General features: G+C 36.6%; 5 protein-coding genes across 12 annotated transcripts in view; 3 read left to right on the plus strand and 2 right to left on the minus strand.

The window, feature by feature from the left end:
* Positions 1–3,110: 3,110 nt before the first annotated feature.
* Positions 3,111–8,327, minus strand: LOC132161426 (nuclear receptor subfamily 4 group A member 2-like). Of its 3 annotated transcripts, none has more exons than XM_059571456.1 (8): positions 7,904–8,327; positions 7,503–7,603; positions 6,358–7,265; positions 5,239–5,368; positions 4,933–5,096; positions 4,520–4,722; positions 4,268–4,446; positions 3,111–4,181 (listed from the first exon to the last, which is right to left on the minus strand). In XM_059571456.1, the coding sequence occupies exons 3-8, from the start codon at positions 7,225–7,227 to the stop codon at positions 3,946–3,948; spliced, it is 1,782 nt and encodes a 593-aa protein (XP_059427439.1). In that variant the 5' UTR covers positions 7,228–7,265; positions 7,503–7,603; positions 7,904–8,327; the 3' UTR covers positions 3,111–3,945. The 3 variants fall into 3 exon arrangements, with proteins under 3 accessions (XP_059427439.1, XP_059427437.1, XP_059427438.1); XM_059571454.1 differs by having other exon boundaries at positions 6,358–7,229; positions 7,904–8,326; XM_059571455.1 differs by having other exon boundaries at positions 6,358–7,229; positions 7,478–7,603; positions 7,904–8,326.
* Positions 8,328–9,324: 997 nt separating this feature from the next.
* LOC132161427 (glycerol-3-phosphate dehydrogenase, mitochondrial-like) lies at positions 9,325–33,303 on the plus strand. 2 transcript variants are annotated; one of them, XM_059571457.1, is made up of 17 exons: positions 9,325–9,448; positions 10,792–10,896; positions 13,365–13,536; positions 13,911–14,035; positions 14,615–14,712; positions 15,456–15,619; positions 18,725–18,889; positions 19,355–19,499; positions 19,617–19,810; positions 23,522–23,656; positions 24,465–24,640; positions 25,109–25,240; positions 25,707–25,865; positions 28,411–28,523; positions 28,605–28,683; positions 30,137–30,235; positions 31,387–33,303. In XM_059571457.1, exons 2-17 carry the CDS (start codon positions 10,798–10,800, stop codon positions 31,510–31,512), a joined length of 2,181 nt encoding a protein of 726 aa, XP_059427440.1. In that variant the 5' UTR covers positions 9,325–9,448; positions 10,792–10,797; the 3' UTR covers positions 31,513–33,303. The 2 variants fall into 2 exon arrangements, with proteins under 2 accessions (XP_059427440.1, XP_059427441.1); XM_059571458.1 differs by lacking the exons at positions 9,325–9,448; positions 10,792–10,896 and adding an exon at positions 11,915–11,998 and having other exon boundaries at positions 13,371–13,536.
* Positions 33,304–58,138: 24,835 nt separating this feature from the next.
* On the minus strand, positions 58,139–61,530 carry si:dkey-276j7.2 (cytohesin-interacting protein). The gene is made up of 8 exons (XM_059570236.1): positions 61,159–61,530; positions 60,950–60,990; positions 60,797–60,851; positions 60,530–60,632; positions 60,356–60,446; positions 59,744–59,810; positions 59,451–59,517; positions 58,139–58,713 (listed from the first exon to the last, which is right to left on the minus strand). The coding sequence occupies exons 1-8, from the start codon at positions 61,327–61,329 to the stop codon at positions 58,649–58,651; spliced, it is 660 nt and encodes a 219-aa protein (XP_059426219.1). The 5' UTR covers positions 61,330–61,530; the 3' UTR covers positions 58,139–58,648.
* Positions 61,531–62,493: 963 nt separating this feature from the next.
* On the plus strand, positions 62,494–69,763 carry LOC132161429 (uncharacterized protein C7orf57 homolog). Of its 2 annotated transcripts, none has more exons than XM_059571460.1 (8): positions 62,494–62,627; positions 63,085–63,159; positions 63,308–63,487; positions 63,875–63,968; positions 66,246–66,354; positions 68,093–68,175; positions 68,297–68,400; positions 68,855–69,763. In XM_059571460.1, the coding sequence occupies exons 2-8, from the start codon at positions 63,123–63,125 to the stop codon at positions 68,905–68,907; spliced, it is 660 nt and encodes a 219-aa protein (XP_059427443.1). In that variant the 5' UTR covers positions 62,494–62,627; positions 63,085–63,122; the 3' UTR covers positions 68,908–69,763. The 2 variants fall into 2 exon arrangements, with proteins under 2 accessions (XP_059427443.1, XP_059427442.1); XM_059571459.1 differs by having other exon boundaries at positions 62,495–62,627; positions 66,243–66,354.
* Positions 69,764–71,154: 1,391 nt separating this feature from the next.
* LOC132161430 (plakophilin-4-like) overlaps positions 71,155–71,654 on the plus strand; it is a 58,669-nt gene continuing 58,169 nt past the window's right edge. For 2 of the 4 annotated variants that reach the window (XM_059571461.1, XM_059571462.1), the window contains exon 1: positions 71,157–71,589. The gene's annotated coding sequence lies outside the window, so the exon portion shown is untranslated. Of the gene's footprint in view, positions 71,590–71,654 lie in introns of all 4 variants that reach the window. The other 2 variants (XM_059571463.1, XM_059571464.1) reach the window with 2 other exon arrangements.

The following is a 71,654-nucleotide window of genomic DNA, read 5'->3' on the forward strand; positions in this document are numbered from 1 at the left end:
TTTAGATTTTGTTCTATTTTAGAAATTTTGGGGTTATAGTGCTGGTCACTGAAGATTATCAAAACACAATTTGTTATAAGTTGCATTTATTTGTTTATTATAATATGCTCTTCTGCGTCTCTCTCCTTACCGAATATAATTACTGACTATAACCTAAAATATCTGTAATGGTGACAAAGATCGGCTTTAATCAATTAAATAGTCAATTTTTCTATCAGAATTCTGAAAGGTAGGAGGGATAGAGGATGTAGGCCTAGAGTCCCTTTCCTCAAATAATAGCAACCCTCTGCCGTTCAATCTTTCCAGACATTTAAATTAAAGGTCACATGCAAATGACTATCTGTAAAGGCATGGCACTCACAGTATTGTGGAAAACGGGAAAATTCAGCTATAGGAGAATGAAACAATGTTACGGTGTTTGCAAATTTTTCTGTTTGCTTTAATTGTTTTAATACACATTAATAGTTTTAAACACATTTAAAATAGTTGATTTCATTTACAATTCTGAAATTAAGAGATTTCTGGCATTTTATGGGTGGGTTAATGAAAATTGTTTTCATTACAATTTAACCCTCTGCAGATATTTGAATTATGTTTCTTTTTTTATATATATAATTTTTCTCTCTAAAGCAGACTAATACGTGTGTTTGGGATATTTTGGGATGTTATAAAGTGAATTTCACATATTTTATAGATTTATTTTATTATTTTATCTTTAAAGCTGCTTATGAATACTTTTTATTAGTAGTTTTTCAATTATTTACACATTTCAATTATCAACACACAGATGTGGCTCAATAAAATATGATTTTATTATAGTATTAGTGGACTGCTGTAGCTTTGAATCAGAGAATTCTCTGTAATGCTATTAACCAGATGAATTATTAATAAAGGCCGCATGAAACACATAACTGAACATAGTGTCAGTGTGCTGGTCTGGGCTCAGAGCAAATGGCATGTCCCTTGGTCCTTCTTTGATTCCAGACCAGCCATCTGCATGTTTAGACCATAGAGACTCCTCTGAGAAATATAGACACTGTGGTCTTGCATTATATTGTGCACATTATGGAAAATATCAAGAAACATATTTGGGAAATATCAATGAAGTGATAAGAACAAATATCAGTATTGTCAGAAAAAAACTTACATGATAGTTTGGCTTGATAAGGAGCTGGTTCCTGATTCCATATACAAGTTTATTAGTCCAATATTCATTTCTTAATTTTCCTGCAGGTTTTATGGCAATATGCCATTCAAAAAAAGAGTGTGTGTTTCTCATTCATAAGCACACCCACACACATGTAAAGTATCAACATACAAATTTATTGTCTATAGTGCATGGCTTCACTCAACACACACAAACACAAAGAAAAAGTTTTGCCAGTCCTTCACCCTCATAATTATAATAAATTTGACATTTCTCGAATAATATTGATTTCTTTATTTTAACATTTCACAGTCAGTGATGGTCCAAAGCATTGAGAAACAGGATGTCTATTGATCTGGGGCTCATGAATCCCTTTTGTGTATGTGATCATTTTTATAAGGCCTTTCTACCAAACATAAATCAATATTTTATATTCCCAGCCTCAGAGAGGTGGGGGGTACAGAATCATATCACTGGACAGAGACCTGACACCTGGAGAGAAACACTTAAACTGCAGGAATGTTTAATGAATCAGATTGAAAAAAGTGTTAGTGCATTTGTAACTAAACATTTCTAACATTATTGCATTCGAACCATCCATCCACAAACAGATGGGATTATTCTTAGAATCTTTTTGGAGGGCTATCAAATCTCAAAACTACATTTACAATGTCGATTGCATTCTAGCATGAAAAACATTTGATGCCAGAGATACATTTTTACTCGAAAACCTGATTAAACTGTTTTTCATCTTCAAATACATAGCTATAAATTAAGCAGAAGACAAAACTATTGATTTGTTTTTTTATCCCATAATTAAATCATACTTTGTTCAGAGGGAAGAAATCTAATCTTGAAAGGAATACTGAAATCTGTCTTAAAATTAAATAAAAAAATTCTGCAAAACACATTGAATGGTTAAACTGAATGCCAGGGCCAAACAGAACAATCTATAATGACTTAAATGATTTCATCTGTATTTTTATCGCCTAAATAATTGAGGGAGGAAAGATGGAAAAGAGGAAAAGGGTACAGACTTCATCACTTAATAATCTTTACCAAAAAAGACACACTCTGACAGTGAGTTGGTCCACTTTAGACCCATATCTCCTTTTATCTCTGCTGTAGGCTACTTTAGTTTAAAATCCATATTTACGTCCTTTATGTAAAAGTATTGATTCTTCAAATCTGGATTTTTGCATAGCCTTCACATTTTACCGCATGCAGCTTGCTGGTGTTGTAGAACAAATCGTAACGAGGTAAAGCTGACTACCAGTGTGTCTCCTCTCATTTGAAATGTTTCACAGGCGATTGCTTGATTGTGTTTTGTTATTTCATCTGTTCAATAAAGATATGACCTTTTGAAAAGTTCAGGCAACACTGAGAGACGGAAGTGCTGTAAAACGATAGAACAGTTACTGTCATTTCATATAGAGCTGGAGGGTTGCTTGCTCTAATCATCGTGGTAATTTGGGGAGAATGTTGAACATCATATGTAAAAACTGTAAAGCAAATGAGTATTAATTAAGGAAAAAGTTTTTTCCTTCGTGATAGTTTTTCCAGATTTAACGGATGACTTCGAAATCATTTGAACAAGATCGGTCATAAAGGCATTTTACAGCATTTTAAATGTTTTGTATTTCATACAGAATTAGGCTTGTGAATATGTTTCTTTCTTTGCAATAATATGTGGCAGTTTCATTGGAAATTAGGACATTTTCAAGAATTTGTTTTATATATGCCTAGACTAAATCGTAAATCTTCAGAAGAAGGGCCGCCTTTAAATATTAATAATAGCCTAATAATACCGCCGAAAATATGTTTTGTTGTTGTTGTTGTTGTTGTTTTGATTTAGGATTGAATGAAATAATGTATGAAATACTTTACTGGAATGAAAAAAGCTTTCATAAGCAAATTCGAAAATTTAATAGAACACAAGTAAATCATATTGACAAAGCAAGAGGAAATATATAATAGTTAGGTTTATTCAGCAATACACTAGATGAGAGAAGCTTAATATAGAATGCAGTGCAAAAACCATAACATCATAGAAAACAATGATCTGAAATTTAAGCATAATGTTAAGAACTTTAAACCAGTTGCACGTAAACCTCGGACATTATTTCAATATGAAATTAATACAAAGTGCTGGAGAAAGTTAATAGCTCAATGACGAATTCCATGCATACTTTCTGAACTGTAAAAAAGCGAATCATATCTTAATAACAATAAAATTCACTAATGAAACCATAAACACAAAAACGTGCTCTATATGCTTTTATCCATTCTGAAATCTGAAATGTAGATAGAGTTTTAAAAATCCTTCTGCTCACTTAGTACAATCTTTTACGATTCTTAACGCAGAATGACTTAATTAGCTAGTGGTTAAAGTACCTTTTCGAAATGATTTTGATCCCTTAAATCATTAGGCTACATCGTGCATAACACATAAGAAGTTGTATATAAATGTTTTTGCAGGTAACAAACAATATGACGCGTAACAATACAAATACATTTCCACCACACCGCACTTTTCTCAGTATATAACTGAATACACTTTAAACAGGCATAAGAATAGTCCTTTTCTCGCCACAATATTTTTATACGCAAAGTTTTGAATATTCTATTAATATTATTTCCTCCGCGGTTGTCTCGAACAGAGTTAGTTATTCACTTTTGTCCACAAGCAGCCGTGCTTCAAACTCAAAAAAAAAAATCCTTCGAATATAATTTCTTCAAATCCGTCACATCGAGGAATCGTGAAGGTTTTCTGAATTTGTCGCAGTTCAGCCGATTGTTCAGAACGGTAAGGTATCGTGGAAGAGTTTGTCAATGATCGCAGGCGTGGGAACCAAATCCTCCAGCTTCAAGTAAAAGATGCGCTGCAGTCCCTGCGTGCACAGCGCGCGCACCTCCGGCAGCTTCTCCAACAGTTTAGACAACTCTCCACTGCAGGATACCTGATCCTTCAGACAGTTTATGAGCTTGTTTTGAAGTTCCTCTGTTTTCTTGGGCTCTTTTAGTCCGTGTCTCTCTATGGAGATAAAAAACACTCCGTCAGGGGTCTGAAGCGCGCTGTATATTCTGTGCATCACTTGGAAAAGGTCAGACATGTCTTACCTGTAACTATGGTGAGAGCAGCTATGCAGGAGAAGGCAGAGACGTCTATGCTCATGTTCTGAAGGTTGGAAGAAAACTCGACGATAGAGTCGATCCACTCCCCAAAGCCACGCACGCACTGCAACTTGTGTAAAACCACTCCATTGCAGAACATAAGTTTTTCCTCTGCCAGGTTAGACCTGAAAATTGTTAAAGTGATTATTTAAATCGGGCAAAAAACAACTAGTCCTCTTTTAGATCATGACTGCTTACCTGTAAGCCAGCCGCAGCACAAAAAGTTCAAGGAAGGCTGATTCGAAAAGCAGTTCTTGGTCGCATTTGGGCAGGTCAGTGAAGCCGGGGATTTTTTCTGCCCATCCGCGAATGATGCTCATTGAAGCAGTGAGAAGATCGTAGAACTGCTGAATGTGCAGAGATTCATCTCCTCCACTATGATACTCCGGACTCGCCTGAAACTAGAATTTAACACAAAAAGAGACATTTCAATATTTGTTCAAATAAAGCTTTATGATTACATGCAACTTTGCTCTCTTATAATTCTCTGTAAATTAGACTCTCTCACATTCTATCATTCTGAAATGTGACTTTTAATGAATGTTAAATAGTTATTACATTATTATTTAACTAAAAAAAACGTAACGTTTTACACATTGTTTGATGCTTACTTTAGAGTAGTCCAGGCGGGCCATGGAGGGGTTGGAGTCTATGTGCGCTCTCACTAGGGCGTTCAGGAGATTGACGGGTGTCACAGAGACCGGGATTTCCTGCGGACTTTTAGGTTTGGAGGGGAGTCGACCTCTTCGTCCTTTTAAACTGGCTGTTCTTACAACTGTAAACATGTATATATATATATTGGTTATACACACCGCACCGCGACATGAAGCCATATCTCTTTGATAATATAATTTAACAGGCATAATTTTAAAGATGCCTTAGACGTGTAAATAAAGCAAAAATGTACTCGACATTACCTTCCTTCACCATCCCTACGACCAGGCACTTTTGAAAACGGCAATACTGGCATCGGTTTCGCCGTCTTTTATCCACAGGACAGTTTTTGTTCGCCAGACAAACGTATTTGGCGTTTTTCTGCACCGTGCGCTGTAAAGAAAAAGCACATGCATGTAGCGGATTAATTGCATGCAAATCTACTCCATTCGCATGGACAACTTGAACCGCAATCACAGTATGAAGTTACAATGGAACAGGACACTCAAACCCTGCACTCCAGTCCAAAGCTGTCTAATACATTCAAGGCCCGGACAGAGCAGACATTCGGTAAATACAGATGCGTGGGCAGCCATAATTTGGGGTCCCCCGACGCTCTCTCCGCGACCCCTCTTGTCGGATTAGCAAGATTATTCTATCACGACGGTGACATAAAGAGCGGCCTTAATGTCACCACTGGGAGTTCCGTTACGCTCGGTTAGGCGCGATACGACTCTCAGCACAAACCAATTTAATTCTAGACGAAAGTAATGGAGGCAGAGATGAACGGAGGTGTCCCTAGGTGCATATTGGGTCAAATCAATAGAACTGAGATAGTTAAGGGTAGCCTATAGGCTACTGTAGGTCAGTTCTAAACCATGCATTTTCTTGTTCTAATCTCTAATTGGGCAGGTAAACAAAAGTTTATACTATAATCTATAATCTATACTATAAGCTTATACTATAATCTTTTACCCCAGTGGGACTTTGACTGTAATACGCGTAGGCTATAGTGTTAGTGAAGTGAAGTGACATTCAGCCAAGTATGGTGACCCATACTCAGAATTTGTGCTCTGCATTTAACCCATCCGAAATGCACACACACAGAGCAGTGAACACACACACACACACTGTGAGCACACACCCGGAGCAGTGGGCAGCCATTTATGCTGCGGCGCCCGGGGAGCAGTTGGGGGTTCGGTGCCTTGCTCAAGGGCACCTAAGTCGTGGTATTGAAGGTGGAGAGAGAACTGTACATGCACTCCCCCCACCCACAATTCCTGCCGGCCCGGGACTCGAACTCACAACCTTTCGATTAGGAGTCTGACTCTCTAACCATTAGGCCACGACTTAGTTATATATATATATAAAAAAAAGCGTACCTTGAAGAATCCTTTGCACCCCTCGCATGTGCGCACCCCGTAGTGCTGGCAGGCTGCGTTGTCCCCACACACAGCGCACAAACCCTCACTGGATGGAGATCCTCTAGCCGGGGGTGAGCACACCGGGCTTTCCAGTAATGGGTGTCCGACGTTAAGCGAATGGGATAAACCCACAGCGTGCTGTTTCCTCGGAGGTGCCGGTAAAGCAAAACTGTCCAGCGCACGGTGCGCACCAGGGGTGTCCGGGCCCATGGACACGTGCAGAGATCCATCGAAGCGCATCTGGCAGCTTGACATCGGCGTGTCCACAGGAGACTGCTTGAACGAGAACAACCGCGACATCGCGTTTTTCCGCTGCTGGTCCATCATGTGTGTAGTCGCCAGGTAGTTCTGATGAAAACTGTGTAGGGACGCGCTGTCTTCCCACGTGTGGTGTGGAGGTGCCGGGTAACTGGGTGACTGGGAGACGTTTGGTGAGGATGGTTTATAGTATATAGGCCTACATATAGGTTCGGTATGGGATAGGTTCTCCTCAGCCTGGTGGGGCTGATGATGATGCTGCTGCTGATGGTAGCTGTGTGCGGGTATCTCCTCCACCTTGATGGACAGCTGATCCCCAGTGTGGGACATTTGGTAGAGGCAGGGAGGCTTCACGTCGTAGCTGGAGCTGTAGGTGTCCACAAAGGTGCTGAAACTGGGGAGCGAGGAAGTGACAGCTATTTCTGCGTTAGTCAGGTCCATGCTAAACTTGACAAACTCCGGTGTTAGGAAGTCGCAGCTGTACTCTCCCGTGGTGTTGTAACTGTAACTCTGAGATGCAGGGCTGGCTCCTGGAGGTGATGTCCCATACTGAGCCTGGACGCAGGGCATGGCTGCAGTGTTAGAGAACTGAATTGTTATAGCTTTACCTGATAGGGTGCATAAATATTTGTTCGAATGTTTTATAGTTTCACACGTTTGGAAATAAGTGTTAATTTATACGAGAGAATGTATTTTTATTCAGTTTTAAAATAAAACCCTTTTTATTTTTTTTACCCACAGTTAACCTCCTGCTTAAGAAGTATTCATTGAAATACAGGATTTTCCATTGGAAAGAATGTATTTAAACTTTCTGACATACATTTCCCTGGCCTGCTTCAGTTTACCTCCGCACACCTGCTACTTTTATCTTTCGTCGAACAATCTCTGAAGTCAGGGCTCGCTACAGCGGTTGATGTCAGAGTGTGTATCTCCGTTCTTTTGATTTCTGTGAAATAAATATTTTGTCATCAGTAACAACATCTTCATATGTCTTACGCTTTTTTAGCATGTCAGTGCGAGTAACTTGATATGTTTTTGTAACATCAAGGCACTCAGATGACTTCAAGTTAGCTTTAAAAATGGAACTTACGGTGTTGGAAATATTCAAATTAATATTTTAAAAAGATAAAACCTAAAAATAAAGGCTAAAGTTAAGAAAGTTACAATTCTTCCCACACGTTTTATTTTAAAAGCATTTTTAAAGCTGTTTTATTAAATTAAAATAATGTTTTTTGCTCTTACATACCTCAAATCGCTATTAAAAGAGTTGCAAATTATGTATCCATGTAGCGGTTCCTGTTGATAGAAGTTGCGTTTGCATTTAGAGCCACTGTCTTTGCGCACCTTACTCCTTCGACTGCACGCGAAGACTGGAGCCAGAGCGCAATGTGCCTTTTGTTTATGAGAACTCTAAATGCCACAGCCCACGTGCTAAGAGGGCGTGACGTCAGGCGCGTCACCCCTTGACGCGCGGTGATCGCTGGATAGAGGGACTGTTCTTCAATCGTCCGCGCGTTTGCATATGCTGGACTGTCCACTGGGTCAGATGAGTTGAATTTCCTACAGATTATCTGTTTCCCAATATAGAAACCACCTACAGGAGATCAGATCTCAAAACCAATGAGCTGAAATTTTGTTACTATTTTGGGGACTCGTCATTCAGCATAGGCACAACATATCAAACTTTACCTGCCGTTATATCCAGTTCATAAAGGAATGCAACAATACATGCTGATTAATTAGATGTTTTTTTAGAGACACACTTAAAGAAAAGAAAAACAACAAATTAGGAATTTAAAAAAAAAATAGATTATGGAGAAGGGAGCAAACCACAGTAAATTTGCTCTGTTGCCATACTTTTAAAGAATTTAGTGAAAATTGTATACTGGATGGGGGAAATCCATTACGTTTTAAAAATTAAATCCAATGACAAATCATTAAAGAAGGGAAAAAAATAAACATATAGCCATACAATAACATTTCGCTTTATATCTTTGAATCTACCGATGCAGGGCTAGAAACACTATTCAGTAGTGACGCCATATCTGTTTCACCTGCATCATGCTTAGGGAAAGTTTCAATAGATTAGGATGTGTTTCATCTGATTCCATTGCTCTCTCTGAGCGGTGAAGGGTTTCCATTGTGAGAAGGGAATCCCGCTGTAACAGAGGCAACTTTGTTAGGACTGAAGCGAGCTGCGTCATCGCTACGTCAGCAGCTTCCAGCTCCATGACGCTTGATGCGCAGCGCTGAACTTTTTAAGTCTCACCCGTGCAACTGACACGATAAAGTGCCTTGCAAAGAATCTATTTTTTGTAAACATTGCAAAGTGCTTGCTGTTCTATAGAATATATAGTGCATCAGTTAAGCTATTATTTGACATTTCGTAATAGAGAAAGAAAATTAGCTGTAAACAATTGACTAATATTTTTTTCTCGGATAAAAATACTCGTCTAAGCATAAACTATAGCTATACATGCGGTCCAAATCCATTTTGTTCTGAGAGTTAAATTGTCTTACGTGTTTGTACACCGTCCACAGAAAGGATGGTCTTAAAAAACGCCTTTCTATTCCAAGTGCGGCTAGACGCCAATGGACACGCCTACTTAAAAATGATTGGACGAGAGATGTGAATCCTCTATACTGATTTGTCCATCCACCTGTTTGTCAAATACTTCCTGTCACTGTACTTCCTGGATGCCTGAATAAGTATCATTGTAACATCACAGCTGATACCTTCACTGTCCATGATTTTCCTTTTTAGACATCATCATCACCATCGCCAAAAACAGTAAGTAAAAACCAGCATAACCCGGCATATTATTTGCCGTCGATCGTCGAAGCCTGACCGATCGATTCTTGGATGCGAGCCAGCCACTGTTGCTCCAGCCCATAATTTGCCAGTTTATAAAATGTATGTCATAGAATTGCGCATCATAAGTTAAGTTCAAAACTGTCTTTGTTTTATGTTATCGAACGATGTATTTGCAAAGACCACTATGGGTGATGGTTGACTCGATGTCAAAAACAGGGTTCATGTGAGGTTCACGTGATGGAGTGGATGGGTTACATGAGTCTGTATTCATTTGTTGTCTCTACGAACTGAGAATAAAGGCAACTCTTCTGCTTTTTATAATGAAGTGAAAACGGTTTGACGTAAGACTGTAGAGATGCAATAGGCTGGCTTTAGCCTTAATTACTGTACATGTTCGATTTCAGTCTAGGTGTCTCATATTCGCTTGATTCTCGTACACGAACTGTAAAATAATAATAACCTGTAAGATAACTCTCAGACGTTGTGGCTTCTCTCTCTCTATGCACATGGTTTGCCATAAACGGAGCATGCAGGACAGGCGTGAAGTCAAGCAGTGTAGTAAGAATGACTCATTCACTTCCTCAGTATCATGTAGTGAAATCACTTGCATCCCTAACCAAAGACTGATTATGGCTTTACTTTGACCTTCACCAGAGATAGTCAGTTTCAGGATGCATACAGTAGTTTAGCTACACAAACTGGTCCTGGACATATCGGGTTTTTTTTTCTTTCTTTCATTTTGACAAACAAAACACTGGTGAGTTGTGAACAAGTGTTCCAGGTTTGTTTAATTTTATCATGCCAAGGTCAGGGAATGTGATCGTGGTGATACAGAAGTTATTTTTATTCTGTTTTCCTTTCCCTTTTAGCTTCTTTGTATGACTGCAATGTATTTTGCTAATAATTATCAGAAAATCAGTCAGTCAAGCTTGAGATGTATTGGATATGTTCTCTAAGATTATTTTTGTAGCCTACATACCCTCTTTGTCAGTCCTTTGCAATTTATGTTTTCTCTTTATTAATTTAAGAATAGCTCATTTTAGTTAATTGAGTATAATTTGAAGACATCAGGAAGGAAGAGTCAGTAAAAGGCAATTATAAAACAGAATACACTTAAAAAATGTAAAATGATTTATTTGTTTTCACACATAAGCATGACATCATTATGTTAAATGTACAGTTAAACTGTATTTATCCTAATAATATACATTATAAATGCACAGCACATTGCAAGTTCTTATCAGGAAGTGATACCAACATGAAGTTTTCTGTTTTGGCATTTATTGTTTAGATCTTTTTAATTTTTCAATCTGTTTCAGGGATCGATGGCTTTCAGAAAGGCAGTGAAGGGAACCCTAATAGGGGGCGGAGCTGTAGCAACAGCCTTCGGCCTATCACAGTTCTTTGAATACAAGAAGAATCAGGTATTGTTTTAAATAGCATCAGTGTTGTTGTCCTACCTCATGCCATCTAAATATAAAGATTTGTCAAATTATTTTGACAAATACCAAATATTTTCTTTTCACACCTCACATCCATACAGTGACTCCTACAGACTGCAGAATACACAGACCCATCTGTACCACAGCATGTCTTGTCCTGACTCAGGAATGTTCTCTATGTGTTCATACAACCTTAAAGATACAGCCTTATTCAGGACAGTATAACTCTGGCCCTGTAATTTGATCTTAAAGCAATGATCAATTTATAGCTATTTATAACTATTCCTTATTTATAATTCATAAAGGTTTATTCTTGTTTTCATGTGGTCAGTAAACGCATGGGACAGATTTCTTGAATTAGTGCTACAGATCTTATTAAGATTAGACCTATAAATCCAGATACATTGGAAATTCTCATTTGCACCTTTAGGTACCGTCTCAAGTCTCCAAACTTACCCTGTTCTTTCTCTAGGGTAGACCACCGTATTAAAATCAGATTTTGTTTGCTAAAGGGAGATTACACTTGAACAGTGATACACACATTGTCTCTCTTGAATATGTAATCATGAACAATCTGATCCCCATTCACACCATCGGGGAGTGTGTCACACACCATGTTCTGTCCGTATTTAAACTAGTTAGAACCCCAGGGGTCTTGTCTGTTTAGATGCTATACCAAATAACGGAAGGTCAAGTAGATTAAGATAATCAACAAGGCTTTCTGGAGCAAATGAAGAAAAAAAAGACAGACCCTTGAAGAGCAATGGGAGTCCTGATTTTCTCTCTCATCATTTATTTAAATCTTCCCAAGCCCATTTTGCCCATTATCTTGCATCTCAACTGTTCCAATCCCAATGAAACTCCAGGGAGCGAGAGAATTATGCACTTTCAAGGACATTGTTTTTCATGGAGATTGTCACTGCACGATTAATTTATCAAAAAAAAAAAAAAACAGTTAAAGAAGATCTTAAGTTTGGATATTTTTTCTAACCATCTTCAAATTTTGTTACCGACATGAACACTCTGGCAAGACTTCATTGGATGTCAGATCACCTTCACGTCACATTTGCAACCCATGTTAAGCGTTTCACTGACACTAACTTTTTTCTGATTTTTCTCCATTTATTTGTTCATTTATCCCTCGTGTCATCTCAATGCAGCCTAAATGGGTAAGCAAGTCAAAAGAGAAAGAATGAATATTCTTTCAGAAAATTGCTTGCAATCATGCATGTGGCAGATGCTAATCTTTGAGATTGTAATGTAAATTTGGTGAGCGTGTGTGTGTTTGTGAGTGCCTGTTTGTCTCCTCTATGACAAGGGCACTGTTACACTCTGGCTGAAGTATCACTCTGCGGTGGCCGTATTTGCATGAAATTCTCTGTTTCCGTCATGCACTTGTCCTGATTGCAGGACAGCCTCTCTTAATAGTGTGCGGATGTTTTAAATGTGTCTGTCCTTGGAAATAGACACTAATTACTGAATCTTGTTTTTACATGCTATTACTGTCTAAATTGCAAATGTCTGGGCTCATTTGGTCATTTGCAAGTCAAATGGACCCTACAGGCTTTTGGCGGCAGATTGATGTAATCATTTAGGCCAAATGCTAACGAAAAAATGAATAAAACGTTTCATTATGGCTAAAACCCTAGACACCTAGCTTCGCCCAGGCTTGTTTTCTCTTCATTTGAACTTTGCGTTTTTTTGCCTTCGTGCGACTGATAGATTGGCAGCTGTTCATTCACAATTTCACAGTCCCACTATTTGACTCTATAAGAGAACTTTAAGAAAAAAAAAACTGTTGATTAAGTTTAAATTCCGAAACTGATATCAAGCTTAAGTATAAAATATCTCATATTGCTGTCTGTTTTTATAATATGAAAGGTCACAGTGCCAGTTGCCATAAAGAGTGACCATGTCATGAATGCTAATTTTTATTTATTACATTTTTTAGTTTAACTCCCTTGAAAATAAAACTAGCATTGTAACCTAGAACTAACTGAATTTGAATTTTGAAAACCCAACATTTGAGATGAACAATCATTTTCCTTTCTATGTCTTGGCATGCTGACTAACATATTGTTTCATGAAATATATACTTGATGTGAGTGATTATCATGAAAAGTGCATGTTCAGTGTTTCTCTAGTACATTTCTAGAGTTTTTTTCTTGTCTTCTTTAATCTAAATTAATCTGTTTTAATTTACTTTGTTATTATTATTTTCAAGATCAATCCAGAATGAATGAAAGCCTAACTGTTTGATCTAGATTCAGCAATGGCAACTTGCATACCAATAAAGGGGATCTCAGAATTGTGCAAGATTGTAATTTTACATGCATGTTACAAGCTTATGGAATTTCAATTCTGGATTGCATCTTTTTAGAACCTAAAGCTTATTGTAATGTCTTTGACCACACTGTCCTCTTATGTTTCTTTTTTCTGGATGTGTCCAGGCTCAGCTGGTATATGTTGAAGCACAGGGTGAGTTAAAGGTGCCATTTAAGGATGCTCTCCCAACAAGAGAGGAGCAGCTTTCAACACTGCGAAAAACAGAGGAATTTGATGTCTTGGTGGTGGGCGGCGGAGCCACGGGCTCAGGATGTGCCTTAGATGCTGTCACACGGAGTATGGAATCTCTCTTTTTTTTAAGTTTTGCAGTTTTTACTGATAGAAACTTTGTGAAAAGTGTGTTTATTGTGCAGGTCAGTTTCAATCCAATAATACATTTGCCCTGTATGCATTTTTAGTGTTAATTCTTAAATGTGATGATTTATATTGGATTTTGATGTTTTTTTTTTCTTATTAGATGTTGTATTGCACTTGGGTGGCCAGTCAGAATGTGCCTGGGTGCAATAAGCATGTTGTGATATTACAGATAGTGGAGAAAGCCATATGTAAATGACAGCAACTGCAGTCTAAATATTTGGCACCATAAGGTCTTGAAATGCCAGTGCATTGTCTAATCCATTCCTTACCTGTCTTTCTGCCCCCTCGTCCAGATCTGAAGACCGCTCTGGTAGAACGGAGCGATTTTTCATCGGGCACCAGCAGCAGAAGCACCAAGCTCATTCACGGCGGAGTCCGCTATCTCCAGAAAGCCATCATGAAACTAGATTATGAGCAGGTGAAGGCCCCATTTTTCCCTATTTGCCCCTAATATTTAGAAGAAGGATTGCAAGGCCGCTTACGCCACCACTGTGACATTTTAAACACATCAGACAGACAGAGAAAAGCACAAACATTAAGTAGGATACTGCTGATCTGCAGTATCAGTGTGGGGGATGAATAAACAAAACTTCAATAAGTTATCGATTATTGGAAATAGAAGCACTCTAATTTTAAACTCAAACGGACTGCGGTCAGAATTGGTTGTTGGCCAACTTAATGCAGTTTTAAAAATGCTTATTTGAAATATTAATTAATAGGGAGCAAAATGACCTTGAAATGTAAGACCACATTTATATTAATTGCATCTATCAATATTTGCTGTCAAGTAAAGCCTCTAAATGAGGATAATTTGAAGACTTGAATTTTTAGACTTTTTTTTTTTTACTTGAGTAAATTAACATCTTTGGTTAAGAATAATTAAAGACTTTTTAAGTCTTTCTAAATTCGGATTTTTAAATCTACAAATTAGATTTTCCCTGAAAATATGTAAGCAGTAGTCCTCTGGAGCCAGACAGTTTTATTTCTTCTTTCTTAGTACATGATGGTGAAAGAGGCCCTTCATGAACGTGCCAACCTACTGAACATCGCTCCCCACCTGTCTGCACCTTTACCTATAATGCTTCCTGTTTACAAGTAAGAAAAACAGTTTTATCTAATTACAATACAATACTCAACAAAACAATACAATACAATACTACAATAAAAACACTGACCATTGAAAGGGGGAAAAAATAATAAAAAAGGAATGGAACTATGGGATTTAGACAGAAGAGAGTTAAAGAGAAACACTGGAGGCTTCCTAGATTCATAAAAGACAGTTTTTGTATTTAAATCCATTGATAAGTTCACAGAAATGGCATTGAACCTTTCTTATGGACACCTGCAGCAGTTGGGGTTCGGATATTCTATGGATCAATGCTGGACCTCTCGCCTCCTCAGTCTCTGCCCCTTGTCATTCTGGGTTTTTAAAGGATCTTCCTGTCTTTACCATCATCATTACTAATTACTCGTGGCATTTATGCCTTGCTCTGATATTTAAAGCAGCCGGAGAATTGTGAAAGGGTCACAGAAATGAGAAACCTCAAGATTACATCATTTGCAGATTTTTTTATTACTTAAAACAAATATGTCACAAGGTGCTATATGACTTAGTTACTACTTGGACAAATCTTATTCTGTCCATGTACAACCATATCTATTTTAATTAGTAATATACCCTGCTACCTAGTTGCCTCTTTATAACCAGCAAACAGACAAGGCTTTCTTACCATGGTCAAAATATGTTATTATATTTGATTTCAGATTGTGCATTGAATACGTTTGCTGAATTCATGTTTGAGTTCAGTAGTGACAGGGACTGTTGATGTTCTCCACAGGTGGTGGCAGCTGCCGTATTACTGGGCCGGCATTAAAATGTACGACCTGGTGGCCGGATCACAGTGTCTGAAGAGCAGCTACGTCCTGAGTAAGAGCAAAGCACTGGAGCTCTTCCCTATGCTGAAGAAAGACAAACTCGTGGGAGCCATTGTCTACTATGATGGTGAGCAGGAGCGAATCTAAGGTTAAAGTCTTGTGAATGTGCACATTTTCTTTTTCTTTCTTAGCTCTTTTGTCCAATAATCAATTTTAAATTCTATAAATGAATGAAATTCTAAAATACATTGAACTGTATAAACTACCGTTCAAATGTTTATTCGATTACTATTTTATTATTTGATCCAAATGCAGTAAAATGCTAACATTGAAATATCATTACAGTTTAAATTTTGTATGTATTTTAAAAATGTCATTTAGCCCTGTGATGGCGAAGCTGAATGTTACTCCAGTCTTCAGTGTTACAAGATTCTATTGATTTGGTGCTCAAGAAACATTCCATTCCATTGCTTTGAAACAGTAAAAATCATTTTGAGTAATACATTTGTCAAGCCTGTGGACAGAGATATATTTTTCTTTATACATTATAAGAAAAATTCTTGATTGTCATTGATAACAATGATTTGTTGTCAATAAAACATCTACTATTGTGATTTATGCGTCAATAAGTGCGATCTCATTTGTCTCTGTGACATTCCTGCATAATCTTTATAAAACGGACACCGGCTGTTGGGGCCGAACTCATTGTGCCCGTGTCTCTGTTGGCCCGTCTGTGCCCTGCGCCGCCCGAGGCTGCCACCAGGCAAAACTTCCATATGTTCCTGGTTAGTCTGGGTGTGCAGAATGTGTCCCCTTTACTCAAGGTCCCCTCCGTGGCAGCACAAGCCCCACCCACCATCCCTGCCTTCCAGTGCTTCCTGTCAAACTACATTTGGCCCATGTTGATACACACACTGTCCCTCGCAGGGTGCGCGGGCAGCTTATATTCAGGGGGAGCGTGGTGGCTATCTGAGCAGCGATCTGTCACATCGCATCCATCTGTGGGAGAAACAGAGGCAAAGAGACGTCTGGATGCTCTGTTCCCTGCCGTGCTGTGTTTACGTGCTCTCAGTGACTGTGTTAAAAAGCGTCTTCATTTGCGTATGTATGTGTATGGAGAATCGAAACTGGCGATTGTAATGACAGTTTAGAGGTTTTATTCGTTCTTCTCCCCACGTCCGTTCCTCCCTCCCCCCCCCCACCATCCCTCCTTCCCCTGGGTTGTCAGCCGGCTTTTCTCTCCAATTATTCAATCTGGAACAATCACGGCCGTGACATTTCCGAATCTGACCTTCTCCGCTGGAGATCGCAGTCTGCCTGTCGCTATTTGCCTCCCTCTATTTCTCTCCCTCTCCCTCTCTCTCTCTCTCTCTCTTTCTCTTACTCATATCGCGCACTCTCGCTTCTTCTCTTCCTGTCCCTCATCCTCCTTGAGTCCTCTCTCCCTTTCTTTCCTCCACTATCTCATCCACATGAACGGCCGCCCGTCACTTCCCTTCCCCGCTATGATATGTCATTCATTCTTTCTGTAGGTCTTTTTTTATTATTAATCTAATCTGACGCTAAAACTCCCTTATCTGCGTTTTCAGTCATTTGTAATGTCGCGGTTTCTTTATTTCATTAGAATTCGGCTTGCAGCACAAAAGCCCTGCTCTTTTCGCCATACCTGCAAGCTGTAATCTAATAAACATTCAAGCTCAACCAAGCATTTCGTGTATACTGCTGCAGGACACAGCTTTCCATATGAGCTGTGATTTGTCCTCTTACATGATATTAACAATATTCCAACATGCATATGTTTGTATTATCCTTCTCTACATGGGTATTTTGATTTGAGTGCACAGCCATGAGTGATGAGGCAAACCCATGTTCATGGGATCTCTAACAAAGCATGCTGGTGCCTTCACCGCACATTATTCTTTGAGAAGTGTGCCCTTTAAGCAGGCTTCCTGCCTGTGTTATTTTATTGTCTGGTGGAGTTTGCCCTGAGCATGTGTTAGCATTAGACATGCTTACGTGGGTTACCTATCCCTCTGATTCTTTAGCATCGAGAACACAGACCTGGAACACAGAGGCCTTTTTTATATATATATACTGTAGTAGCTCTTTCATTGTCGTAATTGAGTGATATCGCATTGGCTCCAAGGTTTCCTGTTATTCATGTTTCAAATGTGTCTGAAATAGTTTAAATGCCTCAAAAGGCCCTGTAACAATATTGAACACAGTCGCGTCACTTCAAACACTGCAATCATGAAGCAAGTCTTAACTGGGTGCAGTGGCCTCTGGCATGTACAGAAAACATTGTGTACCTACTTAACTATGTTTGGGGAATGAATTTGTACCCAGAAATGAGCTGATGAGATCTGATGTTTTTTGTACACTACCGTTCAAAAGTTTGGGATCAGTAAGTTTCTTGTGCTCATCAAGGCTGTATGTATTTGACCAAAAATACAGAAAAAAAAAATATTTTGTGAAATATTATTGCAATTTAAAATAAAAGTTTCTATTTCAATATACTTCAAAATATAATTTATTCCTGTGATACAAAGCTGAATTTTCAGCATCATTACTCCAGTTTTCAGTGTCACATGATCCAGTTGTGCTGCTTCATGTTTTTTTTTTTTGTAACCTGTGATACTTTTTGCAGGATTCATTTATTACAGCATTTATTCAAAATGTAAATCTTGTGTTAGAATATACACTAGCGTTCAAAAGTTTGGAGTCAGTAAATATTTTTCTTTCTTTTTTTTAAAAAAGTTCTGAATACTTTTATTCAGCAAGGATGTGTTAAATGAATGAAAAGTGATAGTAAAGACTCATATTGTTAGAAAAGATTTACATTTTTCAAATAAATGCTGTTCTGTTTTACCTTTTATTCATTAAAGAATCCAGGAAAAAAAGTATCAGTTTAAAAAAAAAAAAAACATGAAGCAGCAGTTTCCAGCACTGATAATAAATCAGCATATAAGAATGATTTCTGAAGGATCATGTGACACTAAAGACTGGAGTAATGATGCTGAAATTTATCTTTGATCACAGAAATAAATAAAATTTTAAAGTATATTAAAACAGAAAACCAATATTAGAAATTGAAATAATATCTCACAATATAATTTTTTTTTATATATTTTTAATTAAATAAATAAAGCCTTGATGACCACAAAAAAAAAAAAATCTTACTTATCCCTAACGGCAGTGTATATGTGACACATTCTGCTCTGGCTCTTTTCAGGACAGCACAATGACTCCCGTATGAACCTGGCCATTGCTCTTACAGCGGCCCGTCATGGTGCTGCTATTGCTAACTACACAGAGGTGGTTCATCTGCTAAAGAAACCAGACCCGAAAACAGGCCAAGAGAAAGTTTGTGGAGCCCACTGCCGAGACATAATAACAGGTAAGATATGCCCAGATCGAAAACTAAATTAATTGTTTTAGTGACAGAAAACGAACATTTTCAAGTCATTGTTATGAACGCTAATGAAATGACAGCTTAAACAGAAGTCCCTTTCAAACCAAGCAGTGTTCAGTGAATTTATGTAATCAACTTAAACAGATTGTGAAATGTAAGCATGGAAATCTTTCGCACTTGTATGAATTTCCTATTGCGTGTATTTCCATTGAAATAACCAGATTTTGCATACATGACATTAGATCAAATCTATGCATTATTTTTAAAATCTTTGCTTTCTTTTAAAGTTTCATTTCGCCACAACCCAGCACTAACTAACCACCTTTCAGTGACCCCTTTAAATTTTCTGCTCATAATCCTTTAAGAAGAGATATGTCTTCTATCCTCAGCAAATGACCCCTGTGGTTAGCCGCACTGAGTTAGAGTAACACCTCCCTCTGCCGTTCACAGGGCAGGAGTTTGACATTCGTGCCAAATGTGTCATTAATGCCACCGGCCCCTTCACTGACTCCCTGCGCAAAATGGACAACCAGAAAACTGCCGACATCTGCCAGCCTAGTGCAGGAGTGCACATTGTCATCCCTGGATATTACAGGTACCTCCCCGAATCTTTCAATCATATTGTACCTTTTTTTCCTCAAGTGTATTTTTATGGTGTTAACAGTTTACATAGAGATTACATGGGTATATGTACTCTTCCTACCAATTACAGCCCGGACAACATGGGGCTGTTAGACCCCGCCACCAGTGATGGCCGTGTCATATTCTTCCTGCCCTGGGAGAAGATGACTATCGCTGGCACGACAGACACGCCCACTGAAGTCACAGCCCATCCCATCCCAGTGGAGGATGACATCAACTTTATCCTGAGTGAAGTACGCAATTACCTCAGCCCTGACGTAGAAGGTAATGCTACCCTGTCCATGCTTTTTTCTTTTGAAAGTTTTTCGAATAAAGTATGGTGCTACACTAAAAGCAAAAATAAAAATATATGATCTTATAAAAAATGCAATACTACACATTGGGATAGATTTAGCACAAACAAAAATTTTCTTTCAGCGTTAAAATAATACTGTAAGGATTTACTAAAGATGTGCAGGGAAGAGTTAGCGCTGAAAAGGCGTGGACACGGTTATTTTTACGCCTGACCTTATTGAATATGCATTCGCATGAGTTTCCCTTTCAGACACAAAATTTATGGGAGGACAGGAGAGTATTAAAATGAATCACACAAACGAGATTTGCTAACGTTTTCTCTCATCAGATTATTTGCACCATTATTTAACGCCCCAAAAAAGCATGTCTTAAACTATTTTGCGCTTTAAATGGCTGCATTAGTTGTTGCTAGGAGGATGCACCGCAAAGAACAGAGAGCACGTGGTAGAAGGGAGAGGATTTTTTCCCCACACAAATTATTTAGAATGCCAGAAGAACACATTATCCAAATCCGAACATGTCCTTAACGCTAATTTGTGCTGCACTTGGTAGATTGTGTTGGTCATTATGGAAATGAGATGTTGCGTCTGTGTTCTTAAAATTGTGCTTTTTCAGTAAAAAATTCCCATCACTGCTGTTTTGGAATTGCACTCTAACACTAATTTGCCCTGTTTAGTACAACTGGCCCATTGATTCTACAACAGTAAAGTCCTGGTTCACTTTGTGCCCAATGCAAAACAAGAAATGTTTTAACGATTTAGTAGGTTATATTTTTATTATTTTTTTTTATTATTTTTCTTATATATTCCAGTTCCTATAATTCTTTTAGAACTTCTTAGATCTCTTAATGTTTTTGAAAGAAGTCACTTATACTTACCAAGCCTTGTTGATTTATAAAATACTAGTCAACAGCTACGGTCACTTTGAGAGTAGAAAAAAATAAAATATCAGTCATCACAAAATTGATAACAATGGTTTCTGACAATATATTGTGATCTTATGAAGCAAAACAATTGGTCTGTGCAAGAAACTGAATTTAATTTACAACATTATGTACCTGTATTACCTTTAGAGGTGGCAAAAATTGTTCTTAAGTCTGTATTATATAGTTTGCATTGTATTGTTTTGATTAACTGAAGAAGACTCATTCCTTCATTCGGGAATTGTTTGTATTAGACTGGTTGGACTGTATAGTTCTTGCCAGGGGTGTCACTAGGGTTTCTGACATCCCCCTTGGTTGAAAATGCATTCTGGTCCACCCCCGAGGGCCCGCTGTTACTCTTTTCCAGCATTACCATGTCCGGCGCTCCTGGTTCTTGCTGTAGATTCAGTAGCGCTGCTGTGGGGCTGCTGAATAGAGAAACAGGAAATGCAGGAAATGCTTTCAGAGTACTATAGTACTGTTCTGTTGACAATGGTAGAAGATCACATTTAGAACCAGTTAATGTTAACCAAATGCTTTTATATATATATGTATATGGAAAAGCATTGACATTTTGACAAATATTTTTTTGTTTATGTGGAAAAGTCATAGCAGATTTTCTCAAAATGAGGATGGTTAGATAAACATTTTTTTTAAAACAAACAATTTGCAGAAAGCGTGACTCAGCTGAACTGATTAAATCTATATATGCCCTATCATTCAAAAGTTTTGGGCCCCTTTAAGATTTTATTTTATTATATTTTATTTGTGTTTTTGGAAAAAAGTCGCTTATGGTCACCAATGCTGCATTTATTTGATATATAATAATAACTTTGATTTATTTCATGCATTTATTTAATAGATTTTTGCTGTATAAAAGTATAAAAAAAAGTTTTTTTAATCTTACTGACCTTTAACAGAACAGTAGTGTGTATGAATGGGTGATTTCTGCCAAAACGTTGACATTTTTCAGTAATGAACTTAATAATGAAAGATGAAAATACTTTATTTCTGCATATGTTAATGAACAGACAGACAGCACTATAGACAGAACGGCTTGCATTGGTTGTGTTGAGTCTAGTAACTACTAGTTGGGACTGATAACTATTCCAAGCATCTTCCTTTGAAAGCGGAGGTATTGATTTTTGAGCGCAGCCCTCTAATTGTTCAAAGCGCTGTGGATGCAGGCTTGATTGCTTAGCTTCATAACTAATTTTCCTTCACAAAAAATGCTTCCTCATTTTCTCTGATTTTTAGGCAAGTTGTTAAGAGTTTGTTGAGTCTCGTTATCTCATCCAGCACTGTATGTGTCTTTCAGCTACTGTAGAAAGTCATCCGGCTGTCTGTTATTAACATTACGTGTGCTCATAAACCGCAATGTGACGGCTGCCGTGTGTCTGGGTGTCTTCTGCTTTGTTCTGGGTGTGAATGAGCAACCAAGTGACTCTGTTGACCTGGGAGGGTTGTGTGAGAGTGTGAATAAAGCAGATCACGGAGAATGAGGATGGATTGAGCAATTGAGGAAAGACACAGAGACCTTGCCTAGATGGAGGGTTGAGGCTGGACTGGACTCAGCTCTAGTGAAGGCTGCTAAAGGGATTTGGCTGTGGGAGATTTGTCACAATGACAATGTAGGGCCAAGGGCCCTCCAGTTCAGATACTATGTGTGATTGCATGTGATGAACAGAGAGATTTGAAAAATCTGGCCTGTTTAAAATAGGACTGCACTAAAAATAAACCAGAACCTCCCAGGGAATTTATAGAATAATAAAATCTATAAAATCCTTTATCCTGAAATATACATATCCATCTATAAATCAACTGATACGTGCTGAAGGGTATCTCTGTTGTTTTTGTCCTGAGCAGCTGCTACTGTCACAAACTACATTTTGTCAGAAGCTTGTTATTTTCTTAATTATTATCTTCCATTTTCAGCCTAATTTGACCAATGCTGGTAGTTTTAAAAAGCAAAAAAATGCCTAAACCAATATTGGCCTAAACCAATATGGTGGCCAATATATTGCGTATGGTGATTGTGACTCTTTGAGAACTTCGAGTGCATTCCACAGCATGAAAATGGACAGAATTCTTCTCTTGAGAATGAGATTACTTGAATGCATTCAACAGCCCAGCGGTCTATTGCTTAGGATCATTTAGACTAAAGGTGTGTGTGTGTGTGTGTGTGTGTGTGTGTGTGTGTGTGTGTGTGTGTGTGTGTGTGTGTATGGGTGTGTGTATGGGTGTGTGTATGTGTGTGTGTGTGTGTGTTATTGGTCTCCACAGTCTGCTGTCTGCAGAGCTCCCTAGCCTTGTCATAAATGTTTCAGAGATGCCCTTTGATAATGAGAGTGCCGTCTCTGTTTTTCCCCCCATTCAGAAATATCAACCTGCATATTACAGTGGCAGGTGTACCGCAGATCGATACACAACTCCCTCTTAATAATTAATGCTTGAGATGTCACCACAATAGAGAAATTGACTCTGGACTCATAGTAATGGTTTGTTGGTTGAACAAAGCAACTCAAGTTTTTCAGACAATCTCGCTTCCTGTGTTCCCCCTTGGTCATTTATCAAACAAATAGCTTTTAATGCAGACATCACTGTCATTTTTATGTATGAACAGTTATGGATGTAGCTGTAAAACAGGGCACTGCATTAATAAAATCGCATAGCCTATTGTAGTCCTGTCAATCAGATACACTCCACACACACTTCAGCTGTCAGAGATTGTCAGCGTCTCTGGTTTCTTTGGTTCTCAGTACGGCGGGGGGATGTCCTGGCGGCCTGGAGTGGCATTCGTCCGCTAGTCACCGACCCCAACTCCAAAGACACGCAGTCCATCTGTCGTAACCACATCGTCAACATCAGCGACAGCGGACTCATCACCATTGCTGGTCAGTGCCACTAACTTATGCCTTGGTCTCCATTTTTCCAATATTGTCTTTCATAAAATGGTTTAATTTAGTTTGGTACAATATTCATTTTTTCATGATTAAGTTTTTTAAATTCCCCCTCTTCTATAGATATATTTATTGGTAATATAATGGTTTAACTTTTGAAGTTGAAGAAATTGTCATTTTAAACTTTTACAGTAAAATACATTTTGCAATTCTTTCTTAAATTATTTATCTTATAATGAACGTATGATTAAAATTTGTATTTCTTATTTTAATTTAAGTAATAATAATAATAATAATAATCATTTTAATATTAATATTATTAAAAATAATATTTTATTTATATTATAAGTATATGTTAATATTTTTTTTATCACATTTTATATTGCCATTTTTCCCCCGGACCTGCTTCTTAATATCAATGCTGTGTTGCTTAATATTTTTGTGAAAACACAATTTCAGGATAAACAAAGTTCAAAACCACTGTATTTATTTAAATTAGTATTTTTGTGTCATTTAATGCATCCATTCTGAATATGAGTATTAATTTATTTTAAAAAGTACTGACTCCAAACTTATAGTAGTATACAATTAAACATTAAATGATTAATTATTATTATAATGTAAAAATGCAAATTAAAGTCAAAACAATAAATACAAATATCAAAATATTAAATCTTAATCTCAACAAACTTTTTTTGTAATGAGGAGTTGAGGTTTTGTAATGAGGAATTGGTCACTAGGGTAACTGATAATTGTTCCACTGAGGTTATGAAAAGATTTTACAGCACTCTGTCTACTCTAGGTGGGAAGTGGACAACCTATCGTTCTATGGCTGAGGAGACTCTTGATGCAGCTATAAAGGCTCATAACCTCTCAGCTGGTCCCAGCAGGACGGTCGGTCTGATGCTGGATGGTGGGAAGGACTGGACCCCCACCCTGTACATTTGCTTGGTTCAAGACTACGGCTTGGAAAACGAAGTGGGTTTCGAAGACTTACTACTTATGCATTCTACCAGTCAGAGCTCTTTGGAGCAGGTTCAGCTGCTCCATAACGTTCAGTCACCCATAATCCTGTGGGGGAGAGAAAGTCTGGCAACCCCTTGTTTGGAAGCATGAGAGCTTGATGGAGCCGTAGCGCTACCATGGATGTTGTTTTGCCAGCATATTTAAAAAGGTCACCATGCAGATATTTTTGACAGCTCTTGACCTTTGGTGAGAGATATAAAAGAAAACTGGGCCGTGTTTATTTGTCTGAATGCTTAATGAAGCAAAGGTGTTCATAAGCTAGTAAAGAAAACATCTCTACAGTCTTAAGTGAATGTTTAAAATCTCGCTTTGCAGTGGGTTTCCTACATAGGGAAAGAAAGTTGAATCATGAAACTTACCAGTCTTGTTCAAAACTGTTACATCCCTAAGGAATAACATTTTTATTTTCTGAACTCACAGGTTGCTCAGCACTTGGCAGCCACCTATGGAGGAAGAGCATTTGAAGTTGCCAAAATGGCCCAGGTGACAGGCAAGAGATGGCCTATAGTGGGGAAACGCCTTGTATCTGAATTTCCCTACATAGAAAGTGAGGTTAGCACTCTGAAATTATAATACTGACAGTTATCTTGCAGTGTACCATTTGTTGAACCCCACCTTACAACGTTACTGACAAGCTTTTGCTTCTTAAAGGGACAGTTCACCCAGTGTTACCAAGTATTAGTTGCCACATTGTCTGATGTGCAGTCTCCACAGTTTTTAGTGCTCTTTTGGAATGTCACACTGAATGAACACTCTGAAATGAACACATGTTGTTCCTTGAAATCTTTTTCTTCCTATACTTTCATGAGAGGCTGAGCTTAGTAATGGTTCAAATACTGTCAAAATTGTAAATATATGCAAGATTCACTGCTGGGTTGAAATCTAAACTTCATATTTTAGAATATAACATGCTATTCAGTCAGCCTAAAAATACATGAATGCCTGATTGTCTTCCAAACGTTTTCTGTTAAAACTGACTTAAACGAAAATGAGAGTGATGTTTCCTGTCTGGATTTAGGTGCAGTATGCTGTAAAAGAGTACGCATGTACAGCCATCGATGTGATTGCTCGCCGAACTCGACTGGGCTTTCTGAACGTGCAGGCTGCGGATGAGGCTCTGCCACTTATTGTTGAGATCATGGGCAAAGAACTGCAGTGGACTGAGCAGAAAAAGAAAGTATGTCATCTATCTCATGGCTTATTTCTTTAGAATACAGATTGACAGTGTTTCTTTTTTTAATTACAATGAAATCAGAATTTGCTTTAAGTTCGCATTTAGTGTGCATGTGAATTCAAATCACAATTCAGATTCATGAGAACATTTTAGTTCAATACTTGATTTATTGAATTTAACGTTTGTGCAAACCTGTTACCCTTGCACCGAACACCGCTTTTTTGTCCTGACCGAAAGCTAAAGGTCCCAGCCAGGTTAATTTAGGTAACCGCTAATAATAGGCCTCAGCTATTGTTAGTTTGTTTCTTAAATGGTCTTTTTAACAAGGAGTCTCCACTCCATGATAAGATCACAATTCAGTTGTACAATAAACGCCCAGCACAACTCCTCAAGATGACTATGGCTGTTACGTCTGTGCTCGGAGGAGTGTTTGAAAGTGTGCGTGTAGTGCGTTTGTAAGGCGGTGATAGAGTTACTCCAGCTTTTGCACGTTGGTCATAGGTTTCCTGTCTGATAAACAGAAGCACTAATAATAGCACCAATCACTGTGCAGCTTTGATACTGTTCAGTTCCCACGAGTTCAGGGCTCAAATCTGCTCACAATGCAGGTGCACCACACCCACCAAACACATGCACGGACACAGACACAATGCTCTGCTGGGACCCTCGATCCAGCGCAGGTATATCACAGCTCTGCAAAGGCAAGCCAGTATTCTCAGCTGTGCATTGCAGCAATGTTTATGTTGCTGTGTTTCTGCTGCATGAAACACTTTTGAATCTGAATATCAGTATCTACTGGAAGCTACTACCAGTATTTTCTTATAAAAAATGCTCCAATTATCTTTGGTTTATTTACAACTTTGTGTTGGGTCAAATTGTTTTAACTTCCCCCTTCTTTAGTAACAGCCAACATATCAGCTGGAACATATCCCTCAGCATTTAAGCAGGCTCGGGTAAGCCCACTGCTTAAGAAACCATCTCTAAAACCAGCGCTTCTAGAAAACTACAGACCGGTATCCCTTCTTCCATTCATTGCAAAGACACTTGAGCGAGCTGTGTTCAACCAGCTCTCTATGTTCCTTGTACAGAACAACCTCCTGGACAACAACCAGTCTGGCTTCAGTACTCATCTTACTGGACCTGTCTGCTGCTTTTGACACCGTTAATCACCAGATTCTCCTGTCCGCCCTCAGAAAGATGGGCATCTCTGGAACTGCACTCCTATGGTTGAAGTCCTACCTCTCTGATAGATCTTCAGCGTGTCTTGGAGGGGTGATGTTTCTAAGTCACAACAACTTGCTACTGGGGTTCCTCAAGGCTCAGTACTTGGACCACTTCTCTTCTCCATCTACATGACGTCATTAGGATCTGTCATTCAGAAGCATGGCTTTTCTTATCACTGCTATGCTGATGACACCCAACTCTACTTCTCATTCCAACCAGATGACCCGACGGTAGCTGCTCGCATTTCAGCCTGAGTGACATTTCTAGCTGGATGAATGACCATCACCTTCAGCTCAACCTTACAAAGACAGAACTACTGGTGGTTCCAGCTAACTCATCGTTTCATCACAACGTCTCTATACAGCTGGGTTCGTCAACCATAACTCCTTCCAGGACAGTCAGAAACCTTGGAGTTGTAATGAATCATCAGTTAAGCTTCACAGACCATATTGCTACAACGACCCGGTCCTGCAGATTTGCCTTATACAACATTAGGAAGATTAGACCCTTCCTGTCAGAGCAAGCCACCCAACTTCTTGTCCAAGCTCTTGTTCTCTCCAGACTGGACTATTGTAATGCTCTCCTGGCGGGCCTTCCTGCATGTACTATCAGGCCTCTGCAACTGATCCAGAATGCAGCAGTGATGGTTGTCTTCAATGAGCCAAAAAAAGCTCATGTTACCCCTCTCCTTATCAGGTTACACTGGCTACCAGTAGTCGCTCGCATCAAATTCAAGGTACTGATGCTTGCCTACAAGACGACCACTGGTACGGCACCAACATACCTAAACTCACTGGTTAAATCTTATGTGCCCTCCAGAAGTTTGCACTCTGCAAGTGAACGATGCCTTGTGGTGCCATCCAAAGAAGTTCAAAATCACTCTCTTGGTCATTCTCCTGGACTGTGCCCAGCTTGAGGAATGACCTCCCAATCTCAAGTCGTACAGCTGAGTCTTTACTCATTTTCAAGAAACATCTCAAGACTCATCTTTTTCGCTAGCACTTAACCAACTAATACTAGGACTTTTCTTGTCTTTCATATATATATAAAAAAAAAACCTGGCTATGCGTTCTGTACTAGACTAACTGAGACTTGTCATGGCACTTGTATACTGTTGTTGTTCTCTTGTTGATCTGATTGCTTCTATTGTTCTCATTTGTAAGTCGCTTTGGATAAAAGCGTCTGCTAAATTATTAAATGTAAATGTAATGTAAATGTTTAAATGTGCCACTGTTATGATCAGGAAATTAAATAATTTATTAAATTATTAAATTGTTTCTAATCTTAAGGTACTGATTGTGTTTTTGGTTTTGTTTGTCTACAGGAAGAGCTGGAGGCAGCAAAGAATTTTCTGCACCTGGAGATGGGCTATAAAGCTTGCTCTGAGCAACTCAGCAAGACAACAGAGATCTCACTCACTGCCTCAGAGATAGCAAGGTATAAGATGAGTGTGTTAGTTAAGTCTACAAGATCCTACATCTCCCACTTTCTTAATATTATCATTATTATAATTGACAGGTATAAGAAACGCTTTTACAAGTTTGATAAGGAGAGTAAAGGCTTTATCACAACAGTGGATGTCCAGCAAGTGCTAGAGGTGAGTTATAATCTCTTACAAGTCCAACTGAGCTTCCACTGTAAGTTGCTTTAGTTTTTCTTCATTTTCCACCCTTTCTCTGATCAGTGTTTTATATATACAGATAAGACTTACAGTATACAGAAAATTACCGCTTATGTGGTTGGCTAACTTTCCTCAGGATAGGCCAAGTTGCCATTGATATGCAGAGATGAGGGGACTTTTTTATCTCTGTTACTTAATTTTAATCAATATTCATTACTTTTGAATTTGTCTCAAGGCATGCAATTAAACTGCAAGATGACCTGTACTTAAACGGCTTGTTCACCCAAAAATGAAAATTTTGTCATTGTTTACTCTCCCTCATGTTGTTCCAAACCTGTAAGAGTTTCTTTCTTCTGCTGAACACAAAAGGAGATTTTTTTGAAGAATGTTGGTAACCAAACGGTTGATGGTTGACTTCCATAGTATGGAAAAAAATACTATGTAAGTCAGTGGCTACTATCAGTAGTTTAGTTACCAAAATTCTTCAAATTATTTTCTTTTGCGCTCAACAGAAAAAAGCTCATACAGTTTTGGTGAGTAAACTATGACAGAATTTTACATTTTGGGTGAACTATCCCTTTGAATGTCTTATGTTTGCCAGAGCCTGTCCTCCAACAAAAAAACGACCATATAGGTCGTTTGTGCAAGCACCTTATTACGACCTATATTTACGTTTTAAAGTTAAGCGCCCTCTAGCGGGCGTAAAAATAATGACAGTATCGCGTTGCGTCTGTCGTCATGAAATGACGTATAACGTCATTACCAATCAAAACGCACGTTTATTTAAATGCAATGTGTGGGCTTTTTACACCGATCTCACAGTATTTCCTACATATTTTACTAGGTGGCTTATTCGTTCGAATGACCACCCCTAACCCCACCCCTAAACCTAACCCTCACAGAAATCATGCTAAATTATGATTTATTGAGCATATACATTTTCATGCACATCCATTCCCTGGGATCGAACCCATGATAGCATGATTACCTATCAATGTATAGCGCAATGATCTACCAACTGAGCTACACGAAACGCAAATCAGAGTGCAAATAAAAGAGTACAAAACATTAATATGAAAACGACCTTTTGCCAATGGCGCAATTGTAGTATACGCTCTGATGGGTCGTATTTCAGGGATTTGGACAAACGACCTATACGGGCGTATTGGTTGGAGGACAGGTTGGTTTGCCAAACAATCTTAACATTAAAAATGGTTTTATATATATAATGTATTCTGAGGTGCTAAATAAAATAAATTATGGGCAGAGATCAAAGCATGTGTTTGTATTACCAAAGAATAAGATTTGAAATAATTTCCCTCGTAAATTGCTTGTAAGCTCTCATTGTCTCTGGTTTATGTGCACTCCTTAACATTTCTGTTTAATGTCTCTTAGTTACAGATTCTATAACTGATTCGTGTTCTTTCAGAAACTCAGCATTCATATTGATGAGAACGCCCTTCATGAGATCCTCAACGAGGTGGACCTCAACAAAAACGGGCAGGTGGAACTGGATGAGTTCTTGCAGGTATGAACATCTATTTATAGACTACCGCTTGTCTTGGTGTCACTCTGGTTTTCAGGCAGGATTTGTAGTTGTAGGTGTGAAAACCTAAAAAATTAAAAGTGCTTGTTATCTTCATGTCAGTACATCTATGTTTTGTCATAAGATGACTGGTTCACAGCGATTAGTCCCTGTGAAATGTCATACCTGAGTCGGAATGAGTATAAAGTAGATCTGGTGTCTCCAGAGTTTCAGTTAATTAATAATGAGCACCACTTTTTCTGTACTTTTTACTATAATGAAGCATGAACTAGATTACCATATATGGGGCAGGAGAAAGGTGTTAAAAGTAATAACCTTTCTGGGGTTTGAACCAGCAACCTTTAAATTACTTGACCAGGCTTTAACCAAAGTCAGTTTAGGTCAGGTCACCTCACTTGGCGGCCATATTGGTATTGCCTTTGGACAACAAGTTACAGTTATTTAAGTACAGCAAAGTAGTGGGTCAAGTTTACATTTAATGAACATTAACACTGTCATTCAAAAAGTATTTATTTTTTAAATAAATTAATACTTTTATTCAGCAAGGAAAATTGATCAAAAGTGACAATTAAGATATTCATAATATTATAATTTTTTTATTTTAAATTAAGACTGTTCTTTTGAACTTTCAATTCAAATAATTAATAGAAAGTTTTCAGCATTTATAATAATAAGATTAAGAATGGCTAATAGTATGTTTCTTCAGAATCAGAATATTTCTGTATATATATACATATACATATACATATATATATATTTATATATATATATATATTTATATATATATATATTTATATATATATATATTTATATATATATATATATATATATATATATATATATATATATATATATATATATATATATATTTTTTTTTTTTTTTTTTTTTTTTAATTGCAATGATATTTTATAATATTAAAAGGTTTTCTGTATATTTTAACAAAGAAATGTATCCGTAGTGTGCATAAGAAAATTCAAAAACATTTCAAAAGGCAAACTTTCAAAAGGTAGTGTATTTCAAATCAGAAAAAAAATGATCATTGGTATCTTAAGTTGTGCTGCTGAAGCTTAAATCATGCCAAAATAATGTGGCTGTAACCGTTAAGCTATGTTTTGCTCTCTGATTGGTTCAGCTCATGTGTGCGGTCCAGAGAGGCCAAATCTCTGACAGTCGTCTGGCTATCCTGATGAAGACGGTCGAGGAGGGTTTGGATCTGAGAGGACCTGTCTCGGTTGACCGCAGTGGAGGCGGTGTTTGAGTCCCAACTAACCAAAACATCCACCAGACAACAGCTCCCACCACAAAGTTGGATAAACACCAAAATCGCTGACTGCTGTGCCCACGCTGGTCAGATCACAAGCACATCCTCTCATGTCATTAAGTCACCCAGCCAGCTGGCTGCCATTGACTACAATCTTTTTTTTTTTTACTTTTGTTTTAGCATGCTTATTTAAATTGATTTTAATGAAAAAAGATTTTATTATAATATTAAATTATTAGAGCAGAATATATTCTTAAAAAATATTTCAAAGCGTATTCAAGTCTATATTTTTATCTAATGCATGCAGTGCCATGTTGTGTGACCTGGTAAGCATGAAAAGATTGTCTCTTTAATTTTTCTCTGAGCAGCTTTATCCGGTGTGCTTTCTGTTGTGCCATTTTATTATTGCAGATTATTTGCTCCTGAACCCAGTGAGGTGAAATTCAAGGGCTCTTAGTGTCTTCTGAGCTAAACAATGCACTATATGTGAACCTCGCAGTTTTATACTGCATACTGCTTAATTGTTACTGTTCTGAATTACAGTGATGAAATGTTGTTGTTGTTGGGTTTTTTTATGTTGTATTATTTTAATTGTTTTTAATTTTCAGAAAAAAAGTATTTATTCAAAATCTATAATTTCCTTCATACTTTTGATAAATCCTGTCTCGTTTTTAATTAATGTATTACTGTAACTGGATGAGTTGTTTTAGTTTGTCTTAAACAGGTTGTTTTCAGTGTTTTTAGACTTTGCATTGGCTCTGGTTCAGCAGGAGGGTTTTTACAAATTATAATGAAATGAATTTTTTTTATTACTTTTTCAAATCCATGAACAATTGAAACTCCACTTCAGTGTTCATTTAAAACCTTGGCTGGGCTGTAAAAGTAATTGATTATCCATTTGTCATGAAATAATAAGGGAATATTATAACTGTAAACTTAATGTAGAGAATAGCAGGGAATGTACTAAATGTGCCTTGCTTCTTAAAGGGATAGTTCATTCAAAAATGAAAATTCTGTCATCATCTACTAACACTCATGTTGTTCCAAACCTATATGGCTTCATAAAAGACTATATATATATATAAAAGAATATGTGTAACACAACAGTTTTAGTTACATTTGACTCCCTTTGTGTTGAAAACGGAAAATAAAAAAACCGTAAATATTTTGTAACACTTTACTAAAAGCCATTATGTATAATGCATTATAAAAGTAGTTCAGTAGTATTAATTATGCTTCGTAGTGCACCTTATAATGCATAATGAATAATTGTAACCACAGTTAATACATTATAACATGTATCTATTCATTGTTAGACTGCATTTTTAATTCAGTTATAATTATTTACACACACGTTATCAATAATTATAATCCATTATACTCTTTAATAATCCTTTATAATGCATTTTAGATAAAGGCTTTAAGTGTTACCAAATATTTTTTCAAAATATATTTTATGTTCCACAGAAAAAAGACTGCCATACAGGTTTGGAATAACATAATGATAATGCAATTTTCATCTTTGGGTAAACTCCAACTTTAAAAAGACACTTAATGAACTTTGCATGTCGAAACGCACAGTCCTACACACACTAAAAGAGCACAATCTTTTTCTTGACTCTGTATTTTCGTGGTTTAACATGTTTATGTACTTTTATAATCAGTTTGTGTTCATACTTTCAGCAGATGGAAATGGCTTTTAACTTGGATGCTTTAAGCTTAATGATCTAAAAAGAAATGTATTTTGAACAGTGAGACTGCTCAGAATTTAAGTCCGTCATGATATATTTGTTTGTTTGTTTTTTAAAGCTAAAAGAAGACTATAAAGATTGTCATAGAGATTGTCAGGTTTGAAAACAATTATGAAGGGGCCTTTTCACATGAGAGCAGAAGCAGTTAAACTAATTTATTTTCCCAACAAGTTCAGACTGATCCTGATTGAAAGAAATTATTGTATGAAAAAAGTATAGTAAATAAATCTGCAAAGCCTGAGAAACACAATTCTGTAATTAAAAGTATCTAGTTGCCTTCTGCATTGTTTGGACTTGCCATTATTTTGTGAGTGACTCTCCTTATGCTATATTTCTCACATAACGTTTGTGCCAGTTTAAGCTTGTCATGTCTCCTTCTCATGTATGCAGGCACATACAGTGTTTCCTTCCCCCAGCCATTTATTTTGAAGGAAAATGTCAACTAATTGACTCTAAAGCCACCACTATAGACCTGATGAAAATATTACTTTGGAATATAGCTGATTAATAGGTGTATAGGCCAGAAGGGTCTTTCAGTAGCAGGGCATCTTGTCATGCGCCTGCCTAATAATCCCTGAAGCTGCAGACTCTTTCACAGTGTGAGATGAGTGCAGCCCATTCCAATGTGATCAGCACCTAGCAAAATGCAATTAAACTAGCATCCCAAGTCTGTCTAATCCTCATTTCAGATGGTGTCTGAATAGCCCTGTGAATCCGATATAATTACACTGAATGCATATTAAGCAGAGGTCCTGGTAAACCACCTTAAAGGGATAGTCCAGCCAAAAATTATAATTTTGTCATTACCCTCATTCCAAACCTGTATGACTTACTTTCTTTGATGAAACAAAGGAAGATATTGTGTTGGTGACTGTTTCAGTTCCTATTAATAATAAATAATTATTCAGGTTTTTTTTGTTTTGTTTTTTATGGGGACCTTTTAAAACACTCAAGGAAAACTTTCAAATAATAAGGACTCTGAGCTCTACAATTGTAGTCAAACATACCGATGGTACAGATGGCTAGTCCCCGAAGCAAAAGACCTGAGAGCTCGAGTAGGGGAATACACATGATGTTCACAAAAATGTGAAGGTGCTAGATTATGAAGAGATTTACACATGACAATCTTAAATTGAAGCCGAAGGAGTTGCCATAAAACTGGAGAAATATGCTTATTCAGTGGTGTTCGTGTAATGATCTTAGCTGCTGCTGGATTCTGGACCATTTGAAGTTTGTAAAGAAGTTTCTGTGAAACACAACTGAGAAGAGAATTAAAACAGTCAATACAAAATGTAACTAATGCATGTACAAGGACAGCAGTACTTTTAGCAGAAAGCGATGGTCAAAGATGATTACTATTTCGTAAATTATAATATGCTGACCGAGTAAAATTATTTACAGGTGCCTTAAAAGATAAAGTGAGATAAGAGAATTACTAATAGTCAATGTAAAACTTTTACAATTTTGCAGTTGCCTACAAAAAAAAAAAAAAGTTTCATTATTCTCACTTTTAAATGCAAACCATGGTTTAAAGGTGCTCTAAGTGATGTCACACATTTTTTAGGCCAAAAATTTTTTTGTCACATCCAGCAAACATCTCCTCACTATCCGCTAGCTGCTTGTCCCCTGAAAACACTGTAAAAAAAACGGGGTCTCTCTAGACACCACAGGCTCCACAAACAACAAGAAAAAAAAACATAAACATAACATATGTTAAAAACATAACAAACTGTTCCAGCCAATAACTGACAAGAAAGATTTGGGGGTGGAGTTTGGGGGGTTAGTGCACGGATGAGGAGGAGGGAGGGTCTAGCTAGCCTCCGTTTTGTTTGACAACAATTTAAACGTCAATAAGAAGTTACGACTCCCGGCATCGCTTAGAGCACCTTTAATTACAGGTAAACTAAGAAAAAAAGAGGAAGGTGATAACAGACATATTAGATATGACATATTGAAGACATATAGAGCTGGGTGTCATCAGCACAACTGTTAAAATGTATACCAAATTTAAGGAAGATTTGTCCTAAAATCAATAGATAAATAATAAACAGAAGAGGGACTAAAGCTGAGCCCTGAGGCACGCCACGAGTAATTCATTTTAATTGTATGGACAAAAACCAATGTCAATGGGAACCAAAACTATTTGGTTACCAACATTCTTTAAAATATATATATGTATATATATATATATATATATATATATTTATTTGCAGTGAGTCCATAATCCATCATAACACTTCCTGCATATTTATTTAAAACTGTTTTAGACTGTTTTCACCTATAAATTATGCTTGATCTGTGTATATTTCTCTTCTGATTCAGATTTCACTTTTAAATAACACTTGCATGAAGTTTTTTCAACAGTATGCTAAAATGTTACATGATAGAATCATGGACTTTTAGAAATGCTGTCCCAAACACCCACATGTTGATTATAATAAGCCCAAAAGCTATCGGTTCCTTGTGTCCTGTATTTAACTGACAGTGTACTGTGACTGCGGAGGTACTCTGTTACTGGCTGTGACTGGAGGATTCCCTTTGTCCACATGCCAACGAGGTGATGCACAGCACAACAATAAAACAATGTTGGGATGCATGTGGGATGTGGAGGAATTTGCTATTCTTTCCAAGATTTTGTTAGAGACATCTTTGTGTTGCTCTGTTATCAATGCAAGATCTCTGTTTTGTTTTTGTTGCAGTGTGAATGGATATGTGTCCCTGTTGGTTTGAGGCTGATGAGTCAGACAGTCATCAGACCCATGTATACTGTGACACTGGACGGAGAGAGAGAATATTTTATTCTATTACAATGTAGATAAATTTTTTTTGTTTAGAGGTGAAATATTACTGTATATACTTATCCACTAATCAAAGTATATTATGTTGACACATAAGGTGAGACATTTCTGATGGGGTCAATTAAAGATGTTTAAAATATTTAACAGAATATATTATTCATATTATTAAGTACCGGTATGTAAATATTTGAGATATGGTAACTTAATTAAAAATTGTAAGGAAAATGTATATGTTTTTTAAATTCAAGGTGTTAAACTTCCGTTCAAAGGTTCTTTTTTTTTTTTTTTTTTTGAAAGAAAGAGAAAGAAAAAGAAAGAAAAATTAATACTTCAATTCAGCAAAGAAATTATATTGCTCTGAAGTGAAAGTAAAGACATCTATAATTTTACAAAAGTTGTGGTCAAATAAATGTTGTTTTTCTGGTCTTGAAAAAAATGTATACCAGTTTTATTAGCAGCACTGATGAACTGTTTTCAACATTGATAATAAGAAGAAATGTTTCTTGAGCATATTAATCAGCATATTAGAATGATTTCTGAAGGAGCATGTGCTACTGCAGTAATGGGTGCTGAGCTTTGCCATCACAGGAATAAAATAAATTGTAAAATATATTAAAAAATTAAATTTTAGGTGAACTTTACAATAATAATACTTTACAATATCAAATTTCTTCTTTTTTTTTCAAAATTAATTAAATAATTATAAAAAATATTTCTTTATTTGCTCAAATAAATACAGCTTTGGTGAGCAAAAGAGACTTTCAAAATGTTAACAAATGTTGAACGGTATTGTGTATTACTTAAGTAAATTCAAATTAAGTAATCATTCTGATTAAAATCATTCTTTTGCACTCATGTTGTGACAAACAGGATATTTTGAAGGATGCTTTTAAGCTATTATTTAAAAAAAAAGCATGCAATTATCAGAGGCTGTCAAGCACAAGAAAGCCACAAAAAATAGTTTATGTAACTTACAAAGTCTTTTGAAACCCTATAATGGCTTTGAATAAAGAACAGACTGAAATATATATTATGTACATATTATCTCCATCTTTGCTATTAAATTTCATTTTGTGCATAAAAATAGTAATTCATTAATTTCTGGAAATGTTATAACATTATGTAACTTGGTTTACCATGTTTACCATGGTAGTTTACCATGGCCAGATATAACTAGATTTGAGATTTTCATGCAGTGATATGCATGCAAACAAATGGGATTTGAGAGCTTCTGAAAATTCGGACAATTTTAATTTTAGAATGTACTTTCCATTTTGTATGAATTGTAGGGATGTTATGCAATTTAAAATATTAATGAACCCATTTAAACAGTTTTGATTTTTGAAATATCATAATCCTTGGTTACCCAATATTTTCCTGACCTAGCCTCTTACACGCACATGCACACACACACACACACACACACACACACATTCACACACACACACATTCACTCACACGCTCACAGAGGCTTTGGCATCCTGAGCAGAGACAGTGTGCTGTCATGCCGTTTCTCTGTATGCAGCTGAAAGCACACTGACTGCACTAAAGGTCAATTGTCAACAATCCCAATAGCCGGGCACACCCCCACACTGCATACAGTGCTGCTGACACACACGCACACACACATACCTCACTCCAATGCACTGATATCCACATACACCACATATTTAGGTGACAGTCTTATGCCAATACACAACTGCTCAAAAGTTTGGCATAACTGTGATTTTCTAAATGTTTTTTGAAATAAGTCTCTTTCACTGTCCAAGGCCCAATTTATTTAGACAAAAGTATAGTATATTTAAAATATTATAACTGTAATTTACATTTTATTATATTTTAAAATTTTATTGAATCCTGTGATGGCAAAGCAGTCTTTAGTGTAATATGATTCTTCAGAAATCATTCTAACTGGTTCATTCTGTATATAATAATCAGTTATTTTGTTGCCCAATTATATATAATGGTTCTTAATATAATATATATTTAAAACAGTTTCTGCTTCTTAATATTTCTATTAATATATATGTTTTTTTTTTTCAGGATTTTTTAATGAATAGAAAGTTCAAAGAATCTGATCACTTATTCGAAAATGAAATATTTTGTAACATTACAGATAACTTTACTGTCACTTTTGCTTTTGAGCAGTTCAGTGCATTGTTGAAGTCTGATTATTATTTTAATTATAAATAATAATAAGTTTGATTTATTATTATTATTTTAAATCATGTGTAGCCCCACATTTTCAATGCTACTGTATGTATCATTATTTGATAATATTGAACATTAATAATAATAAGAAATGTTTCTTGAGCAGCAAATCAGAGTATTTCTGAAGGATCATGTGACACTGAAGACTGGAGTAATGTTTTCCATCACAGGAATAAATTATAGGAATAATATGAATCCTGGGATATTTAAGAATATATTCCAATATAAAACAGTATCAGTATCAATATTTTTTACTGTATTTTTTTATTTTTAAATGCAGCCTTGGTGAGCATAAGAGGCTTTAACATTAAACATTTATCAATGAATGATTCATTATTTCTAAACCTTTGTACATACAGGTTAAACACTAATTCATAAACATCGATTGAAAAACATCTTCTTTCATCTCTTTTTTTTAACATATTTTCAAACCTTTGTCACCTTTTAAAAACCTAATTGACATGAAAATGATTAACTTGAAAATAACAGCATCTAATAGACTTTGTTCCCATTTTAGTAATTCCAGGATGGGACAGAGGTATATTGGTCATAATCAGCACTCGGTGACAATGAGAAAAGTCCTGCATGTTTTCTACCTACGATGACACTGCCTGACCCTGCTGACAGCACTTTCCAACCTTAAAAAAGGGATGAAAAACCAATTAGACCTTTTCCTCCAGTTCCTGCAAATAGAGGAGAAGAAACGAAGCCTCACTAAAGGTCATCTGGAGATATGAATGACAGCGTTAAAGTCCTCTGCTCCTAATTTTCAGTGTTTGCAGTAGCTTTGCGGGGTTGTCTACTTTCGCTGACCCCTCCAGACCGAACAGCCATTAATTGTGGAGTATAATCTGGTACAAATCTGGCTGACATGCGACCCGGTGCCCTGTGTTGTGGCAAGTGTGAGAGAGGATTAGGACGGGTGTAATGAAACCTGCAGGATAAGACATCAGAACAGAGGAGTTCACCAAAGAATATGACCACACTGAGGAGATGTGACAGGGATTATAATATTCATAAGATTGTAAAATTGCATACAGTAAAGGCCTTTAAGAAATGTATAGCTGTGTAATGTAGTCTTTTTATGTTTTTTTTTTTTTTTTTTACAAGAACAGACTGGAGATATTTGGAGGCTTGAGGGAGCAGATTGCAGACTACAACTCATAAATGCGAAGGTCTTTTATATTGCCAGCTCTGCTGATATTAAAGCAATTCACTTGGGGTCCGAAAATAATACCAGTGCAAAGCCATTGACAAACCATCTGTGTACAAAGAGGGAAAGGATAAAAAAAAAACATGTAATAAAAATTATAAAGCTCATAACCAAATACCAGCATGCCTCATTTCCTTATTTAATGGTATACAATAAAAAATTAAAAATAAATCAAGAAAGAAAATTGATAATTGATAAAACAGCACATGTTGCGTACAATAATATGTTTGAACGCAACATACAAAAATGTTGCTGTATAATACAAGCATTAAACTAGACTTTTGCCTCAAACCATAGTTAGGCTATTTGCAACTAGCCCCAATGAGTTCATTAAGAAACACCCTTAAAAAACGAGCTGTCAAACTGGGCGCCATTAATGCAGGCATCACAACCATAAGTGTGTCACGACATGCATTATCACCATTACTATTATTAGCGACATTTAACCATAATGACTGGAATAATAAGCGAAGGAGGGAACGCGCTGCGTGGATAACGTCATGAGAACCGGATATAGACGCGTTGTGATTCGTGGCTTTAGCGATATCGAGCCTCAGAAAAAGAAAGAAAGAAAAAAAAAGCATACAGGCTGCACAATTACATGACGTTAAACAAACACAGAGCAAAAAAACTTAAGACAATATCACATTATTCCATTGTAATGTGGATTTATTTATTTTCTTAACGCACAAAGTGTTGTTCTTATCTACGTATCCTGCTAAGATTACACAATAGAGACCAAGGTGTGTGTGTGTGCGCGTGTGTTAAAGAGAGAGAGTGACTGAGTGAGATCAAAATCAGATATGGTCTGTTTGTCAGTTGGATCATTAGGGTTTTAGGTGTGTGAATGGGGTAACAGAATAAAGATCTCAGGCTTTATCCAGTCACCCACACACACACACACACACACACACACACACACACACACACAGACACACACACACACACACACACAGAATTGTGGTGTGTCAGGCAGCCTAATTGCTAAGGAGGCAGGTCTTAAATTAACAAGTGGTACTGAGGTCATTATCATGCGAGCCATAGCCACCCTGAATGTTTGCATACCTGTCTCAGGCTTTCTCATAAATGAGACTTTCATTAGTCTTAATTAGAATTAGCCAGAGTCAGCAGGGAACGCAAAGCCTTGTGTAATGATGCATGCACAATAATAAGCATCCGGCTCACTCTCCTGTTTGTTTCCTTTTACGCAGGGAATAGCTTTGAGAAAAACCACCCCTACTTAACCCGCTACTTAATTGATTTGGTCAGAATTAATATTCTTGAGACATTAATTAAACAGGGAAGCTCTCATTAGGGTGTGCAGTATAGAAGAGGCCCCCTCACCATTCTTCCTGTCTTTCTCTCTCTGTTGTACCAGAATCCAAAATCAAGACTTCAAGCTGAGAGTATCACATTCGATCAGCTCACATGTGCAGGAACCAGACTTCATGTCTTTCAGAGTGTGTTCTGAGAAATAGATCTGATATGCAAAAAAAAAATATATATATTTTTTTTTTAATAAAAATCTGTCACTTTTCTTGTTCTTTTTAGGTTGTAAGTGACATCATTAGATCAGAAGCTGTTAGAAGAGATGTGACAATGCTCTCCTCTCAGCCTGTCACTCTCTGTGAATGGATCTGGTGTGTGTGTGTGTGTGTGTGTGTGTGTGTGTGTGTGTGTGTGTGTGTGTGTGTGTGTGTGTGTGTGTGTGTGTGTGTGTGTGTGTATGTGTGTGTGTGTGTGTGTGTGTGTGTGTGTGTGTGTGTGTGTGTGTGTGTGTGTGTGTGTGTGTGTGTGTGTGTGTGTGATGAGGAGGGTAACAGCCGTTGTACTTGTCATCTGTACATGTTCCAATCACTCAAATGACAGATAGATCTGAAAAGATAAGGAGAAAAAAAAATCATCCTTCCCAAAATTTGGATAGACAGGCATCTGTCAGAATATCTACGTTACAATAAGAATGATAACATAGTATTAGAAATGCTTTGATGCAGCAATCATTTGAAGCCTGAACCCATGATTTCCAATCAAGACTGTTTTGTCTCCTTACTTCTTGAGTACTTCAAATGCTGCAAATGTAACATTTTGGACACAATGATTCAACCATGGATCTAACCGCAAATTTGGAAATGAGAAGGGGGATGTAATAATTTACCTATCAACCTTTGAAACACCCATATTGGATGATCTAAATATTTTGGGGGGTTGTGACAATCTCAATAGCAACGGTGGTTGCGGATATGTGCAAATCAGACCATATAAATATACCTGATCTCTCTCTCTCTCTCCAATTCAGGATTTTGGCTTCATTTCAAATGCATAGGAGAAAGGGAAACTTTATTACCAAGGGTCTGATTAACCCCATAATTGGCTGGTTTCAAATCTGCCAAGCCAGTCATATCCAGGGAATATGGGCATTAGCATGATTTAATTAGGTTTTATAAAGAGGATTTGGGGGTGGGCTGCTCAGGATTATATCCTGGGAGGAAGAGGTGAGCTGGGGGCTGATTAGGAGGAAGGAGTGCTAACTCACTATCACTTACAGAGCACATTTCCTTACATGGTGTACTGCGAAAGGCCAAAAACCCAACAATAAGACCGCAGTGCTGCGAGCACAAAGAATCGTTTTACACAGCCGTGCTGTCGCATACTCCCATGAATATTCATTGTACAATTTCTGATTCCACTGACAATTGATAATTGATTATAAATAGTCTGCCTGAAAAACACCAGGAGCAGTCTAGCTAACTAATGCTTAAAATAATATTTTTGTTAATAGTTTTGCTATTTGTCTTCAGTTTTTCTTTGGTCTATCTTAGCCTGCTTGATCCAATTCAGTCACTGCAGTCTTCATTTTCAAATAAAAAGCTGCATCTACACAAACAAGCACTTGCTAATAGATCTCTCATCCTTGTGATAACAGCTCTTGAGCTCACTTGTTAATAGCCTCTATGCTTTCAATGCCAAAACCTTTCTGTTTTTACTTTACGTGTTTAAACACATTCGGCATGCCTTTTGGATTTTACAGCATTTTCCAGAACAGTTCAGACTGATGTAGAAATATGAATAAACATCACTGAAAGGTCCAGCCAAGCTTATGAAAATGACATTTTTTTGATATTTTATGATATTTTTATTGTGTGACAATGTAAGTATAGTTTCAAATTCCATTAATTGACTCATCCGCATTCCCACAATGCCTATTTTTTCATGTCCAGAACAACAGGGCATTGTTTCCTGTGGGAAATGTCCATTATGTTTATATTAACATCCTCATTAACCTGATCTCTGTGCAAGATCACCTCCCCCATAAGGCGTATAAAAGCGAGCGTACACACACACGCGCACGCGCACACACATACACACAAACACACACACATACACACACACACACACGTTTGTTTTTGTGAAAAGTGGGGACATCCCATAGACGTGATGGTTTTTATACTGTACAAACTGTATATTCTATGGCCCTACACCAACCCTACACCTAACCCTCACAGGAAACTTTGTGCATTTTTACTTTCTCAAAAAAAACTCATTCTGTACGGTTTATAAGCGTTTTGAAAAATGGGGACATGGGTTATGTTCTCATAAGTCACCCTCTCCTTGTAATACCTGTGTCATACCCATGTCATTATACAGAGTTGAGTCCTGATATGTCCCAAAAACAAGAGCAAACACACACACACACACACACAAACACTGGAATGTGGCACTTGTCAAAGGAATTTAAAATAAATGTTAAATATGATGGGGAATAACATAATAAAAATATTTATTAGTAGTGACAATTTTGTTTTTTCAGTAGAAACTTGCAATAAATTAGTTATGACTGACACTGTGATTTTGCTAGGATTGATGTTAATATATTTCAAAACTAGTGCAAAATAAATCAAATCAAGAGAAATTAAACAGTTTTTATTTGTAAATAATTTCTAAATTATAAGTAGTTGTAATAATGAGGTAAAAATATCTTCATATACAATGTACTACAATAATACATGTACAATATTTAAATTAAACAGCCTATGACTAATTATACACAAATTGTATATTTTTACAAAACCTTATTTGTTCATTTATTCATTCATTCAATGATTACCCCTCAGTCTAGAATTGTTAGGCTGTGCCTTTATAAAAAAAACATTACCAGCACAAAAGAGCGTGAGCTGAAGCTCCCATAGCAACCTGCAAATACACACATTTAAGAGACTTATTACACCTGTTTTCTCTTGCTGGCTTTTGACTTGCTCAAAATGTGCTGGATGAAGGGTTTTTATCAAGCCTTTGCAAACAGCGCCGTTAAAACAAAAATCCTCACACCACACGTATCCACTCACATCTTCATGGCTCATTTAACATGTAAACTTTCTCAGAGTTCAGCGTTCTGTTGTAACAATTCTGACCACACTGCTTTATGACAAAAAAAAATGGCTTCTGTGTCCTAAGGATGATTTATGAGTCATCCAATGATCTCTAATGCATGAGACAAGCTATTATGAAGGCGTCTGGAAAAATACCTTGTGAAGAGAAGACAACAAATGGTGTACATTAGGCTAAAATAATCATCACCTAGGTATTATATAGTGTTATGTGGTGCAAAACATCCTAATAGTGTACAGATTAAAGTGAGGGTCCTTTCCTAACAAACTGCACAGAGGACAAGGTGGATATTACAAACAGGCATAGGAAGTAATTAAGAGGAAAATGAAAGAGAAATGAGAGGTTGAGGATGGGTCTGTCCCCCCGGTCCTTCATGAAGGACAGATGACGATCTAATACTGAAGTACGGAGGGGTGTAAATGCCACCCAGAGGCCCAAGCAGAGATGAACGCTGTGGTATGTAAATATGGTAAATACCACATCCTCAACAATCTCAGGAACCAGCAAACAAATATTCCCCTAAAAACTGACTAAGAAATTGAGGAAGGAGGCTAGTGCAGGAAGATTTCAGAAGGAAAATGTTATGAATCGAACTTAGCATTTTATTTCTTTGTCAATGTCAATGTCAATGTCACCTTTATTTATATAGCGCTTTAAACAAAATACATTGCGTCAAAGCAACTGAACAACATTCATTAGGAAAACAGTGTCAATAATGCAAAAATGATAGTTAAAGGCAGTTCATCATTGGATTCAGTGATGTCAGAGGCGACAGCGGCAAGGAACCGAAACTCCATCGGTGACAGAATGGAGAAAAAAAACCTTGGGAGAAACCAGGCTCAGTTGGGGGGCCAGTTCTCCTCTGACCAGACGAAACCAGTAGTTCAATTCCAGGCTGCAGCAAAGTCAGATTGTGCAGAAGAATCATCTGTTTCCTGTGGTCTTGTCCTGGTGCTCCTCTGAGACAAGGTCTTTACAGGGGATCTGTATCTGGGGCTCTAGTTGTCCTGGTCTCCGCTCTCTTTCAGGGATGTAGAGGTCCTTTCTAGGTGCTGATCCAGCATCTGGTCTGGATACGTACTGGATCCGGGTGACTGCAGTGACCCTCTGATCTGGATACAGACTGGATCTGGTGGCCACGTTGACCTCGGAACAAGAGAGAAACAGACAAATATTAGCGTAGATGCCATTCTTCTAATGATGTAGCAAGTACATAGGTTGTTATGGGAAGTGTTTCCGGTTCCGGTTTACCTAATTAATGCAGCCTAAAAATCCTTTAACGGATTTGGATAATAAAAGCATATTAGTATGTTATGTGTAAACCAGGTTAAAGAGATGGGTCTTTAATCTAGATTTAAACTGCAAGAGTGTGTCTGCCTCCCGAACAATGTTAGGTTATTCCAGAGTTTGGGCGCCAAATAGGAAAAGGATCTGCCGCCTGCAGTTGATTTTGATATTCTAGGTATTATCAAATTGCCTGAGTTTTGAGAACGTAGCGGACGTAGAGGATTATAATGTAAAAGGAGCTCATTCAAATACTGAGGTGCTAAACCATTCAGGGCTTTATAAGTAATAAGCAATATTTTAAAATCTATGCGATGCTTGATAGGGAGCCAGTGCAGTGTTGACAGGACCGGGCTAATATGGTCATACTTCCTGGTTCTAGTAAGAACTCTTGCTGCTGCATTTTGGACTAGCTGTAGTTTGTTTACTAAGCGTGCAGAACAACCACCCAATAAAGCATTACAATAATCTAACCTTGAGGTCATAAATGCATGGATTAACATTTCTGCATTTGACATTGAGAGCATAGGCCGTAATTTAGATATATTTTTGAGATGGAAAAATGCAGTTTTACAAATGCTAGAAACGTGGCTTTCTAAGGAAAGATTGCGATCAAGTAGCACACCTAGCACACTTTGTATGGTAGAAACTATAAATATGGGGTGTGATATAAATATTGGAATTGCTCCTATAACAATGTTAGATGGAATAAAATGTGTAAACTAATAAATATACACAAAAAGCATAAAAGAAGGATAAAATCACAAGTGAGTGGAAATCTGTCTAAGAAACATTTCATCATGTCTTTATTATTTATTTCATCATCTACTTGTTAAATGCCTTATGGGTGATTTAGCAACATGTATAACCATTCAAATTGTTTAGCTAAATATTAGTCTGAATTAGTAAGTTTGCTAGCTTTTTCAAAATGTCAGCTATCTGGGGCAAAGTGAGTCAAATGCTGTGGGGTAAATTGAGCCAGCAATTTGACTTACCCCACCATGAGGCACTTAAGTGAAATTAAATCTCTGAAGTATAAAAAGGCATTTCAACATGATATCGAGCAACTGGTTTAGTGGATCAATGATCATTTTTGTAGTTTATTTGATTGGGACAGTGTACAAGTGTACCAAATTCTTCTCAGAAGATGCTTTTCATCATATTATAATCATATATATATCTTTCCACCTGTGGTCCCAATGACCCGTTCAACATTGCAGAAACGCTACCATGCCAAGAATCTTTTGACTAAAATGTTTATTACTTAGTTTCAGTGACATTAATTCCTTCATTTTAATTGTCTAATACTGTTTTTGTGACTTCTCTAGTTCTTTCAATGTGGTTTCAATGTTGTAATAAAAAATCAAATAAAATAATAGATTGAGTCAGTTTTGTTATTGATTATTATTATTGTAAAAGCAATTGAGAAAATACTGAGAGCCCAATAAATAGTTTCATGTTGGTCTATGAACTTTTTCCTCTTTGTCAAAGATAGAGACCTGTTTGAATCATATTGTAATTTTTGAGAGGAGATATTAGGTGATAATCCATCTTCTTCTAGCATACTGAAAACTAATTAGAGAATGTGAGAGGAAAGATGCTGAGGGAATGGCGGATTTGTCTTAAGAGCGGAACATTGACCATTGAAGTACAGTTCCCAATCAACTCAGAGTCATTTGTAATCCTGGACTGAACCACTCTTTGGGTATTTCCTTCAGCCAAAATTATGAAAACAGCAAGATGGGTGGTGAAATAATGATTCACTCTTAATTTGATAATGATCCGATTGCTTTCGTGATGTGAGGTTGCATTGTCTGGGAAGAGATAGAACAGAGAAGTTACATATGAATGAGCAAACACTGAATCCAGCAGCAGCAAGACCACTGAAGTGAAGCGGGCCTCTTTCCCATCTCACAGCACTATCATTTCTGCTTCTTTCTTGTAGCACATGAGAAATCACTATTCCCATTCTTTAAGTCTTCAACAGAAAAAAATTCCCACCATTCCTTGAGCTGATTCTTTTGTCTGTCTCCCAAGTCTCTCTTGTTTTGTTTGTTTCTCTCTCATTCTGTGCGTGTGGGGAAAGTGGCTATAAACAGTACGCTCTCTGTGTTTTAGCGTCTCTTTTGTCACCATTTTCCCTGACCATTTCTCTGCCTCCAGGCAGACAGATCATAATACTCTACAGTCCCTCAGACAACAGTGGCAATATGAAATATTGTCTTGATTTCTATCCCAAATAGGAATTATTGTACTCCCACAAAGGTGTAAGAATATAACCACACACAGTGTGTGTGTGTGTGTGTGTGTGTGAGAGAGAGAGAGGGAGAGAGAGAGAGAGAATCTGTGAGAACCATTACACTACCAAAATCACCGAGCAACACACTTTAGTTTTTCTTGTATGAAGGGAAATTCCAATTGACTTTTTGACAACCCTGATACATCACATACATCTCAGAGAGGTCTATATTATTTGAAGTGCATGTTTACGTCTGGAAGACAAACTCTAGGATGTTTCCTGTTAGACATCAAATAGACATTTAGAAAATGTCTTTAAGATATTTATGATTTAGAATGTATGTAAAACTAACATCTTAAAGATGTGTTTGTAGCAGATGCTTTCCAGATGAAGCGATCTTTAACAGAAATCTTGCAGATGTACATTTGCTGTGTTAGGTGCAAAAATAGTTTATAAATGATCTATAATTCTTAATTAATGGCTGTTAATGCATCTGTTCAGAGTCAAACAAATGTGAACATTCAGAATTGGATGCCATCAATGCAAATATTTTTAATGCATTTTTGTGCATTGGTATATAGACAAATAGCATGCAAAAATTAGATGTCAATAAAAACATATTTGTATTAGTGTGAACTTACCTTAGTATAGTTTTTATGCATGTTTGACATGGATGTAGATTTTCTGTATTAAAACTCTTATTTTATAAGTACAAAATATGTGTGTACTTGGTCATGTGATTATTATACCAAAATCGAATAAGTGCTTTGCAACCATTAAAAAGTCTGTCCTATAGTATTAATGTGTGTAGTATAAATGAATGTAGTATGAAAGTGGTACAGTATGTGTTATGAATGGCTTGACATTGTCATGTGACCTACCAGTGTCAGTTGTGTTGTTTCCCTGCCATCCACAAATCCATGGCCTCATGGGATAGCAAAGACTCCACTCTCTCCAGAAGCAGGCCTAGCAGGTCATCCAGGTACTTTTTCCCTACTATTTTATGAATGATGTGAATTCAGACTCTTTTCACTTCATTCTTTGAAAGGGATTTTAAACAGAAACACACTTTACTATTTATATTACACATTAAAAAGATCTAAAGATTAGTTTCTGATGACCTGCAATTTCCTTTAGACATTGTTTACTTAGCCATTTCCCTCATGCGGCTGATTTTAGATATGACTACTTTTGTGGCCCGTTCTCTCTCTCTCAGATGAGAATGAGGTGCCTTAGTATATCTCTGATTTCATACCTTGTGACCTTGACATGAGCCAGTCAGGTGAATCTTATACTGGTCTTCGTTCTCCACAAAGCAGGATGGCTGCACAGGGGAGATTAATGAATTAGAAATTAAAATGCTGTCCTTTGGGAAACGCGACTTGCTCCCTGCATAAACTCTTCCCCACCCCCCACGTCAGGCCGTCCGCTGTCCGTGTCTTCTCAGAGCACTTATCAAGCACCTGTGCATTGTGTGGCCAGTACAATCGCACTTCCTCTCCGTTCAACCTCTCCCTCCTGGATGGACACAAACGACTCGGTGGTCATTTGTGGTGGAAAGCCATCCTTATTCTATGCATTGCGTATGGCCATCTCTTCAGAACGTTCCTGGTTTAGTGATAAGAATGGATAGAAACCAGAGTGCAGCGGTTCACAGCCATCACAATGGATGCCTGTCACTCAAAGCTTAAAGAGACCCCAAAGGACCACTAACCAGGAAAACCTCTGGTGACCTCCACTCTTCTGGGGTCACCCTTTCTAATTCACTTCCCCCTTCTCTCTCTCTCTTTATATGTGTATATCTTTCTCTTTCTTTGTTTCTCTTTTTTCTCTCTCTCAATATTTTGGAAAATTATATAATAGACTAGCTAAATCCATTCTGTAAAAGCACTATATGATAAAGGCACTATGAATGTATGAATGTATATATTTGTTTGTTTGTTTATATGATTTTATTCTATTTATTTTTCTTCTTTAATATCATATTTTTTATTATATTAACATATAATATTATAAATAATTATTATTGGTACTAAAATAGAAAAAATAAATAATATAGAAAATGTTAACATTAAAAAAAACTTATTATTAATAATTTAATTTATTATTTTTGTATTTATTATTTTTTTATATCTTATTTTATTAGCTGATTGATTACAGGAATGTGAAGTTTAAGATGGCAGAGTCTTAAAGGGTTAGTTCATCTAAAATCAAAATTATGTAATTAATAACTCACCCTCATGTCTATCCAAACCAGTGAGACCTCCGTTTATCTTCGGAACACAGTTTAAGATATTTTAGATTTAGTCCGAGAGCTCTCAGTCCCTCCATTGAAACCTAGTATACGGTCTACTGTCCATGTCCAGAAAGGTAAAAAAACCATCATCAAAGTAGTCCATGTGAAATCAGAGGGTCAGTTAGAATTTTTTAAGCATAGAAAATACATTTTGGTCCAAAAATAGCAAAAACTATGACTTTATTCAGCATTGTATTCTCTTCCGTGTCTGTTGTGAGATTTCAAAACACTGCAGTTTAGTGATATCCAGTTCATGACCAAATCATTCGATGTAACCGGATCTTCTTGAACCAGTTCACCGAATCGAACTGAATTGTTTGAAATGGGTGGATCACCAGTAATTCTTTCGGACAGTTCGATTCAATAAACCGGTTGAAAAAAATGGTTCACCGGTTCTTTTTTCCCATCGACGTAATGGCGTCATTGCCGATGATTGCCCATTGGCTCGGTGTTCATCTTCAGTTCTCTCTTCACAGCAGTTCAGTCAGTGTACTGTTTGAATAAATGAATTACTTCAGGATATTAGTTTGTTAGAACTCAGAGGGAGTGTCAGCCACATTAAAAAAGTTTACAGTTTAAGTAATTTGTGGATTAATGAGTATTTAACTGTTTAAAATGATTCAGTTCGATTTGGTGAACTGTTTCAAGAAGATCTGGTTACATCGAGTGATTCGTTCATGAACCGGATATCACAAACTGCTTTGTTTTGAACTCTCTCACAACAGACAGGGAAGAGAAGACAATGCTGAATAAAGTCGTAGTTTTTGCTATTTTTGGACCAAAATGTATTTTCGATGCTTCAAAAAATTCTAACTGACCCTCTGATTTCACATGGACTACTTTGATGATGTTTTTCTTACCTTTCTGGACATGGACAGTAGACCGTATACACAGCTTCAATGGAGGGACTGAGAGCTCTCGGACTAAATCTAAAATATCTATCTATCTATCTCTATATATTTTTTTCTATTTCACCTTTATAATCATCATAATATTTTATTGTCACTTTTCTGTTTCTTCTTTTTAATCATCATAATTTTTCAATTTTACTGCCACCATTTTTATTAAATATTACAATTTTTAATTATACAAATTAAATGGCTTATATAATTGTGAGACTTTTATAAATGCATTTATCTATTGATTTAGCCATATTATTATATGATTTTCTTCTTTTTCTTGTTTAATAATAATAATAATAATAATTCTTATTATTGTTGTTATTATTATTATTGATTCTTAATATAATCTAATACTGAAATTATTAAATATTGAACTTTGAGTCTTTTAAAGGTCGGGTAAGTGATTTCTGGTAGCCAATGTTGATGTTTCAAATCACCGAAGCAAACACACCCCTAGTCTCGCCCCTATTTTGTTAGCTCCGCCCCACACATACATGCACAACCCAGGCAACAATTACGAAGGAATCTGCTGTGCCAGCCGGCCGAGGGCATGATGTCATCAATAAGTGAAAGCAATGTGTTACTACACAGGTCAAATATGTATTGGTAGTACTGTGTGTTTTAATGTGCATATATGTGTTTTAACAGCATATATTAGTTCTGTGAAACAAAGCAAAACCAATGTTACTCACCTATTGAGAAGAAACAAAGCAACCTCGGCGTCCGATTGCAGGCCTTCCCGCTTCTTGAGTTCTCTCCAGTGCTGGAAGTCTAATATTTACACAGGTCCTACTTCTTGCCTTATCGTAAACCTTTTTTTGCCTGACTCAGTTTTCTATAACATTTTTGAAAAAAAGACATACCCCACCTTTAATTTGATAATTCAAATTCCTTGTGTGTGTAAACATACTTGGTAATAAAGCTCTTTCTGACTTCTGACTTCTTTTGAAACAACACCACCGTGCACTGAAATGTAAGAAATGTGTATTTTCCGATGGCTGTTAAACTCATAATTCCCCCTAAACGATGTGAGACGTCATCAGTTCCTGTGCATTCTGTCAATGCATATCCGTTGTGAGCCACTGTGACGCCACTGGTCTTGGGAGCTGACCTGAAGAGAGAATGGACAGCGGAACAGGCCTCCAGAAACCCTTCGCACCCACCCACTGAATGCACAGAGAACAGTGACCCCTCCTGACCCCACCCCATGTTTACTACAAGACGCAAGCTTTCTGTTTGTCTCACTCCCCCTTTAAACTCAACTGAACGACTGAAAGTTTCCAGTGGAGCTGGAACACTCGCCGGCTTTGTGAACGAAACACTTTGATAGCTCCTCTTTTTCTCTCATTTTCTCTCTTATTCTCTCAGCATCTTGAATATTTTCCACAGCAGCTCTCTTCCATTCTTCACAAAGCTGTCATTGTGGAGCGATCATGGCATGAGGGGGGTTCATGAATGTCTGCCGTAGAATCAGGCCACAGTGGGCCGCTCTCACAGCACACAAACACTGACGGATGACTCACACTTCCGAGGCGACCTCCTGCTCTCAAATCATTATTTATTCTGTACACCGTATCTGTTAGAACGAAGATGTTGAACATGTCAACGTCTGTGGATTCATCCGCATATAAAATACGGAGCTGGCATTCACTGTATTGTAAAAAAAAAAAGTTTTTACACACTGATAGATTCATCATTTATTTGGACACTTTTAGACACTTCAAACACAGGCACCCGTGACATGCTCATTTATAACTGCCCATACATTTAAAAATAAAAATAATTAAATTTGGCATAGCATTTATATAATATAATATAATATAGTACAACTTTTTTCTACCCCCATTAGCGTCCTGTTAAATGTATAAACCTGAAAACATTAAAATAATTTGTGATTCATTTCACAAATAAGAATTCTGACAAGCGTGTAGAAAGCGGCATGAAACAGTAAAAATTCTGTTTGACAGTGTCAAATTCTATAAATGTTAACTATTTATTTATTTCATTTATTATTATTTTATTATTATGACTTTTTTGAAGCTACTTTGCATTTGGCTTTTCCATGGATTTATCTGTTATTTTAGCATCATTGAAGTGAAGTGACATGACATACAGCCATTGATACACCATTATAGATTTTGATAATATTTTGAATTAGATTTAATTTTTATATTTTCTGTATTCTTGTTTTAGTAATTTTGTTTGATTTTATCATTTGTAAAATTTTAGATTTTTTAAATATATTGTTATTCATCTTTATTTATTCATTTTAGTTTATTCAGTTTTAGTTATTTTAGTTTTTAGTATTTATTTTATTGCTTTTAATTTAACATGTATTTAGTTGTGAAGCAAATATTTTATATAGGTTTAGTTTTGCTTTTAGATCACAATAACAATGGACATTTTATTTCCATAGGACAGAATCTATTATTTTAGAATTTAAAGTTTACCATTTGTACAATTTTTTTTCTTTCTTTTTTTCTTTTTGCTTGATAAGAGTGCTTTTTTTAAAATTAATAAATAAATGCTGCCTAAACCTAGTTTGATGGTTTTTTTTTAATGATGTTTAATCCAATAAAATGTACCTACATGTTTCAAAATGGCTTCAGTATCCAAATATTTGAGTGTAATAATACGTCATACTTCTAAAGTTGCAACCCATGAGAAGCTTGTTTCTTTTTTATCTGGCATGAAACTGGCAGACAAGCACATGGTCCTTACTGCGTAAACATGCCTCAAACAGGCAAAGAGAGCCAGAGGAAGTCAGAAAGAGCTGCGTAAAAAAGCCCTGGGCCAGTTGTGGCATTTCAGCCCACCGTGAAGCAACCTGCTCTCTGGGCAGACACAAAGAGTGAGAGCGACAAAACCAGAAAGAAAGAGGAAACAGTAAAAGAGGGAGAGAGAAAGGGAGAATGAAAAGCCACACCGCTCTGTCAGGAAAGGTCAATTACGAGCCTAAACCACGGGGGACGTGTGCTGTCCAGGAAGTGCCTTCCGACCCCCAGCCCAGGGAGGCTGCACCACAAACCTCCCGTTGCCATGGCAGCATGACATTTGTCACCATTCAAATGAGGCCCGACCTGACTCAAACAAGCCAGGCCAAAAGCCCCGTCTCGTTTTGCCTAAATAAACCGCCAGCAGAATTATGAAAACATTAATGTAACCTGTAGTACTTTACGATCAGTCAGCAGCAGGTGATGTGGCTGGAGGAATGGAAGTGATATTCATAAACTGCCTTCAAATAAAAAGCAATTAGTGAGATTTGTAAAGTAAAGTTCAAGCATTTATAAAGCTAACAAGAGGAAACAACACCAAACCCACACAGACTCCCAATGAGCCATTAGAGAGAGGCCAGAAACACAAAAATAGAAATAAAAGTCAGTCGGCTCATAAACACCCAAATTAAACTAATTACCGCAGTAAATATCTCATTACATTGATTATACATACATTAGATGCCACGTTAAAATGATTAGTTAGGCAACGGGAAACAATTTGTTGGTCTTCCTTCGTCGTGTCAAAGTTTGATTTTATTATCCAAGTAGTCGTTTTATTCTGGTTTTATATTGGCCTGGTTTATAAACGGCTGTCAAGATAATATGTTTGAAATAATGTCTATTTATTCTCTTAAGTTGATGATGAATGTTTCAATTCTACAACTATGCATAACAGGACACATAACAGTCAGGATTTTGCGTAGAAAAATATGTGTGATCACGCATAATGATTAGAATTCAAATGAAGATGTTTTTTACCCATTAACAGAAATGTAGTTTGAGAATGTAATCATCATGCAAACTGCCTTCCTCACCTTTTACATCAAGACAAAACAATGTTGCCATCTAGTGGTGAACAATATTTTTATATTATATTATATTAATTATATTATATTATATTATATTATATTATATTATATTATATTATATTATATTATATTATATTATATTATATTATATTATATTATATTATATTATATTATATTATATTATATAAATTCATTTAAATTTGCTGTCTCCACTTGGTTAAAATGTATAATATTTACAGTCAATTTAAGCCAATTATTGCACAGATTTTATTTGATCTCATCAGATGAAAAATAATAATAATAATAATTTTGTGTACTCAGAGAAAAGATAGCCATAACAACTTTTACATGAATGCCACAACTATTACAGATTACATGAATGCAGTTTTTAGTACGACAGATATCAAGTAACATTATGTCATTATAGAAAGCAATGAAAACTGCTAATTGTCCAAAGATATAATCACATTATATATACAAATCTGAATATGGAAACGATAAACTGCTTTTATGTCTATTGCTGTGTTTTAAAATGTGTGAGCATGTTTTACAAAGCCATGAAACCATAAACACAATATTAGAAACTTGTAGATTTACAGGAATACAACAATGCCCTTCATACTGTATGCTAATGTAACTAAGCTCTTCCAGAAATTCATTAATGGTGATTTGTCAACTACTTACACAGGCCTGCATTAGTCAGACAGACTGCGTGTCATTTGAAGGAGCATTCATAAATTAAAAACTCATTTGTAGACAAATAAATGTTGTTTTTCCAGCTCACTGCCAAATGAGGGGTTACTTAAAATCAATCAGAGATGAGGCCGCTGTCTTGAAGCTTCTACAAAATGTGCTTTCTACAACTACTTATCTCTACAAACGTGTTATATAGGCTGAAATGAAGCTGTCAGACAATACTGTTCATGTGATTGATTGTGTGTGAGCATGTGTTAAGCCTTTGTTTAACAATCACATACTTTTGGAGAAACCACATGAAAACATTCACTGTTATACATCCAGTATGAACTCAAACTCATCTATTCTCTGCTTTGTGTTTCCTCTCTTAATCTTTCTGTAGCTGACAGTGTTGTACATGCTGTTAGGGCGGTTGATTTGCCCTTTGTCCTTTTCAAATAGCTGGATTGACATCTCAACCGAAGGCTGGAAACCATCGCATAATTCATCCTCCTCTTCATCTATTTCTTTGTTTGTATTTTCCTCTTCATCTCCATTACTCACAATTGTTTCTTCTTCATTCTTTTCTTGTTCACTTGTATTGGCTGGCTCTTCGGGTGTCGTCGTCTCTTGAGGTGCTTCTTCTGTTTGACTATTCATTTGCTGTTTCTCAGCTTTTAATGTGTCCTTGTCGTTCTGCTCCATTGATGTCACTTCCTGTCCTGAGGTTTCAGCAGGTGTAAATTTATAAAGAAAAAGAGACAAATTCTAAGTTTGAGTTCCAGTCCATTTACCCCAAAACCACCAAACTGAAGAGATGTAACATGCCTGTAACAATTGGTTTCTGTATTAATATGATGATTAACGAATGACTGTGCTGTCTTTTCACCAGTTTACCTGATATGGTATTCAGATGACAGTGCTTTCAGTCAACACCATGGTTTGTCCAAATTAGGAAAAGACTTTTAGTAAGTTCTCGAAAGGATAGGATGAGACTTGGCAAAAGATGCAAAGTTGTTTTGAGGAATTTTAATTTGATTTGACTAAACAAAGTGACCAACTGCTGGAATGAGAATTGCAAGTACACGATTCTTCCTGTGTGTTTCAACAATGAGAGGCCTTACGTAACGTGCACAAAATGCGAAATTGTGCCGGAAGGTTACATAAATACAGAAAAACAAGAATATCTGTTCAAGTAACCATGTCTAGACATCTTCCAGTTTACATTTTGAAAGTATCATTGCTGTTCTCTTCATGTCTGTATAACCAAAATGAGTTTTTCCTTAGTATAACACAACTTAAGCACTTTGAAGAAGTAAACCAAACCACCTAAATGTGAAAAGTTAACTTATACCGTCATCAAAACCATTGGCTAGTCTATGGAGGAGATTTGCATTGATAGAACAAACGTAGAAACTAACCACCACATTGACGCAAACTCTAAAACCTCACAGTACTTGTGCAATAATGCATCTTACCTTGTTCTTGTTCTTGTCTCTGGTTCCTGTCTCTGGTTCCTGTGGTTTGGGAAGGAGAGGAGATCTTGAAGAAGGAGATGGATGCTCAGAAGTAGTCTCTTGTGGTGAGCAGTCTGTGCATGGCTGTGTCTGTGTCCCTCCCTTCACGACTCAGTGGAATCTACTGACACTGGGTGACGCAGCCTCATTCTCATTCCCAGTGACGAAGCTGATGAGAATTTCATCACGAGAACAGTGTTGAATGGCTTCTATTTCTGGGTGTGAGCATGGGATTGTGGGATTAATTGGCTCATTTGTAAAGAGAGGACATTCAGTTTGAAAGTGGCACCAGCTTCTTTTGAAGATGTGAGGTGTCTTGGCATTCTTCTAAAGCAAAGTTTTGTTTTCCTAGACTTGCATAAGAGTAACAGGCTTTCTGTCAGGTGGATATTGTATTTTCACAGTCCAACATTTCTGGAGATGCTAAAAAGTCAGCCTCCTGTTTGTGGGAAGCAGGTTTCCTTCCTGTTTTTCCTTGTGAAAAAGAAGTATGCTTAATGGTACTGAATGTGCGCTTGTAGTGTACTTTATATAGGTTTATAATGAAAAATAATAATAATAATAAAAGGCCACATAAATGTACTTAATGAGAGAAAACCTTCATGTGTCTCCCCTTTGAAAAGGGCACATTGTAATAAAGCCACATTAAAAGTAAAATCATTATCTTTTGTTGTGCTTTAAAAGAAGACACTTAATTTGATGTCTTGACTACTCAGTTATAATTATAACTGTAGATTGTTACTTGATATTACAAATCAATTTACATATTTTCATTAATTACAAAAATATTTGAATACATGACATACATGTTTCAATAGAAATTCCATTAAATGTATGTATTTTATTTTACTATAAATTCTTGTTGGTACATTCAGCAGTACACTTTCACCATATTTCACTAAAGCACTAGAAGTAAATATGAAATGCCTTTTAACAATCAATCAATAAGGCCTTATGTGTCAAAAAAGAAGCACTGTAAAGTTGAACTACATTGAATTGAAACAATTAAACTGTGTTTGAGCAAACAAAATAACTATATACTAAAATCTTACACACAATAAGCAAGACCTCAATAACTCTGTGATTAGATGAATGTTCCCTGGGTTATCTAAGAAATTTACAAAATCTTACTTGTGTTTACATCAGTTTGAGCTTTGTGTGACTGCCATTTAATACTGTAAAGATATTCTAAAAAGTCTTTTAAGAAGCTAAAAATGAGGTCTCAGATGTTGAAAACACAATGAGGCATCAGTTATACTGTCAAGCATTATAAAAGTGATGAGAATGCTAAGGTTTGTCTGTGATACCGGATGTACTGCCAATGACGTGTCATTTCCTGCCAGGATTAAGATCTATGTGGTGAATGAGAACTGCATCTGGTGTTTTACCAATGACTGAGATGATATCTGGGAAACCTACGTGTTCAGCAGAAGCAAACAGCTGACAAATCAACTTAGGCAAAGCACATTCAGCAAGATTAAGTGTACAGTGAGAAACAGCCCAAAGCAGAACCAGCATGTGCTACAAAGCACCAAAACATCAGTTTGTTATAAAAGTTTATTAAAGAGGCATTATATAAATATGGAAATGAATAAATATTAGAGAACTTGGTACATAAATACACAAAACACATTTTGAAAATCAGATAAATTGAAATAAACTGACAATAAAAATGAATGCTTAATAGTGTAAAATACACAAATACCGCATAGATGCAGTATAATTCAAATAAATAGTTCAATGTTTAGCTTTTCACTCACTAATTCAAACCACTATGTAGCATTGAGTTTAAAAATACAGAAATATGCTGTCTGCTGTCTGACCATGGTCTCTTATGGGATCTCCTTGAGAATATGGTCAGGATTTGTTTTCCTGGACTAACTTTAAAAATGGTTTAAAGTTACTTTAAACTCTACTTTACTTTACCAGAGAGCTTAGTTTCAACCCTGCTCTAATGCACTAGCCTGTCATTTTCCAGTGAAGCCCACAACCTTGGTTAGGTGTGTTTGATTGTATTAGAACTGGGGGAAAAACTCTCTGTCTCTTAAACACACTGTTAGCAAAGGTTCGCAGAGGATCCTGCAGAAAAAACATTTAGCTTCTGGATGTTTTCCACAGCACCTAAAAAACAAGAACAGATTGTTTTAATTCACTGGCACTGAAGAGTTTGTGTTATTGTGTAACTGAAATGAAAACCAGTTTTAACTGAAAATATTTCATTTGGTGCTATTTTCAATTCTGTTAGTACAAATTGCTATTATTCATTATTAAGTATTATGCAGTTCTATGCAATATGTAATACTATGTTAATAACATATGTTATTCCCCCTAAAAATAAAGGTTCTTTATTTTCATCTATGTTTCATGAAGCACCTTTAATATCAATGGAATCTTTCCTTATCGTAGCAAAAAATCCTTTAAATTATTAAATGTTCTTCACACTACGCAACCCAAAATTGTTATTTTAGGCCATCACTGGGTATACGTATACTACATTTTACTTGAATAAACCAGTTAATTTAGTTGTTTTTATTGTATTTACTACATGAAACACATTTTATATGAACTGATATAAAAAAAAAATTATGGTGTAGACTTGCTGTAGTTTCATATCAAAACATTATCAAGAATTGTCAGCAAAGTTTCTTCCTGTAAAAGCAGAATTTCTACATATAAGCACACACACTCCCCACATGCCACCCACACACACACACAGATCTTCTAATGCTTTTGTTGGCATCCTGAGGGCAGAGTGTGGCATTATGGGGAAATTATGTGTTCCACTTGTGGGTAGTTTATACCCACATCGTCTCTGTCTTAACATCTTCTCTCACACACAAACACACATTAACACACACCTCCTGTTAGACGCACTTCCTCTGCAATGAGTGTCTGAAGCTCTTCGCTTTTCTCTGTAAACTGTTTCTGTAATGTGGCGTAAATGTGAGGGGGAAACACAGAGAAAGAAAAAAAACTGTTAAGCATGAAGAAATCCTGCTTTGTTCACGATTCACAGTTACCCAATATACAACAACATTACCGTAAATATCTACTCATACACAAGTTACGCAAAACAGGAGAATGATTACGTAGTGTTATAAAGATACATAATTAGGGTACTGATGCTGCTAAGAAATGTTCAATATTTCACCTGCAGGAGATAAAGCTTGCTGAGCAATTGTCTCTGCTTTTCTGTAGCACCTCTAATAATCTCCATCCTACAGTCAACAAAAAATATATATATTCAGATCAAGCAGCACTTACTATATAAAAACTAAGGTTAGACAGGGTTTTGACTGGTTCATTGAGCTTATTACATAATAACACTAACTAACTAATATTATAAAAAATATTGCAATATAATAAACACTGCATTCAACTTTTTAAATGAAATATAATCAATCAGGGACCATTAATAAAAATGTGACTTCTACTCTTCTTATTAAAAATGTCATTAAAATATTTAATAACAACAACAACAATAATAATATAAAACCTTAATTAATAGGTACGTCTGTTTGTATGTATGTATACATGTGGTGAACTGTTATATCTAATGAAATATTACATATTTAGACTTTAACCATAAATTATACTAATTCATATTTTTTTCCTCGCAAACAATTAAAATACAAATTATTCAGTGAACAAACTAACAGATTTTTAGTGTGGCCTTTTTAGATTCTTTTTCCGTTGACAATACATTGTTTTACTGTACATTAATCATCAAAAATGTAACATAAACAATAGAGTTGAGGCTTACATTAAGGTGGAGGATTTTTGAACCAGATTGCTGATCTGCTGCTGAGTGAATCCAGCAATATACACACTGTTGACCGTTAAAATAACATCACCTGAGATGAGAGACAAAGAGATTTTAGTAAGTATGAATGACACTGGTGCGCGACAGAAGTGAGCAGGTGTCTTGATAACTCACCTGTCATTAAGCCACTTCTCTCCGCCAGACTGTTCTCCTTCACCCAACACACACACGAGCCCAAATCCTGCTCAGTACCGATGCTTCTCTCAACACTGCTTGTCTACGGACAGGGAGTGAAGACCCAATCAATTCATCATCCAAAATCCAATTATCACCTGACAGATAATAAGCCCTCAGGCAGGCATGTAATGCTTGAATGAGTGGAGAAAAAAGTATAAGAAGAGTATGAGAGAGAGAGGGTGGGACAGTGGGTAATGAGGTTACCTGGATGTCAAACCCAAAAGTTTCATTATCTTTTCTTCTTAAAACGACACTTTTCCTGTTAACCAAAAGACATTAGCAAGAGAGAGTCAGACCAAATTTGAGTTGTGCATGTGGGCTGACAAGCTTTAGATGGAACTTAATATGTTTTTTTACCGTATGTACTCCTCTGTTGTGTTGTCTTGGAATTGCACTACCTACAAAATAACATTTCATATTGTTAATTATTAAAATAAGCAATTAAGTGGATTGATATGTTATTTACATAGCCTACTAAATATTAGTGGAAACATACATGTTCAGCAGAATATTACTACAGAAATATCAAATCATATTAAACATCAAACAATATAAAAGTCACTTACGTTTCTTTTATGACTTTTTCCATCTTTGTTCCTGATGGTTTTATAATCAGTAGTGTTCTTCTGTGTTTTGTGTCCAGTGTTCAACAGGTTGCTTGTCGCACAGCTGCTTTTTCCCAGCAGTTTTCTTATGTATTGAACAGATGCTGTCATCGTCAGAGTGTGTGCTGTCATCTCTGCTGCTGAGAACCTCGGTCTCTGGTTTTTATGTGCGCCTCTGCTCTGAACGGATGTCACGTCACATGACCACAGTGAAGTCCCCAGGGCTTCACTACAAACCACACAATGATTTTACTGTAAGGCTGTGTCAGCACACATTTATGCAGAATCATGTTTAAAATCACCTCTAAAACAAACAAAAGGTAGACCTACATAAATATGCATTACATTTTCTGCCAATTAAAAAAAAAGATATATAATTGTACAGATATGATAAAAATTAAAATTGGATTGTTTAAATTCATTTTGAATTTTTGGCATAATATTTTGCTTTCACATCTCTCATAATGAAATTATGAGGAATAATTTTTGGCATAATATTTTGCATTCACATTTCTTATAATGAAATTGTATATGTGCTATTCACTTTTTTATTATTAAATTAATTTATTTAAAATTGTCAAAAAATGCCTTCCGTACATTAAAATAGAAACAGAGATTTAATAAAGATGAATAGCAGATTTTAATTCACTTTCATTTTAAAATAAAATACAGTAAAGTAAAATGATTAAAGAATAAAATAAAAAGGCAGAATGTCTTCAGAAAATGACTTCCATATACATTAAAACAGAAATAAAGAATTGATGAAGATGAACAGTATACAGAGGTCCAAATTAATCAAACTTAAATCATTAAATAAATATTGAAATATATAAATAAATGGTTAAATACATATTTAAATAATTAAATGCATAAATAAATGCATAAATGTTCATTCAGTTGTTTATTTATTTCAGAGTTATTGTTGTATAAAACATGAATAAAATGAATGAATGAAGCATGAATAAATGAGTGATTATGTATTTATTTATATATTTATAGCCTATATGTATTTAGTGATGTATTTAATGATTTATATATTTCAACATTTATGCAATTATTTAATTTAGAGTAATTTGGCCCTCCATATTTAAACTGTCTTCGAACAAACAAACAAATAAATATAACAATAATAAAAAATGTGTTAATAACAAAAGCTAATTAAGAAAATATATCAGCTGAACCCTGCTTCTGAATGATATACTATACATGACTTGCACATTCTTGCGTTTGTCAAAACTGTACGGTGTCCCGTGTGGAGGTGTTTCCACGCTTCCTGAAGATCATTCCCAATCCAGTAGGTGGCAGGAAAGGCGTCTCCAGGTTCAGTGCGCAGTTCAGCTGATGAAGAAGAGGAATCTAGGCGTCCCCCTTCTGTGCGCTGGCTAACACGACGCAAGCTTTGTCTTTTCCACATCTTTTCCTGGCCTCAGGTATATCAGTAGCGATGTAATATGATATCTGAATTCTGCTTCCAATGTTGTTTTTATCTGCAATATATATGAGTTCTATTTTTAAAATCTGCACATATAATTGGCCTGTCTTGTACAGATGATAAATGTGGTCCTGATGCTGCTTTTGTTACTAGGCGACAAGGTTGACTCGAGAGCTAAATTATAAAAAAGAAAATCCTAAGAAATGGCTAAAATAGCCACAGTGTTTTAAAACATGATCGGTTAAAGATGCATTTATTCGCTTTGAGAAATTAGCTGTAGATACACAGCAGTCTACACAAAGAAGAAATGATCAGTGATCAATATGTCGAGCTGACAATGACATTTAATTCGCGGTTTTATTGGATAATTTAAGCACGCGTTAAAGGACAAACGTTCGGCTGATTTTAGTTCGAATAAATGCTAAGGACTTAGCTTTGCCTTTCTGCCATTTCAGAGCTATCAAACCACCGCTGACCACTAAAGACACCAGTCATGGCTGCCGAGCCCAACTACCGCCGGACAAAGCCAGGTCCTTCTGAGAAACAAATCACACTGCTATCTTCTTTACAGACCACCTTAGGCCTACATTGCTGTCACATAATACACATGAATATTGTTTTCACAAATATTTTTTGATTAAGGCAAATGCTTGTACTTATATTATAATTTCATTGTAGGTGTTAGAACAACTAACCTTGCTAGTTCAAATGGAGCTGGTGGACCCTCATCACAGATTCCGGGTTTATCTGCGACTGCCGACATCACTCCTGAAGAAAAGACTAAAGGAGGAAGACGCGTAGGCGTTCAGGCCTCTGACTCGGATTATGTTAAACTGGCAAAACAAGGAGGACAGAGGGGTAATTGTGTCACACTAGAATGTGTCGTTTTCAAATTTACCTTCAACTTTGAAATGATTTATGATATGTTCAGAATAGCATCTTATGCACTTGTCTCACTATTAAAGAAACTAAGTGAAGTGCATATGTTTAGAATGACCTACTGCTTTTGCACAAATGTTTAGTATAGAATACAAAGTGATCCTGACAAATGATCTTGAAGTATTTTGTGACTCATTGTTTGATGCAACTACCAAATGTTAAGACATGTTTACACAAAACTGGATTACTAAAAGTGAAATCAGCTTGATATACACAAAATAAATCCTTAAAGGAATAGCTCAAATGGTGACAGTAGGTTTTGATTCATTTGAATTATGGCCTGCTTATCTTTCATTTATCCCGTAGGTTTGCTGAGCCATGATGACCCTGTGGAAACGAAACCTAACAGTTCCTACAAACCCTCTAACTGGTTCTCTGGCGCACCTGATGATCAAGAGAGGTGAGAATTCGTCAGCCCATAAGGTGTTGTTTTGTACAGAAATGATAAATGAAGCCAAAGGCTTCGGAAATGCATCATTCTGATTAAAAGAACGATCCTAGACAAGATTATAAGAGATCATCTCAGTTTATTACAAACTATTTGGCTGGAGAAAGATGCTATGAATGTGTCAATTACTTCTGGTATTTAAAGGAATTCAGTCCATCCAAGTTAATAGACGAGTTTGTTTATTCATCAAAACCGATTTAGCATTACATCACTTGTTCAACCAATGGATCCACTACAATAATGGGTGCCGTCAGAAGGAGTGTTCAAGCATCTGATAAAAACATCACAATAATCCATTAATAATCCACTTGCCTCCAGTCCATCAATTTATGTCTTGTGAAAAAAAAAGCTGAATGTTTGTCTTTAAAGTGTAACTAAACCCCTGCTCAGAGCCTGACTCCACCCACTGACAATATTTGAAAAATGCTGAAAAGTGGGCAGATCACGGGGACGAACCTAGGGCGGGGCTGAGCGAGTGCGGCGTGATCCTGAGACCCGCAGTGACGGATTGATTGACAGCTGCTGTCAGAGACGCTAAAATGGAGAGTGACTGTAATGACGCAAGTAGCTTTGCAACAGAGCGATCATTTGAAGTAGAGGACTTTTCTCCCCCACTTTCACCTGAAGTGGAGGATGTCGAGGTGTCTGTTCATATCAATTCGAGCCGCTGGCTCAAACTGCGGTCTTAACTCCCTCACCCCATCGCTTTTCAGCGCGAGCTGTGTGGAGAAGCCCATTTCCACCTCCATTGCGTTGGAGAAGCAATCCCTTGTAAAATGCAGTTTGCACACTCCAGCTCTAGGCGGGAACTCGCGGTCTTCCAGGCCAAGTGCATGCAACCACTGGTGCTTAATTTTAAAGTCTGCTGGTATACTATGCAGTCCAGCAGTGCTGTCGCAACCAGCAACACACCTCCGTACCATCCTGACCACTGTACTAAATACAGATAAATCTACGCTAACTTGAAGATCTAAATAACTATATAATTGCTATGCTGAAAGATGCTATAATAGTCTATTCTGGTCGTTACCAATACTCGCAATTCCAGCTCCTGACTTACTACAGTGATTTTGACGGAACAAGATGGTTTTATACTGCCAAGGGCATGGTAGCTCGTACCAAGGGGCGTGGTGAGCTGGAAACTGCTGACGTCACCTGCCACCGCTTACGTCACTTGCCACCGCAACATCCAATAGGAAAAATCAACTGCAGTAGCCACCGTTCAACCTGAAGAGGGCAGCACTCACACGTTTTTACACAATATATTGTAGAATTAAAACACTTTATACTCAAATGTCAAAAAAGTTACTCGAATCAATGAACAGCACTAATAAAGCCCCATTCTTATAGATCAGTAACTAAAAAAAGTTGGTTTAGGGTTTAGTTACTCTTTAAAGAAATTTATCATTCAGATGTTTTTAACTTCAAATTGAGTCCTCTATCGATTAATATAGCTATCTCCAGTAGAAAAAGTTGTTTAGTCTAACCCAGGAGAGAAATATGCACAGATCATGCAGAGCAGTTTACAAGTGAAAACAACCCAAAACAGTTCTAACCAAATATCTTGATGGATTTAAATTAAATTTAAATTAAATTTATGCATTTAGCAGACGCTTTTATCCAAAGCGACTTACAGTGCAATCAGGCTATCAATTTTAACCTATCTGAATAGGTAGGATTTGAATGTGATAGGACACCAGGCAACAGACTTTCTCATTAGAGAAAGCATAATTAAGGATTATAGACTTTTTTTTGTACTAGAGGCGATGGTTTAATGGGTTAAAAGTTAAAACTTCTTTATGATAGATTTTTCGTTATAAACATGCATCTTTTCTCTTAACAAGATGTTAATCGATGATCTCAGGGCATGTCGATTATTGATTCTTGTTATGCTTTTATCAGCTGTTTGGACTCTCATTCTGATGGCACCCATTCACTGCAGAGAATCCATCGGTGTGCAAATGATGTAATGCTAAATTTCTTGAATGGCCCGAGTATAGTAATATGTTTTTTTTTTTATAAATGTTTCATTTTTGGGTGAACTATACCTTTAAGGCTTTAGAAATCAGCATGGCATGTTCAAGCAGTTCAATAAGGTGACATGAAGGACCTACATTCTTCTTTCAGAAGAATCATAGGGTTGTGTACAGAAAAAGGGTTCCACCCCAATCCATCCAGTATGGTGTTGTGAAACTGGGGTTCAATCACATCATCTTATGCTTACAGCAGCAGTGAAGCAACTACCCCTGATGGAAACGGCAAGTCTAAAGTTGTCTTACAGCACCTGGATCCCCCTTTTGGAACTGATAACTGTTCAGCCTGGGATTCTGGTAAAAAGGTGAATGGATCAGCAAAGAACGTGATAGCCATCACTTATTTAAAGCTCCCATAACTGTCTCCATATTATAAACAATCTTTCAGTTGCCATCTTTCTTTTTTGCCATGCGCCTGCAAAACCATATCAGTGAAGAAATCTTCTTCATTTGAATCATTTGAGAAAAAACTCCAAGGTGCATGCTGTTGTTTTTGCTTTCCATTGTTTTGATTCTGTTTTACATTTTCTTAATGGTTGACATGAACACGAATGTTCAGACCATGTTCTCCAATAGGACTTTTGCAAGATCCATAATAGATGACCCTGGACCACAAAACCAGTTATAAGGGTCCTTTTTTTATATACATCATGAAAGCTGACTAAATAAGGCTATTAGGATAGGAAAGAATTTGTCTGAGATACAGCTATTTGAAAATCTGGAATCTGAGGGTGCAAAAAAATTCAAAATATTGAGAAAATCGCCTTTGAAGTTGTCCAAATGAAGTTCTTAGCAATGCATATTACTAATCAAAAATTAAGTTTTTATATATTTAAAGTAGGAAATGTACTTAATGTCTTCATGAACATGATCTTTACTTAATATTCTAATGTATTTTGTCATAAAATAAAAATAGCTAATTTTGACCCATACAATGTATTGTTGGCTTTTGCTACATACCCGAGCTATTTATGGCAGGTTTTGTGCTCCAGGGTCACATATGGACAAGAGTATTGGGACACCCCTTCTTTAGAACCGAAAAAGGCACTACCAAAACTATGGCACCATAGATAGAAACTTAATTAATGTATTTAAAAATTGTATTTCCATCTCTTATGCAACAGCTTTGGAAGTGTCTAAAGTGACTGTACCCATATGTTCAAGTCATTGGTATTTGGTTTTTGGCTCAATGTCTGCATTTAAAGTCACACCAGAGGTGTTCAGCTGGGATTAGGACTTCACTTTCTGCAGAACAGTCAAGTTCTTCCACACTGACTTGAGTCAATCATTTCTTTTTCAACCTTGCCTTATACAAAGATGCACTCTCATGGTTGAATAGAAAAGGTTCCTGTTCGAACTGTAAAATTAGAAGAACACAATTCCCTAGAATATTGTTATATGCTTTAACATCAAGATTTGTACTCATGGAAATTATTAAAGTAGTCAAACCTGTTTATTTGAAGGGGTGTCTTAACAGTGTAGTCCATATAGTGTGTTTTCATGGTGACACTTTAGGCATACAAATTTTTGTTAAAATTGTTTGCTATGTGGCTATTTAGTTGTAAATACAAAACACTAATTTGCTGTAGTCAAGTTAGGGTTGCATACTTTGAAAGCAGATACTTTAAAGTACTAAGGTTACTTAGCAAAGATTTTCAAATGTGACATATTTAACTATAAAGAAGTGGTTCTTTTAGAACATTGACTCAAAATGACTGTTGCTACGGCTCTGTACTCTGTAGCATTAGATCTGTGGTTCTCACTTCATGCCCTATCATTTTCATCTTTTACACAGGAAGCTGAATCATCTTACTGCATTTTTAGTCTTTTTTTTTAATTCTGCCTTCATGCTTCCCATCTTTCTTTGTATTCATGATGCATTTCTGAATTTAATTTTTTATTGCTGGTTGGAATGATTCATTGTGAATTTTGAATTAATCACATGTAAAGAATGTTTAATTAGTAGCATTTTATATCATTATATTAAAATGTGAATAATTTAGTTTAATCCTAAAATTATAAACCTCTTATTTCCTTACACAGAATGTAAACCATGCTGCATCAGAGATGCAGAAGCTCTCCCTTAGCCAAAAAGAGATTGGGGAAGCCAACAAGTTCAAAAAGATGTATGTCTTTATTTTTTCGAAATATTTAGCCTCTACATTATTTTCCAGATTCACAGTTAAAACAATGATTCAATTCCTGAAATGTATTTAGTGTATAAGTATTTGATAATTTTCACTACAGATCCCATGATAAGAAGGGGGCAGCTCCAGTGAACATGTCCAAACTTTTAGGTTTTGGTTATAACGAGGAAGAGAATAAATCTCTCATTGAAGATGATGCTTCAAGTAAGACTTCCTGTTTTTTATTATAACATCATGAGTGGTTTAAATTTTGTGTTGCATTAAAGGGATACTCCACCCCAAAATAATTTTTTTTTCCATTAATCACTTACCCCATTTTGTTCCAAACCCGTAAAATCTTTGTTCATCTTCGGAACACAATTTAAGATATTTTGGATGAGAACCGGGAGACTTGAGACTCTCCCATAGACTGCCGAGTAAAATACACTGTCAAGGTCCAGAAAAGTATGAAAAGCATCGTCAGAAGACGAATTAAGCTTTAACGGGTTTGGAACGACATGGGGGTAAGTGATTAATGACAAAATTTTAATTTTGAGGTGGAGTATCCTTTTAACCACATACACAGTAGGAGGCAGCTGCAGTGTTGCTTGGAATGAAATTCATAAAGCATGTCAAATATGTGATTGTAAAACTAACTTGTGTGCCTTTGATATTTTAGGCATTACCTCTGAGCAGACCAGCACCATGGCACCAGAGGATGAACTGAAATAAAACTGATGTCCCCTAAAACCCTTCTTCATGAATTGTTGCTCTCTCTCGTATCCACTAGCTTTGCATCAGCCACCCACTCTCTGCTTTATGCAAAAACACTTTTTAGTCATCTAATTGTTTTCATTTTGCATTTTTATCTAAATGACTAATGTGTGTGATGCTCACATATCTATGGTGCTCGTGATCAAGATAACTATACTGCTAGAAGGAAGGAATATTTGTAAGTCCTAAATGAAAACTACAGGGTATATGCACCACAAAATACATCTTAGGTGCATGGAGCATTGATACCAAGGAGCTGATTTTCATACTATTCATTCTTCACTTGCACATTAGTGATCATGGCGCAATGATGTGCCAAAACTTTAAGAACACTAAAGATCGCATACACATAGACAGATAGGATATAACTATGCCACGTTAAACAGCTGTTTCTCACCTCAAACTGTCAATGGAAATGACAAAATGTGTAAGCTGCAAACTTTTACTACACTTTGCATGGCTGTTGTATACATTACAGTAAGTCTCTGAACACTTTTGAGTGTTCTTACGGCCCAGTAGTTAGCTAGTTGAGTGCATGATGAGCACACAAGAAGGTAACCTTATAATAAATGATTATATGAAGTGAGGAGGTGCCATTGGTAAGGATTTGAGAAAAGGAAGAGGGTTCAGGAAGTTTGCGATTGTGAATGTTGTTGTTAGTATTGATGTGATAGTAAATAATAATCAGCGATTCAGTTGTTCTGGTGTTCTACGCTGTATAATTTAATGTTTCTTCCTTCTGAAAACAATGTTTACACTTGCTGTCAGTTAATATCTATAAATGATGACTAAATAAATTTGCATGTGCATAAAAGGCTTTCTGTTTGTAGTCATTGCTTCAAAGGCATGTTTTACAGGTTAAAGCCACTGTTAAATCTACAGATTTTCAATTGCTTCAAAAATGCCTTCTACATTTCAGACTTTTAGGTGTACAAACTTTTCAAAAAGAGGTAAACATTTTGATGCTAAATAATAATGAATCGATAATGAGAGGATATAATAAAAAACAACAGTAATAATTTTTCAATGTAATATGATCAATATGAAAAGACATACTTAACACAATAAGCCTCAACAAGGCTGTATTTATATGATTAAAAACAAAAACTCCAGAGGAGATGAGAAACAGGAGTTTCTGACCACAAGATGTTCAATTTTAAAATTAAAAAAGGAGCAGAAATGGTGATAATCCATTAGTAAAATTAAAGAATGTTACTGTAAAAGCTTCAGATTCAGTCCCAGGTGGAGTCGACCTGACCCAGCACTGGAGAGTTACTGATGACAGCACTACTCAATCATATAAAACCACCCCATGACTTGGTCATTTATCTTTCAGTCTGCAAGTCACATGATGTTAAACATCTGCTAAATGCCAGATTCAGAGACATTCTCAGAAGCTGAAAAGTTTGTACTGCAATACAGCCGAAAATATAATTTCACTATTTTGACTCTATTATAATTTCACTCTTTAGGTGGCATACTGTGGCACAGTGTGCTTATTTTGTATGCTAAACACTGGGATCCACTGGCCTTTTGGATAGATTAAGATGGACTTGAAATACAAGGTATAGGCAGTCTGACCAACCAGACGCCTGAAAAACACTAATAGTCCCACAGGTTTTCATAACAGCCCTGAATGCTGGACTTTGACTGGAATCTAACAGTTCCACGAATCAGTGTGTGTGACTAGTTGGCAGAACATGAGAAGAGGCTCTCCTTTAAGCTAATAGATGATGTCCAAACACCTGATGGGTAAAACAGAAGGAGTCCTGAACTGAGCTCAAAAAGCTTTGGTGCTCCATCTGGCAGAACCGGTATTTTGCTTACCCTGCCCCTATTTTACTGTTATTACGTCATGTGTGGGAAATGTCTCTCTTTTTTTTCCCTCTAGAGACTGCCATTTGTGTTTATTAAACAGCTAAACTAATTAGGAAGCCTAATGTGTTTGTATTATTATTATTATTATTATTATTTATTTACAGATAAATCTTTATATAATACAGGCTAATATAATTTTATCGGGCAATGAAAAGATGTTATATCATCTGACAGAAGCCCTTAGATCGCTCCCAATGGGAGATGCCCTTTTATCCACACGATGGCAATGTTGCCTAATGTTCATTTCGGAAAAAAGCCTTAAGAAAATCGTTTTTATTATCATACAAAATATTTATGATGCGCCGGCTAGTCTTCCCCAAAGTTATGTGGACTTTGTTAAACCCGAATACTTATAAATCCAACCAATAGAAGACTAAAAACTTAAATCAAGCAATTTAAAGTAACCAATTTGTGGGCGTTTATGCGCACTATAATCAGATGGTCACTCGTGTGACCATTTAGGGCTTGTTTACGCTCCGTAACCGTATTTGTTTTTTCGTACTTCGATGGGAATTCCATATTTTTTGATCAACTCCTGTTCGACTACATGGCAACACATTTAAATGCCCTGAAACAGCGTCTCTCTATGTGGAGCGTCTACGTCACGCGCTCTGACCCTCTTGCCCATGGAAGCGCGCGAGACCCAGCCGGAGACGCCCGTTCATCGCGTGAAAACACCTTTGGAAAGAATGTCATCCGGTGATTCTGTTACAGATGGATTTATCGGTCTCCGCGAATAATTTGCATTTCGGCGGTTTTGCGGTGAGTACGTTACTGGTGATTTCGCGCAGCTCCAATGAAGCGTTGCTAACATCTGGCGCGCGCTG

The sequence above is a fragment of the Carassius carassius genome, chromosome 17 (genome assembly GCF_963082965.1).
Source record: "Carassius carassius chromosome 17, fCarCar2.1, whole genome shotgun sequence".
NCBI classification, from domain to species: domain Eukaryota; kingdom Metazoa; phylum Chordata; class Actinopteri; order Cypriniformes; family Cyprinidae; genus Carassius; species Carassius carassius.

What these genes read in the sequence shown, in the direction of transcription:
- LOC132161426 (XM_059571456.1), bottom strand. Translation starts at nt 7,227, where the DNA reads ATGCCCTGCGTCCAGGCTCAGTATGGGACATCACCTCCAGGAGCCAGC. An exon ending in CCCGCCTGGACTACTCTAAA is followed by an intron (nt 4,723 to 4,932) that starts GTAAGCATCAAA and finishes GTTAAATTCTAG; the next exon opens with TTTCAGGCGAGTCCGGAGTA. An exon ending in TGCTCTCACCATAGTTACAG is followed by an intron (nt 4,182 to 4,267) that starts GTAAGACATGTC and finishes TTATCTCCATAG; the next exon opens with AGAGACACGGACTAAAAGAG.
- LOC132161427 (XM_059571457.1), top strand. Translation starts at nt 10,798, where the DNA reads ATGGCTTTCAGAAAGGCAGTGAAGGGAACCCTAATAGGGGGCGGAGCT. An exon ending in CCTCAGCCCTGACGTAGAAG is followed by an intron (nt 19,811 to 23,521) that starts GTAATGCTACCC and finishes TTTGGTTCTCAG; the next exon opens with TACGGCGGGGGGATGTCCTG. An exon ending in ATGTCCAGCAAGTGCTAGAG is followed by an intron (nt 28,684 to 30,136) that starts GTGAGTTATAAT and finishes GTGTTCTTTCAG; the next exon opens with AAACTCAGCATTCATATTGA.
- si:dkey-276j7.2 (XM_059570236.1), bottom strand. Translation starts at nt 61,329, where the DNA reads ATGACAGCACACACTCTGACGATGACAGCATCTGTTCAATACATAAGA. An exon ending in GAAAAAGTCATAAAAGAAAC is followed by an intron (nt 60,991 to 61,158) that starts GTAAGTGACTTT and finishes GTTATTTTGTAG; the next exon opens with GTAGTGCAATTCCAAGACAA. An exon ending in GGAAGTGCGTCTAACAGGAG is followed by an intron (nt 58,714 to 59,450) that starts GTGTGTGTTAAT and finishes CTTGTTTTTTAG; the next exon opens with GTGCTGTGGAAAACATCCAG.
- LOC132161429 (XM_059571459.1), top strand. Translation starts at nt 63,123, where the DNA reads ATGGCTGCCGAGCCCAACTACCGCCGGACAAAGCCAG. An exon ending in CTACCGCCGGACAAAGCCAG is followed by an intron (nt 63,160 to 63,307) that starts GTCCTTCTGAGA and finishes ATTTCATTGTAG; the next exon opens with GTGTTAGAACAACTAACCTT. An exon ending in CCTGGGATTCTGGTAAAAAG is followed by an intron (nt 66,355 to 68,092) that starts GTGAATGGATCA and finishes TTCCTTACACAG; the next exon opens with AATGTAAACCATGCTGCATC.